The sequence below is a fragment of the Marmota flaviventris genome, chromosome 2, assembly GCF_047511675.1.
Source record: "Marmota flaviventris isolate mMarFla1 chromosome 2, mMarFla1.hap1, whole genome shotgun sequence".
NCBI classification, from domain to species: Eukaryota; Metazoa; Chordata; class Mammalia; order Rodentia; family Sciuridae; genus Marmota; species Marmota flaviventris.
In genome coordinates, this window is record NC_092499.1 from 155576062 (window position 1) to 155648001 (window position 71940).

General features: G+C 40.6%; 3 protein-coding genes and 1 long non-coding RNA gene across 5 annotated transcripts; all 4 read right to left on the minus strand.

The window, feature by feature from the left end:
- Nucleotides 1-5785: 5785 nt before the first annotated feature.
- LOC139704576 (uncharacterized) lies at nucleotides 5786-15622 on the minus strand. Of its 2 annotated transcripts, XR_011706451.1 has the most exons (4): nucleotides 15454-15622; nucleotides 13695-13891; nucleotides 6208-6260; nucleotides 5786-6017 (listed from the first exon to the last, which is right to left on the minus strand). It is a non-coding gene; the product is annotated as an uncharacterized lncRNA (long non-coding RNA). The 2 variants fall into 2 exon arrangements; XR_011706450.1 differs by lacking the exon at nucleotides 5786-6017 and having other exon boundaries at nucleotides 6107-6260.
- A 12471-nt stretch (nucleotides 15623-28093) lies between these two features.
- On the minus strand, nucleotides 28094-30775 carry LOC114107779 (cystatin-9-like). The gene is made up of 3 exons (XM_027955200.2): nucleotides 30587-30775; nucleotides 29058-29177; nucleotides 28094-28183 (listed from the first exon to the last, which is right to left on the minus strand). The coding sequence occupies exons 1-3, from the start codon at nucleotides 30773-30775 to the stop codon at nucleotides 28094-28096; spliced, it is 399 nt and encodes a 132-aa protein (XP_027811001.2).
- A 4147-nt stretch (nucleotides 30776-34922) lies between these two features.
- Nucleotides 34923-37665, minus strand: LOC139704634 (cystatin-9-like). Its single transcript, XM_071607424.1, has 3 exons — nucleotides 37576-37665; nucleotides 36046-36087; nucleotides 34923-35027 (listed from the first exon to the last, which is right to left on the minus strand). The coding sequence occupies exons 1-3, from the start codon at nucleotides 37663-37665 to the stop codon at nucleotides 34923-34925; spliced, it is 237 nt and encodes a 78-aa protein (XP_071463525.1).
- An 11007-nt stretch (nucleotides 37666-48672) lies between these two features.
- LOC139704635 (cystatin-9-like) lies at nucleotides 48673-55446 on the minus strand. The gene is made up of 3 exons (XM_071607425.1): nucleotides 55228-55446; nucleotides 53636-53749; nucleotides 48673-48720 (listed from the first exon to the last, which is right to left on the minus strand). The coding sequence occupies exons 1-3, from the start codon at nucleotides 55444-55446 to the stop codon at nucleotides 48673-48675; spliced, it is 381 nt and encodes a 126-aa protein (XP_071463526.1).
- Between the last annotated feature and the right edge of the window lie 16494 nt (nucleotides 55447-71940).

Here is a 71940-nt window from a genome sequence, read left to right on the forward strand (position 1 = left end):
GAAGTTAAGGGAATAATTCTCTAAAATGGGCTCACCATGCTGACTCCCACATGCTTTCTCTTTAAAAAAAAAAAAAAAAGCAATTCACCTGCCACTCTGCCTGGCTTAAATCCCAGGATAAGTTACATTTCTCCACCACTTGTTATCTGCAGGAGAAATGCAGGTCCCAAGATGCTGATAAGAAAGAACATGTGTTATCCCAAAGCAGGAAGGACTTTTGTGACCCTTATACAGACCAGATTCCAGAACTCAGAGAGAAAAGAATAATTCCCCCTAACCATGAAATCTCAGAAGAACAAATTCCAATTAGAACTGATCAGCACATGCCAAAGTGACCAAGAGCTGTCATGCACCATTAAGACTTGAAAGTCTGATGTCATCCTGCTGTCTGTCAAAAGTCAAGAGTCAGATCTGAATGGTATTCTCTGGAAACTTTCCCAGAACCCCCAATAAAACTGGAGAATAGGAGAGAAACTGAGAGTCCCTGGAGAAACTTCCATCCCTTCTAATAAATTCATGCTGTTATTCTAAGCAACATGTCTGAAATCTTTCTGATTTGATCCTAAGAATTGGGGTTTGAAGGGGGTCTTCACACTGCCTCAGTTCATTGGAAGCCCCAGCCCTGTGACAGAATCAACTCAGTCGGAAATCATTAATTAATTGGTTTTATAGGAAAACGTTCTAATTAATAGAGAAAAACAGTGATAATGAAGGAACTCTATCTACACAATGACTCTCACAATGATGGTTCGAGTAAATACATTAAGCTGTAAGAAATACAGTGTGATTATTATTTATATAAATTTTTAAAAACATAAAACTTAGTAATATACAGCTAGAAGATATCTGAAATGCTTAGGGCTTATTTTTTATTTTGAGATATGAGATATCTTGTATATAAGGCTCAAATCTAAATATGAAATTCACTTACATTTCATACACTCCTTGGGCACAGAGCCTGAAGGTCACTTTTTTATAATTAGTGCACCTGTGTTACCATGAGCTACCACATGGGGTCAGAGGTAGAATTTTCCACTTTGGGCATTGCATCAATAGGTTTCAGATTTTGCAACATTTTCAGATTTCGAATTTTCAGGTTAGGGGTCCTTCACCTATCATCATGGTTGATTATCTCCATGTTAAACTGCAATGGGTCAACACATGTGGAAAGCTTAGGAGAGTACATACCTGGCTAGAATGAACTTAGATATCAGTGTTCTGAGAGAGACAGGGGTTAAACCCCAGTTGTTTGGATATTCAATCATACTGCAATACTGCAAACTACATTTTACCTAGTAAAAGTGGCATAATAACATTTTTGTGCTTTTTATTTATCTAAAGTGTTTTAAAAGTCTTTAAATTTTTTAAAAATAACAATGATCAGGGTTAGGAAAAAAAGAACAATGGTTAGGAAAAAATTTATCCTAATGGGTGCTCAAAGTTTAGTAAGTCAGTGAATTAGATCCTGTGTTAGGCAAAGGCAAGGGGGCTTGAGGCTTTCAGAAGGGAGGAAAGGTATTTTAATAGTAAATAGCAGCAACAAAACACTTCTAACATGAATAAATTTAAATCAGAACCCAGTTTTTCTCTCCTATTTCCATCCTCAAATCCAGCTTGCCAACACACAAACCAATGAAAGCCTTGATTTTTGTGTAAATAAACATGGAAAGATGTGGAAAAGCCAGTTGTAGTCACATAGAAAGAATTTTCTCCCAAGCAAGAGCCTTCCAAGGCAGAGATGGGGGGCACCGAGTCCTGGCACCAGGCAGCCTCAGAACCCAGCCCTGAGGAAAAGGCAGGGACAGCAAGAAACAAGGGAAGGGCCACTGTGGCTCTGCACATGTAGCAAGACCTCCCCGATTAAGAGCTCATATGTGCCGCAGTCTGGCTGGGCACACACACAAAAATAACCGAGCTGCCACAAAGCCTTGTAGATTCAAACAGCAACTCTTTATTCCCCAACTCTCACCGGCACTCTATACACACCACACGGGAACACACTCCCTCCACCGGGCTCCAAAGTAGCGGACACCTGAGGCAGCAAGAGCCGCCCTATTGCCCGACAGTAAAGGTCAAATATACAATACAATCAATCCAGCATCACAGCAATTATATATAGCTTAACTCAAATCATCATCTCAATGGTTCGCTGGTGTCACCTTTCAACCATTCCCTCTGGCAAATGCCAGGCGTCATTCTGACTGGGCCATGGCTCTCAACACATATGTTTTATAAAAATGTTCTTATTTTGACTTTTCCTTTGCCGTTGTCAGATCCAATTGTTGCCTTTCTTTTTGTTGTTGTTGTTTTAAATTTGCTGCAAGTCTATGTGAGATCCATCTTTTAAATCATGGAAACTTAACTGAAAACAGCTCAGAACTGTGAGAGGGGCAAGGAGGATGCAGAGTGGCCCTGGCATCCTTGGAATCCCTCAGTAGCTTCTGTCTCTTATTTCTTTTTTTTTTTAATATATTGTGCTTACGTTTTTTTAAATACCTTTCCTTCCTTCCTTCTTTCTTTATTTCCTTCTTTCTTTCTTTCCTTCCTTCCTTCCTTCTTTCCTTCTTTCCTTCCTTCCTTCCTTTCTTTCGTGGTGCTGAGGATCGAACCCAGGGCCTTGCACGTGCTTGGCGGGCGCTCTACTGCTGAGCCACAGCCCAGCCCATCTGTCTCTTATTTCTTCAAACCTATCATAACAATGCCTCCTGTTCTTAATCCTGTCACTTTTTTCTTCTTTGATCACATGGCCTCTAAGCACCCTCTTGTGTTCCAGCCCTTGGAACACCTGGGGAATTTGAAAGGGGTGCTGGGCATGCTGCAAAGGAATGTCAAGCAATCAGTAAACAGAAGTGGCCTGGAAGTCAGTCAGATGATCTGGAAACGGGGCGGGGGGGGGGGGGGGGGGGGGGTTGTTTGGCGCATGGGGCAAGAGCTAGAGGAGGTGGCTAAGGAAAGTAGGCTGTGAGAACAGGGGCCAGAGCTCAGAGAAGACACTGAGCCTTGTGTAGGGGAGCCAGGGGAGCATCATGCACCCTGAACACAGGCAGCTGGCTTGGATGGCACCCCAATGCCTGCACCTCACTTTTATCCTGACACATAAGAGTTGGTGGTTTGGTCTTAGTCATTGCTGACCTTCTCTGATTGTTCTCAATTCTTCCAGAAATAGCAGAAGTTTGGTTCCAGGGAATCAGGCCCATTTCAGTGAGTAGTTACTGATGTTACAGGGTGAAGCCTTCTGAGAAACTACAGCAGTGTGAAGTTCCCCCTCCTTAAACCTCAATTCTCAGATCAAGTCAGAAAGATTTCAGACATGTCTCTAAGAGAAACAGGCATGAGTTAAGTAGAAAGGATGGGAAAGGGAAAAGGGGAATACTCTCAAGGGGAAGAGTGGGTCCTCTCAGAGAGATGGGGGCCTATGTGCCTCTCTTGCCCTCCAGTTTCATAGGGGGTGGGGGAGTTTCTAGAGAGTCCAGCTCAGGTCTACCTCATGACTTTTGACTGACAGCAGGATGACATTAGACTTTAATCCCCACTGCCATGACAACCATAGGTTGCTTTGGCCCATGCTGACCAGTTCTGCTTAGAACCTGTTCTTCACAAATTTTGTGGTTAGGGGGAATTATTCTTACACCCCTGAGTTCTGGGATCTGGTCTGTGCAGGAGTCACAAAGTTTCCCCCAGCTTCTGGGTAAATTGTGTTCTTCTTATCGGCATTTTGGAGCCTGCATTTCTCCTGCAGACAACAGGTGGTTTGCTGAGGGATGTAACACTTAAGCCAGGCAGGGTTGCAGGTAAAATACTTTTTAACAGTGAAAGTATGTGGGGGGTCAGCACAGTAGGCCTATTTTACAGAATCATTCCCTTAACCTTATGTTCCCACCACTCATGTCTGTCTGTCCTCTGTCACTCATATCTTCCCATGAGACCCATTTGTGGTGCTTAATACCAGCAACACAAAAATGAGCACCTCATGCTGCAGTCTGGCTGGGCACAAAATAACTGAGTCACCACAAAAGCCTTGTAGATTCAAACAGCAACTCTTTATTCTCGAACTCTCACTGGCACTCTACACGCACATTCTGGGAAAATTCCACCTCCACGGGGCTCTGCATCCCAAATACTCTCTGAATCCCGTGAGAACTCAATGGGAACTCAAGGAGCGGGCGCCTGAGGCAGCAGGATACGCCCTATTCCCAGCAGGATCCACCTTAAACCTGGAACTGCAGCAGGATCCACCCTAAACCCGGATCCACCCTAATCCCTGAGCAAGGTCACCTTTCAACCAAAACTCTCAAACATTCATGCAATGTCACTGCAAATGACCTGGGTCCAAGGCAAGCCCATTTCCACAGTGGAGAGTCCTCCCTCTAAGCAACATTGGGTAGGCTGACAAGGAAACTGCCATGCATCATTCCTACTTGGCTATGGCTCTCAGCAACCTCAGAAATCATACTTGCCCCAAAAGGATGATGGTTCAGTACCTGCCCAGTATTCATGACTTATGAGACAGAACTCCTCCAAACAAAGTCAAAGGAGCTTTGAAAACAAGAAACATTTGACATGGGTATTGAAGGATGAGTAGGAATCAATGACATCCCAGATTCCTGATGAAGGGACAGCCAGGTAGAGAACTGTGACAGCCTGCTGAGACCTCACGGGCAAGGCACCCCAGGCCTTCTGTAATGATTTTGTCCCTGTCCTCAAAGTTCTAAAAGTCTAGAGATCACAATGACTGTTCTTAACTTGGCTTATCTCTTGGGAAACTGATCTCTCTCACTTCTGAAGGGAGGCCTTCTCAGGCCACAAGGGATGCAACAAAAGTTTAGATATACTTGTAAGGGCTAGAAATGTGCACACACCCATCATTCCAGTTTGGGTAAGGTGGCCCACATCCCTTCCTTGGCTGTACAGTGAGGACAGATCTGGTGCACAGGGCCCTGAGCCGTCCCTGGTATGAGAGCACATATGGGAATACACTTGGGAAGCCTGTGCACCTGTGCTTAGAGTAGGGGCCCCACCAACAGTTTACAGAAGAGTCCTGTGCTTACCAGTCCCTGACTTGAGAACATGTGAGTTTCTTCCGTGAGCATTGCTAGCCTCTGTCAGGAAACTCACAACCTATCCAGGTGTGTGTCAGGATTCTAGTTCTCGTAGGACTCCACAGCCTGTTCCTCCAGAAAACACAATGACATTTCCACATTTACCCCTTCCCTACTGCTCAACTTACACCATCATTCTCCAGCAAGAAACCATAATATTTACAATTGAGCTACAGTTTTAGTGATCTTAAAGCCATCAAGGAAAAAAAAAAAGATGCAATCTCTTTGGGGGATGTTTTCATTCACATCTGGGTGCATTCCTCAAATGATAACACCAATTTCCAACCTGTCATTACCCTGCCTGGATGAAATTGACCCCTGGAAGATTGTGGAACAGTGGGTGTGGAAATGTTCTCTGAAAGGAACAATCAAAAGACATGTGGAATATGAGACAGAGGAAGCCAGCTCCCTAGAACAGGGGCCACTGTGTTTACTACACTAGGGTGCAGGAGATGAGAGCACATGGGTTGGGGACAGGGGTGGGGTAGCAAGGCTGGAAGTCCTCAAGGTTGGAAACCCCCGACGTGCAGTTGTAGTGAAACCATAATTTTGATGAAACTTGAATCTCTGCCGGGTTTCTGTTCTAGCGACTAAAAGGCTCAGGGGTCACTCTAGTTAAACTGGGCTAACTGGGCTGCACGAAATAACCACACAAGAGACACAAATACCTTTTTCTTTGGGGTAGCTGTGACGGCTCCTCTGACCTTAAGGGTCTGCAGAAAGAGAGAGAGCACGAGAGCACGCACTGACCCCTTTTATTGAGAAGCTATTCAAATGAGGCAAGGGGTCAGGTTTCAGGGAGCTGAGTCTATCTTCATGATGTCCACTGTCAGCAGGTTGACTGACACCTGGGTAGGCCACACCCAAGGGCACAGTAAGAGGGGACACACACAAGGCACTTCCATGGAAGATTCTATCCTAAACAGGGCAAGGGGTAAGATTACAAAGGAACAGGTGAGCATAGCTTCACCCATGGGGCTGTAGCAAGACACATCCATTTCTGTGACTGAGCGCCTCAGCACCCAGCTGGGGAGTGTAACTCAGTCACCCCTAAGGTTGGCCTCCGACATATTATTCCCCCTTTCTTAATATAAAAAAAGAATGTAACTGGGAAATTTTCTTTCATTCACTTGGCTCTTGGTCCAAGGTCATCACAATCTGCTGTTGAAACACAAAAAGAATTAGTAGAAAATATATTATCTTCATAACAGTCAACACAATAATCTGGATTATTATTACCTTGCCAAACACTCATCAGAAGATTTTTAATCTTTTCCCAATTTTATTGGGAGGCATTGCGTTTGGCCGTAGTAACAGACATTTTCATTGCCATGGCATTTAGGCCTCTCCATAAACCATAGAGCAAAGGGCTCACTCACATTATTCATTACATTGTCTTCTAGAACATCATTACTTAGTTCTCATCCTTCCATCAGCACTTATCTGACCATGAAGGAAGTTGGATTTAATTTAAGTCAAACATTAAGAAAATCCATACAATGTAAGTTTTAAGACATAGCCACAAAGGCCAAAATTGAACAAGCAAGGAATAATATTTAAAGTAGTCACTTTAGGGATTATGAGATCATCAGTTTGTCTAGGTCTGGTTAATAGACATACACCTGTTTCAAAGCCTGAATATTAACTTCAGCATATTATAGTTCTGAAATATTAGCTGGCAATAATTAATGAGGCAACTGATAGACCCAACCTGATCTTTTATTAAAATTGGGAGCCATCTTGCCACAAAGCCATGAAAAGATAATTTCGGCTTTACTATAAATTACTGAAAATTCTGAACCTGCTTGGAATGCCTGCCCATGCCTTGAACTCACCCATGCCTGGCTCTCTGACCAGACAGCAGCCCTCTCCGAAACTTTAGTGACACCTCATAAATATTGGCCCTCCCTGGCCAGACAACGACCCTCTCTGAGGCTCCAATGGTCCTCATAAATTCTGATGTTGGGACCAGCAAAAAAATAATAATAATAATGTAAACTACCATTAGTGTGATGCTTGTCAGAGTTCTGTTATCTGTAACCCCCCTTTTGTGTAACTTTCTGGGATATAAAGCTGGGCTATAGGAAAGGTGGGGTGGCTGTCTTGTTCCCGCCATTTTGGGAGGGAGAGGCAGCCCGGCCGGTCGAAATAATAAGCTTGCTTTAATTTGATTTTAATTGGAGCCAGTGGTCTTTTCTTGCGTCCTGGTCTAACATTTTGGAGGCCCCAGCGAGATGACTCTGCCCGACCCGATCACAAGACCAGACTGCTGGAAATTCTGAAGCCAGCCTTCGCTCCAGGTGTCCGGGCTGGAGAGCCACTCTAGGGGGTGCGCAACTTGAGACATTCCAAGGCCTCGGAGTGAGCCTTCGGTCCCGGGAGCACTGCAGTGAACTGCCACACTATTAGCAAGCACCTGGTGGAGGAGGCCTCCATAGGTAAGTGGCGCCTTTATAACATCTGATATCCGGTTAAGGGAGATCTCTTCTGATGACAGAGAGGTGGCCTGGCGAGGCTCACATATACTCCTGTTCAGACAGTAATGAGAAATCGTTCTGTCCTCTGTTCTGTTCTGTAGGGAATTCCTCTGGAAGGGTAGAGAGGTGCCGACGGGCACGCACGCGCTCCTACCCTGGAGCTTTAGCAAGACGGTGCATTGCTCCTCTGTTTTTCTCTTTTGGCGCCAGGTTTCTGTTTTCTTGTGTTTTGTTCTGTGTTCTATGTTTTTTGTTTGTTTGTTTTTGTGCGTTTTGTTGTGTGATTTCTGTGGTAAAAACTTAAGGATATTGGATGTGAAAATGGGTAATAAAGCAAGTAAGCATGACACCCCTTTGGACTGTGTTTTAAGGAACTGCGATGAACTTTACCCCCCTTTGTTAAGCAGGATGAGAGAAGCCCCTAGCTGGCTGCTGGAGCACACCCACTGCAGAGGGCAATGCCTGCTGGGGATCAAAGAACTGAGTATCTCCCAGGTTAACAAGTGAGACTCCCTTTAAAACCCTTTGTCCCTCCAGATCAAGAGAGTCACAACCTTTGGGCAGTCCCCTGTGTTTCTCCTTTGTTAGCAAAGCAATAAACCTCCCTTTTTCTTTTTCTCAAAACCCTGTCCTCATTATATTGGCATTAATTGGCTTCAAGGTCAGGAACCGAACTTTCAGTTACAAATTTTGATACCACCCCCATCCCCGGAACTTTTTGAGAACTGACTACTGAAATGCTTGGGGTGGAACCTAACCAGAGGAGCTAATCCTGTAAGTAAAAGGAGGGACTGAGGGACTCCCAGCAGCTGCTGAAGCCCTGTTCCTTCCTTCCCTGCACTGTAAGGATTATGCCACCTCTGTCTTCTTAAAAAAGAGAAAAAGAAAAAGGGGACACTAAATGCAGTAAAGTCACCATGGAGACCCTTGATTTTACATTTCAGGTTGCCTCTCTGTGAAAACATCTGGTCCCCTTGTGGGGACATCTATGGTGCCACTGGTGTAGGAGATTTTTCTCTTATCTGCTTTGTTTTAAAGGTTTCTGTCTGTCAGCCATAGTCTGGAGCTCCTTTCTGTCTGTCCTGTGTCTTTGTTTCTGGCCTTTTAAGACATGTGCAATAGTGTGTTGATATTATAAATTGTTTCTTGGGAATGATCTTGGCTGAATGTGTGTCTGAAAGATGATGTTTTATTGTAACAATCTGGTATCTGAATGGGTTTTTGAAGCATTGCACAATCTTGCAGTTAAAAGTTGGGTTTAGGTAATTGTTTAGTTTATGATTTCAGATAATTCATGCCAGAGAACTTAAATACTTAGGATGGAAAACTAAAGAACTCTACTTCCAAGTTGGCAAGTAACTTCCCAATCATTCAGTCTTTTTTTTCACCAATTTTGAATGGGGTAGCCTGGGAAAATGTCACTGTGTGTACCAGTGCATTAATTTGGACAAGGATAGTAAATCATATTATGGTATCTGTTGACAAAACAAGATGTAAAGATATAAAATTTTGTGAATTGTATCTTAAACTTGTATCATAATTTTCAACATCCGAACCTGAAAATTATGACTTATGGTTAAAATGCCTTAGGCCTTAGGTGTCTGCTCAGAATAACAGTTTTTCCCTGCTCCTTCAGACCTCAGCCAGGACTTATGTTGAAATGCAAATGAAAGAAGCCTGCAAGCTCAGTAGGAGACTGATCTGAGGCCTAAGGGGGAAAAAAAAAAAAAAAGTAAATTGTATGGTATTTACTAATTACTGGCCAGTCATTTTATTTTTTTCCTTAGATTCTGTATTTTTTTTTTTTTTTTTTTTTTTGAGCTCACGATTTTGATCCTACAGACCTAGGTTAATGTTTTTCTGATCAGTTCTATCTTTGACCAACTGTGGAGTTTTTGAAACATTGCAATGGAGATTTCACCTGGGAAAAGCTACAAGGCCTTTACTAACATAACGTGTGCACACTTTTGTTATGTGTTGTATGTCTATATATACATATATAAGGAGCGCTCATAAAAACAAATTTTAAAAAGTGGATCCAAAGATCTTTAATTCACGTGATTTAAATGGTTCAATTTAAATTGGATAAACAGATAAAAATAAATGTCTTTAAATTTAAGCTTACAAGTTTTTCTAGGTGTTCAAAAATCTAATAAAATATTAATGTCTATAAAATGTCTAATATGCCTTGGTTCTAGGACTTTTCCTTCAACAACAAAAAAAAATGGTTTACACTGTTCAATACATTTGTCTAATATTTTGATAAATAACTAAAGTAAATTGATATGGGATTACTAATTCATGAGTACTTTTGTTAGATATCTGATTGATTTACCAAGGTTTGTATAAGTTTGTACTAAAGTCTGTATAAGATTGTAAAAATCAGTCATGTGTTAAAGAGACAAAAATTTCTTAAAACATAAGTTTACCCATAACATTGTGTTTATTAAGTTTTATTTTTTTCTAGAGCAAGCTAGTTAAATAAGAACTGTTATTTTAGAGCATTATACTGTCATTTTTTAAAAGCTAAACTTGGTTAATATAAAAACATCAATGTAATTGTGATGCTATTAATGTGCTCATATCTTCCAGATATACAAGTCTGTAAGGTAGAAACTTTAAAAGAGCATTATATCAAGCTGGTGTTCTGAAGTTGTATGGTAAAAAATATATTGGGGATTTATTTACCTGTTATCAATGAGATATGTAAAGTTTTTGTTACTTTTTACATTGGGGAACAATTTAAATGTATTTTTAAGTTAATGAGAGCCTAATCTATGTAAAGGTTAAAAACTTTCAGCCTTTCTTTAATTCATGTTTTAAATGTGATATCATATGGTGTTAGCTAATGTTCATGTGACCTCAAACAATTTATGTAAACTTTGTAAAATGATATTTAAAAAACAAAGATCAGCTTTAGAACTAAAACACTTAAGATTTATAAAGAGCCCTGCCTTACCTGAGATAAGGCTCTGTGTCCCATCTTACTACATGTGAGAATGACTACGAAAGCAGTAGGCCAGATTTTAGTTCATTTAAAGTTATGTTCAAAAGTTTTGTTTTTGTTTTTTTTTTTCTGTCAAGATTACTAGGATCTCAAACAGGGGATATAATGTATAACTCAGCCAAAAATTCAGGGTAGCTATTACACAAACTAAGTGTTTTTACTCTTGTTAATTTTATTTTGTAATTTCCTTATAAGTGATCTAAAGATTCCCTGTTAGTGTGTTACAGAAGTGTTGCTTTAAGAACACAACATGGGTTAATTTAAGATAATAAACCATTACCTACAAGACAGATAGGATAATACAGATCCCAATTAATAAAAAGATAAATAATTGTAAAGTTATAGACATTAAAGCCCAGTACTCTTAATATAAGGCTGTTAAAATTTATTTGCTGGATGTTTAAGATTAAGTTTTAAAATTAAAGTTAAATTAAAAGGGCCAGAAAAAACAATATTTGGCTCTTGCCCTCTGAGTCAGTCTGAATCCAGGGAACAGGGGACTTCTCTAAAGAGCTTTGCAACTCTGGGCCACATAACTTCCCGATCAGGGAGATTAATGAGACCACTGGAGAACAGAAAGCCAATCAGTTCATTTGCTATGAAGAGGAGGGTCATCAGAGAAGGGAGACATCCCTGATGCTTCCAAGGGAAGCCACATGGTCAAGCAAGGCCTGGACCCATCCTAGCGCAAATGGCACTAGCAGAACTGAGAAGCTGCTCTCAAGTTTCCCCAGGAATGACTCCCATAAAAGCTCAGCTGACTGTTAACAATAGATAGAAACAAAAGTCAGTTTGACTGCTTCATCTTAAACACTTAGCAAAGACAGTTAAAACCAAAATACAGCCATTCCTGGGCATTTTAAATAATAATAATAATATTTTAAGGTATACACTTTATGTTAGCCTCCCAAAATAAGTAAGACTGGAGGCTACAAAGAAGGATTCTCAGAAATGCCTGATAACTATAGAAAGAGACTATCAAGAGGAGCTGCCAGAGGAAGAAGTTTTTAGTTTAAGGCCTACAGGTATTCCTAACCTACACAGGTAGGCTTGGTGTTTGCTAGTACGATTATCCAGCCCTGAGTAACAGAATTAAAGGTTTCTCTATTGGACACAGAGGTCATACTAGTAAAAGGATTTTGCAAGATCAGATGACATTAAATTATTAAACTGTATCTTATGGGGAGGGACAACTGTAACACTAAAAGTTAAATGTTAAGTTTACAGTCCTGATAACTGGGGATATTAAAGCCTGGTGAGGGAACTTCTATACAGTGACATGTTCCAGCTGCTGCAACATTTATTCAGTACTCATGGTTTTTGTTTCTCTCATAGAAGCACCCATCCCCAGATGACTTTACAACCTGTTCTTCCCCAACCAGACTTCAAACCGAACTGACTTCTAAAAGGCAACTCATGTCCCTCAACTGACTTCTAAAAGGCAACTCATGTCCCTCACGCCGTGCCCCCTCACATCACCCTCTCTCAGCTCAGAAGAAGCCAAAATGAGCGACGCCCCTCTTCTTACAACAATGGAGCCAAAAATAAATAGACTATCAATATAAGTAATTAATTAAGTCAGGTAAAATCAGGGAGACCGGTTTTGGGTGAGTTCTAAAAATTTGGAGACTCTTACCTGAGGGATTAAAATTCCCTCAGTGCTCTTCCCCTACCCTATCAAAGATTTGAAAGGGACACATAAGAAAAGGGGGGAATGATAGACCCAACCTGATCTTTTATTAAAATTGGGAGCCATCTTGCCACAAAGCCATGAAAAGATAATTTCAGCTTTACTATAAATTACTGAAAATTCTGAACCTGCTTGGAATGCCTGCCCGTGCCTTGAACTCACACTTGCCTGGCTCTCTGACCAGATAGCAGCCCTCTCTGAAACTTTAGTGACACCTCATAAATATTGGCCTTCCCTGGCCAGACAACGATCCTCTCTGAGGCTCTAATGGTCCTCATAAATTCTGATGTTGCGGCCAGCAAAAAAAAATGTAAACTACCATTAGTGTGATGCTTGTCAGAGTTCTGTTATCTGTAACCCCCCTTTTGTGAAACTTTCTGGGCTATAAAGCTGGGCTGTAGGAAAGGTGGGGTGGCTGTCTTGTTCCCGCCGTTTTGGGAGGGAGAGGCAGCCCGGCCGGTCGAAATAATAAGCTTGCTTTAATTTGATTTTAATTGGAGTCAGTGGTCTTTTCTTGCGTCCTGGTCTAACAGCAATAAGTTGTATTTTTATAGGCTACAGGATATTTATCATTTTTTCTCTTCACTCTCATATTTAAGGAGTTAATTAGGTCTGTCAGTAATACAAATACCCTTGGAAAAATCTATTTTAATAATCTTTCCAACAATTATCCATAAAGGTAAATGTAGTCTTAGTCACTAAAGTCCAGCATAATTGGCTGGCTTGGGTTTTTTATCTGCTGTCTAGCATAAGTTTCTGTGTGGTCAATTTGTTCCTTGGCTATTTGGCTACCTCAGTCACAGGAGCTGGTGATAACTGACTAGTGACAAACCTCAAGTCAATGTCCAGTAGCTCATTTCTTTTTGGAATGTACACAACTGTTACAGGGTTTGAGTGGGGTGTGCCTGTCAATATACATTAGCAAGATAATATCCATAAGCCAATCATCTTCTGCCTAATGTAACCATACTGTGAGGAAACTCTATATGCTCCTAGCTATTAGTTGCAACTGAAGGCTTTTCTAACATTTTTCTCCTCTTCTATTAAATTTATTGTCAAAGGAGAACCCTGATGAGAAAAGAAAGGAAAAGGAAAAGCATAGGGAAAAAAAATGAGATCCAAGAAAGAGAAAAGCATCCAGACATGGTCCATTCCTGTAGCTGCATTTGTCTCCTGCTGTGGTGAGCAGGCAGTCACTGTTGACTAGGTCTCTGTCACTAGGGTTCTGATCTGAGCTGGATGTGGGGAGCAGAGCAACCATGGGGCAGGAGACCTCTCTCAGAAGGGGAGAAGAATTAGGCCTTTGCACCAGTGGGGGGGTGAGGTTCTTTGCCTCACCTCTGTTGGCCCCCAAATTTTCTCCTGATGGCCCCTCTGTGACTGTGCCTGTCTTAGGTTGTCCCTCCCTTGAGGAATCTTACCCGTCATTGGCTAACCAGCCATTCTCCGGAGCCAAACAGGGTGATGTGGAGTGTGCATGGCATCGTCCCCAAGAGGGCTCTCTGTCTTCTTGATAGATAATGCCCCCGTGGCCTCCACGCCAGCATTTACCCTAGGATCAGCAAACTCAGGTTTCTTCTCCATGGAGGGCCCAGCTCACAGCACTGGGCTGGTGGGGCTGCGTTCAGGAAGGAAGGAGACAGGCCATAGACAAACAGTAATATAGTGACAAAGCTGAGAGAGACAAATGAAGAGGAGATCCCTCATACACAACTGGCCCTTAATTGGTGTTACTCACATCTGGTCCATAGCCGCCATCCATACAGAAGCGGAACAATAAGTTATTTCAACACTGTCTTTTTCTCAAAAGATACTTCCAGACAATCTGTTTACCATAGAATCAATATATAGGTATAACTGACCATTACAGTCAGGACAATTAATCTAGTTTCATGGGCGGACTTTCCAGTCCACACTGCAAGACACATTAAAGGTGGACCTGGGAAATGGGTCCATACAAGTCTTTTCATAATTTTTATTTACCTGACAAGCTCATGAAGCTGCATGGCTACAAACTCTGTAGCTGGAAATTTACCTTCCTGTACCTGGTTTCTCAGTCATTATAATGATGACTGGTTTAAACTCTCCTTTGATATCTGATTAAATTTACTGAATCATGTTCAGTTACACTAAGACTCTCAATATTACAATTTAAGAAAAAACTTTTAAAGTATTTTGTAAAATCTAGTGTCTCTCTGGGATCCTGTATTCCCCCTTTTCCTTATTTAATAAAATTGAGTAAAGGCTTGGCATAAGTCATAGTATTATTAGTTTAAGTTATAGATAATAGTACAAGTATTTAAATGACTAAGAATAGATTTACCTTTTATTGATTATTAAAAATTTCTAATATAGACTAGTCGATCCATCCTAACAATTTAGAAAGAATCCTCAATCTTTTTGAGAGATTATCCTTTAAATAGGTATCTCTTAATTGTCTTTAAAAAAATATGATTAAGGTTATTTTTTGTGTAGGGAGCAGTGTATAAATCTTACTATATTTTTTATGGACAATAGATCTAGTCAGAGAACTTATATAATATCAATGAATTTTTCTAAGTTTGTAACCTTTATTGTTTAAAATTAATATATAACTTTAATTTGGAGAATCTTAGTATTAATAAAATGGTTTTTTTAATTATTTTATATTATCTAACAAACAAAATATGTAAAAATTAGTATCTCAGTGTCTTAGAATCAGTCAATTTTAGTCTCTAAGGACAATTGTTAAAATCGGGATTTAAGTTAGTAGTTCAATATACTTAATGTTTAATCAACAATGTGAATTTATTTACCAAAATTAATCTTTGTCTTAAACAGTAAGAATTATTAGGCAATAAGAATCTTTCTTTAAAGAAATAAACTTACATTTTAATAGGTTGCTTATCATGTCAAAATATGGACAAAATCTTAGCTCACATTAGTATAGTTAAATTAGGAAAATAACCTGAAATACCCTTAAATTAATTATAGTCAGTTTAGTATATATAATATATATAATTAATTTAAGGGTATTTCAGGATATATATATATATATATATATATATATATATATATAAATCTCTTTTTTAATCGTTCTAACTTTTTACATCATCTGTTTAGATAACAATATAAAAAAATCTTTTTTACTTAGGAAAATACTTTTATCATTGAAATATGAATATAAAGAACTTGTTTTACCCAAAGATGATTTCTTTCTTCTTTTTAGGATCCATGTGTGCTTTTTCTTTGTTGAAGCATTTTTTTCTTTTAGAAAATTTTTTTGGTTATACTTTGGAACAATTTCTGAAAACCTTAGAATCTATAAACAAATTATTGTACTTTGATAAGAAATATCAATGAAAATATAGTTAAAATCCTTAGATATTTTGTAGACATAATTGTAATTATTTATCATCTTATGAGTTTGAACAGTAACTTTGAGAATTAGAAACTACTTGAAGATAGAATTTTCACTTAAAAGCAAATTTATAGTAAACACATTTATCTCAAATATCTGTAACTGAAAAGGCAGAGTATCTGATAAATGTAAATATAAAACAAATTATGGGTTTTCTGTTGAAGAAAAATAATTAGGCAAATATATATATTAACTAATCAATTAGGCATGTGCTAATTATTTTATAGATTAACAAATATAGTTGATCTAAATATCTAAAAAATATATATATTAAGAATAAGAACATAACTTATAATTGTATTAACTTTATGTAACCACGTGGTCTTAAAATATTTGGATCCATTTTAATTTATTTTTAACTAGGAGTACACTCTTCTATGTGACATCACTTGATGTAACTGAAATAAGATCTTTGAGTATACATATTTATTTTTTATAGTTAGGAATGAGAATAAGGATTTTTTGGTCATCACAGGAACATTGCCAGCTTTGTTCCTGTGGCGAGCAAATGCATCCTCATAACCTCCAAAATTAAAAGTAAAATATAAAGAAGCATGTTTGATATCTCTCATCAATAGAACATTATTTAGTAACTCAACTATAGAGAAAAGTCAGGTTATTTAACTCAGAACTAACTTAAATTTAGCGCTGCAACATAGAAACCTGTGGAATTAAATTTTGTCTGAAAAAGGTATCTTTCGTTAGCATTTACAGGTAGGCATTCTTAAAAATACAGGCTCTGAACAGCTCCGGTAGAAATCTGAAACACAGTAGTACAGATTAGTGGCTGGAAGGCGGGACTAGAAGTCCTGTCTGAGTGACTGTGGAAGAACCAATCGGAAGCCCGCAAAAGTGTGGGAGGTGGGACCAGGAAGCCCGCTCTTCCGGCCAGGCACTCCATGGTTACCATGGTGATGCAAACAACATGGAGTTCGCTGCCCATTGTCGGGGCAAAAGTTCCCAAAGTTTTCCTAGCAGATTGCATTTTGTTTGATTTTGTCTGGATTTTCCCCCGCCTGGCCAAGATCCTGCTGTGGTAGCAGCTTGTTCTGTCTCTGCAACCTGCGGTTGCAGCTCGTGTACATCCTGCACTTTTTTCTGTGGCACGTGGGTGCTCCAAAGGTATTTTTTAGCAGCAAATGCTAGCATTACCATCAGATCTTAAGTTAGTCTGTGTTTGGCATTTAGGTCAAGTAATTCAAGGGTTAAAAGCACTGCTGGCAGCAGGGGCTAGGACCCCTGAAGCAGCTAAAGTCTCTTGTCCCCAGTGGCTGAGTTACAGCCATTCTTATTCATAGGACAATCAAGTAGTAAAAAGGTCCATACATACTTTCTGAGTATTGACAAAAACAATAGAAAATTGAAACTTATTTCTCTCCAGGTAAACATCACATTTTCTCTCCTTTTTTCTCACTCTCCTAGCGCAAACTTCTAGAACATAAAGGCCAAAAAAATTTCTTTTTTTTTTAAGCTTTTTTTTTTTTTTTATGTGATGCTGAGGATCGAACTCAGGTTCTGCCCATGCTAGGCAAGCACTCTACCACTGAGCAACAATCCTAGCCCCCCCAAAATCTTTTATAAAGATTTATAAAAACAATTTTTAAAAATCCACAAAAGCGCGCTTTCCATGGAGAGGACTCAACTCAACAACATAGCCCATCAATCATCTTAATAACTATATTTATTTAGAGTCTCTACAATTATACCCCAATATTAAAAACCTTAACATCACAGATTTTCCTTTTGTCTAATTCACTTACTTTCTACAATTCTGCCCACAATACTCTGCAATCCTAAGCATGCTTAACTTCTGGAGAGAACTTTCAACTTCACTAACTTTCTTTAATATTTAAATTGGAGTCCCCTTAGGAGCCAGCATTTGTCGCTTTTGTCCCAGTGGCTTAAAGACGCAGACCTTTCAGCCCACGTAGGACGCCAATTGCCGGGTTTCTGTTCTAGCGACTAAAAGGCTCAGGAGTCACTCTAGTTAAACTGGGCTAACTGGGCTGCACAAAATAACCACACAAGAGACACAAATACCTTTTTCTTTGGGGTAGCTGTGGCGGCTCCTCTGACCTTAAGGGTACGCAGAAAGAGAGAGAGAGCACAGAGCACGCACTGACCCCTTTTATTGAGGAGAAGCTATTCAAATGAGGCAAGGGGTCAGGTTTCAGGGGGCTGAGTCTATCTTCATGATGTCCACTGTCAGCAGGTTGACTGACACCTGGGTAGGCCACACCCAAGGGCACAGTAAAAGGAGGGGACACACACAAGGCACTTCCATGGAAGATTCTATCCTAAACAGGGCAAGGGGTAAGATTACAAAGGAACAGGTGAGCATAGATTCACCCATGGGGCTGTAGCAAGACACATCCATTTCTGTGACTGAGTGCCTCAGCACCCAGCTGGGGAGTGTAACTCAGTCACCCATAAGGTTGGCCTCCCACAAATCTCTGCTTCTGTTGGTGGGTGGGGTCTGTGAAAACTGCAGGCCTCTTAGTGTTGAGGCTCTAAATAGTGGGCTGTGCCCTTCAGGGTTGCAATAGGCTTCAGCAACTCACTGCCAACTTCACTCTGGGTTCTTGTCTTACAAATCCAAAGAATGAAACTCACAGGACAATGAAATGCAAAGTGAAAGGAGTAAGATTTATTTAAGTGTGAAGAATAGGAACAAGGGACAGAGGGGACCCCAATAGGGGTTGCCTCCTGAGTGTACTAGTCTAGGGGTTTCTATAGCACTTGGGTCAATACTGTTGGGTCAAATTTATGCTAATTAGGGCTTGGAAAAGTACCAACACTATTGTGTATCCCTGAAATCCCATTCAGGTCTGCACCATTTTTGTTTTCCTGCTGGTTGAGTAGTGGGAGGTTAAGTCAGATTGTGGATGCTCAGGGGTGGGGGACGGGGGGTGGGGGTTTCAGGCTGCAGCACTGTATAGAGAGAGTGGCTGCACCAGACCCAGGCTGCCGCAGTACAATAAGTCAGGGTGCCCTGGCTCAGCTTGGCCCTGGCTTTCTGTGCCTCAGGCCTGTACTGACATGGCAGACTCCGTCCAGCCCAGTCTGTGCTGGCTACCTGTGCTCCAGCCCACTCAGGCTGCTGCTCTGCTGCTCCAGAACAAGGGCTTGGCTTCACCAGGAGATCTTGATTGCTGCAACTTCCAGACCTAATCCTGAGGGATCACCATGCAGAAGGCCAGCCACACCATCAGGTGCAAAGCAACCTCTCTTCTCCAGAGGCCCTGACCTGGTGACTAATGCCTTGAGTCTAGAAGCTCTCCTTCCCTCTATCACCAGGTGATGTGCTTTTTCCCTTTTCCTGATCCTGTGTGCTCCTTCCCCCTCTCCCGTTCCTCTCAAGTTGAGCTATTTCTGACTTGTGGCTTAGTTTATATCCATGCCCCCAGGGACATATTCTGAACCTGGACAACTCACAGTGTGGCCCCAAGGACCATTAACATTACCATACCCTAGAAGCAGTTGAGAAATGCAAATTCCTGGCCTTTACAGACCTCCTGGGTCAGAATACTAGAATCAAGAACCTGTATTTTAACAGCCTTCAGGTGGTCCCCTTGAAAATTTGCAAGTAGCTGAAGATAAATGTTGAAAGCATACTTCATGGGGACAAGGCTTAAGTCTTGCCTATAAAGAGTGTGTAATTCAGACTTGTCTTAATACCATTTGCTGCCAGAGTTGGAGGTTGCAAAGGTCTCTGGAAATGAGACCAGACTCCACACGTAAACTGTGCCCAAGGAGCTGTGATCAATCTGGCCACAAGAGGGCACCAACGACCACCTCTCAGCCATCCTTAGTCTGGATTGCCTTCTCTGTCTTCATCTCCCTCTTTCTCTACTCCCATTACTCTAATGAAAATGGCCACCCCTCCTCTGAATTCCTCTGGAGGATTGCATTCACTTAATCAGCTAGGATTCCAGGCACAGCAGTGGTGGTTTAATCCGGGCCTGAAAAACTGGAGTCAGGGAGAGGAGAAGCAGTTCAGGAGAGCGTCTGTCTGTATTCCTCAACTCTGTGCACCCCAAGGTTGACATGAGGGCCACTGACCTTGTCTATTCTAGAATATGGGAAGGGGGAAAGGTGGGACACAGTGGAGCTCAGACATTCTGGGGACATGTGAGGTGGCAAAATCCAGATCTCCTGTGGCTCTAGGATGAACCCACATTACTTCTGGGCAGTGGTACTTCTCTTTATCTACAATTTACTCATCACACACATCTCTTTTATCTGTCCCTTCTTGCCTCACTATCCCTGTCCACTAACACCTCTTGAGTTTGTGTCCTTGTTTTCAGCATCTGATTAAGGGACATCCTAAGAAGGCTTCACTGAGGCATCAGGGAGCAAGTGTGGCTGGGACTTAAGTCAGGGGATCCTCTGTCCTCTTGTTTGTCCTCCTCAATCCATTTGACTAGGTCCTGTCACTCCCTCTGGACAGGAGATAAGTTAGCTTTCACTGGAGGAAGTGAGACCACTTGTGGGAAGGTGTAATGGCAAAGAGGAGGCCCAGAGGGAGGGCCAAACAGATAAATTAAAGGGCTGAACCTGGAAGAGTAAGGACTGAGAAGGGCAAAGGCAGGGGCTGCCCAGTGCCTGCACCATGTTGTGTCCACCTGGGAGGAGGGTTCTTCCCTGGGCCATGCTGCTGCTGCTTCTCTTAGGCTTCCAACCCCTGGAAACTCAGGCCTGGTGTTCAGAAAAAGACATGTACACTCTCCAGCTGCAAACCGGGGATCCTAACTTCTCTCCTACGGTGGAGTTTGCCTTACAGAAATTCAACCAGCAGAATAAGGACCAGTATGCTTACAAGCTTGTACAGGTCCTGAGTTCTGAGACTAAGAAGGTGAGTGACCACCTCCTCTCCCATCTTGCCCTCTGTGCCTGCCACTTGGTGAGGGGTGAGGGGAGTATCATCGTCAGTGAGTCCTGGTTGAACATTTGTTGTCCTTGCTCCAATAAAGCAAAAGCTAACTCTGTTAGCATTTTGGTTCAGGACGAAGTTTAACTTAGAAATTTTGTTTTATATTAGGCCAACGCCACTCACACTCAAGATGGAGTTTTAAAATTTGCTTTTATGACATTAACTAAAGAATGACTCTGAAATAAAAACACTTAGGTGATGAAGCTACCAGTTAAAGAAGAGAAAATGACTGTGGAGATATATTGAAAAACAATATTTCAAGGATATAAAATAAAGCAATTATAAAACACAGAGAAAAACACATAGACAAACAGAGATCCATGATCAGAGGGAGGAACAGAGAAGAGAGCATGCCAGGGGGAAGGGGAGGCACTGATGATTCAAAGAGCCATCAGACCCGAGAACCATGATGGGCTTAGCTCCTCTGCCCTGGTTCCCCCTGCCCTGAGCTCCTTGGAGTGTCTCTGTATAACATATGATATAATCAAAGACTCTTCCTCTGTTCATTCTTACTAATCCAAAAATGTTCTCTTTTTGATGGAGTCACTAAAAATGTCATCAGGAATGTAATGTTCATCTCCTAATGGAACCCCTCAATTTCCGGGGGAGGGTGAGCATCACTCTTCCTCTTTTATAAGAGCTGAAGGCTCTGTGGCCACTGATGTGTAGTGTCCTGGCTGATCTGATATCCCCCAATCCCAGAATGGCATCTGACCTGTTGGTCTCTGGACTGGCAGTTGCAGGGTCAGTTGGGTGAGTTGGGAAGAATGGATGGATGGGGTGGGAGGACATGGAATGGAATGAGGTGAAATTGAGTGGGAAGAAGTGGAAGGAGAATTTCAGAGTGCGCTTTGTCATTGGAGTAAATATTGGCAGTGTACCACAAATGGGTTCTCACTCATGGTGGTACTGCTGACTGCCATTCTTCTTGCTCTAGCTCAGGGGAAAGCATTGATAACATGTCATATATTAGGCTCCTTCCCTTAGGGCCAAGATTACCTATAAAACCCTTGGGGAGCCACCACCTTGCCAAGTGCTAGGAACTTGACCTCTGTGAATGCAATCTTAAGTTCAGATGCCTGCTGAGAGTGAGACTGGGGTCTCACTGTGGTAGAAAGGGGACTCTGGGACTGGAGACAAGTGACCTATAATTGGCATGTGACCTAGCCTGGATTTTCCCCAGGCCTCTACCAGGTCCACTCGTTCTTTGCTTTTAATCCCCCCGACTATAGAGGATTCCCCTGGATTTCACCTCCAGTGAGCAGATGTCAAACCCACAAGGAAGCTCCTGAATGGAGTAGGGTTTGGGTCTTCCCTCCACTGAACACAACCATAACACAACGGTCAAGCTACTAAAGGGCAGCCAGAAGGGCTTCTTCACTTTAATCCTTCTGTGTCTGCAGATGAGCATCTCAACAATTTATTCCATGACGCTAGAGCTGGGAAGAACAGTATGTGGAAAATCTGAGGGAGATATTGATGACTGCCCACTTCAAGACAGCCCAGAGCAGAACCATGTAAGCAAGAGCACCAGCTTACCTCATTTCACAGATGTGGGTGCTTCTTGGGCATGGAGTGGGGTGTAGGAGCAGCTCATCAAGCCATTCTTAGGGACGTAGAGGAGTAAGCCAGCAGCAGGCTCAATCAGGCCACCCTGCCTGAGCCTCAGTGGAGAGCCCACCAGGCAAGCAGCACAGAGGGGAACCTGAAGAATCATGGCCAACCTCAGTTTCCAGGTGGGTCACTCATGCACTTATAGCTGCCTGCTGACTGCTTCCTGGGACACATGGCCTTCATATTGCTCATGTTTATCTTGGTCTTGGTGTCCTGGGCTGAGTAGAGGATGTCCCTTGCTTGGTCTTCATTTCCTCTACTCCCTGCCTTCATGAGAAGGAACCTGGTGGGCATCCAACATCACTTTTGCCTAAGTGTGCAGAGCTCAGGGTCTGCATATACTGACCCAGAGCCTGAGGAGTTGGTAGGTAAGAAAGAATCCCAGGCCCTGCCCTATACCCTGCTGAGCTGCAATACTTATTCTGAGGGACAAGAGCAAGGAGAAGCCCACCCCTGGTGACAACCCCTCCTAGGATTAATAGATCCCCATATTAGAGGATTAATTTATAACTTAACAGTGACTTAAATCTGGAAACAGCCAGCTTTCTCTGGGTCAGAGCATCCCCCTCCTGCTCTTAGGAGCTTAGATCACACAGAGAAAGACTGGAGGTTCACTGGAGGTCACAGATTGGAATAGCAGAACTGACACAGGTGCCTTTGGGTCAGCAGTGAGCTCCAGATCAGGATGCAGCTCAGGACTTACCCAGGGTTCAGGTTGGTTGGCCATGCCTGAGAGCCAAAGGCTCCTTGGTATACAACTACTGGCCCTAGGACAGGACAAGGTTAAAATGGATACTATGTTCAAAGCATGAGCCACAGCTTCCTGAGCCTCCGCCACCCACTGTCCCATCTTTGATTGTTCACTCAGACCTCCACCTGCCTCTTCATAATCAACACCCAGAACTTGGCAGTAAGTTTCAGCATGCTAAAGAAGAATTGCTCAGAGTGATTCGCCTGATTTGGATCCACCCACAGGATTGGTCATGGTCTGCTCCATCTTCTGTGGACACCAGCCATTCACAGAAGTTGGCATTTCAGTAGCTGAACAGTTCTATTAGACTTTAATCTCTTGTTTTGCAAGTGTCTGTGGTTTTATGTCCTAACATTTTAGAAAATCTTCTAAAATCTTTAAGAAAATCTCCTTCATCAGGTCCATCATGAAGAATAGATCATTATAGATGATAATAAATAAATCATAATAGATGCATTTCTATCAGATTTGTGAGTCATGATTATGAGGATCAAAAGAGTTATGCTCAAAAGGGTGGTCTGCTGTCTCTCTAGAAGTGTCCCTCCTCCTTCTAGACCTCCTGAATGCAGCCTCAAGTGGCACAACTAAGGTGCATCTGAGCTGCTGCCTTAGAGTTCATGGCAATGACCCACATGTCCAGAGGTAAAATGACTGTGACTTCTCAGGGCATCTGATGTGCACAGTGGAGGCAGACAAGCCCACAGCACCTGTGCCCTCTACTTTTAAAGGGCTGATTTTCATACCTTTCCTTATCCTTGGAGAGTAAAGATTCTAGCTTTACTCTCCAAGGATAGTCCCAGCATTGGGAGCAGCTACAGCATATCCTGGTAACCTCACAGAAATGGACAACTTCAGGGTCACCCCATCTTTGCAAAAGGAGCCTATGTTTCACAGATCCCCCAAGGGATGCAAGGAAAATTAATATTTGATATGTTCTGATGTGTCAGAGGCTACTAAGATCATGTCTATATCACTTGACTAGGGTTTGGTACACATTCTGTGGGGAAAAAAAATAGCAACTATTTTGGTGTTTATGGATCGTATGGTCTCTTTCTCAATGACCCAATATTACTTTTGTACGTTGAGAGAAGCCGTAAGCAATGTGTAAACAAATGAGAGTGACTGTGTTCCAATGAGACTATATTGACACAAGCAGCCAGTTGCTGGTTTGCCTCTTGAGCCATAGCTACCAATCTCCAAAAACCCCTCTATATGCCCTGTACTTGATGTCTCTAAGCACTATCATGCAGGCAGCTCCCATTTCAGCACCTTCACCTCCCCAGGCTGGGTTCAGGGACTGCTCAGTGCAAATAGAGTTCCATCAGCAGATTGTTTTCACTTTGCAGGTGTGGAGGTCTGAGAGTCAACCACCATTACTAGGAGACAGACAGATTTACATTCCAGTCTTGGCATCCCAACTCCAGGGGACCCAATTCAAAGAGGGATTTCCACATCAATTCTCAGAGCTTCCCTAAGCAGGATTAACCTTCATGGACCATAGTCTGAGCTTTAGAAAGTCATTTACCAAGTTTTCAAATAAGACTTGAGCTGTCTCCATGAATATATCTTCAGCTTTTCTCAGCTGCTACTTATAAACTTTCAGAAGAACAGGTTCTATCAAGTTCTATCCTCCCCACCTCCCAAGCTACTGACCCAGCAAGTACGGAAGGAACCAGGGAATTTTCATTTGTAACCAGCTCCCAAGGGATACAGGTATTTCTGGCCCTGTGGCACGCTTAGAGAAGCCCAGGTTTGAAAGACCTCCCTGGGACTGGATATGGACTAAACCACAAATAAGAAGTTAATTCAATATTATTCAGCCATAAAGAAGAATATAATTATGGCATTTGCCAGTAAATGGATGGAATTGGAGACTATCATGCTGAGTGAAATAAGCCAGTCCCAAAAAACCGAATATTTTCTCTGATCTGCAGATGCTAACACACAATAAGGGGAAGGGGAACAAAAGTACTTTGGATTAGACAAAGGGGAATGAAGGGGAGGGAGGGGATTGGGAATAGGAAAGATGGTAGAATGAATCGGACAGAACTTTCCTATGTGCATACAAAATACACAACCATTGTAACTCCACATCGTGTATAACCACAAGAATCAGAAGTTATACTCCATGTATGTATAATATGTCAAAATATATTCTACTGTCATACATAACTAAAAAGAACAAATAAAAATTTTTTAAAAGAAGTTAATTTAACTTGAAAGGAATCAGAATGAGGCTTGAGAGTGGTTTCTAGGGTGTGCATGGAATAGGAAGAAGGAAGAATAATTTGCTTGATGATAAAGAAAAAGAGGGGTCTTTCAGTTCCCCCAGCCATCAATTTCTAGGGTGGTGCCTCTAGAGAGGAGAGAAGCTGCTTTGAACCCCACCACCTGGCTTCCTTACACTGTGGTCCCTCAGAGCCGAGGGCTCCCTAAGAGCTATAGATCTTAAGACCCATTCTTATATATAGTCAACACCCTAAAATTGACTGTTTAAATTTTTTTGTGTTTTGCTATTATAAAGAGTGGTATAATGAATATTTCTTTTATATCTGCTTGTGCATATATTGGATTGTTTTTTTCCTTGTCAAGAAGCTCAACTTCTCTCAAGTTAAATTATTTTCAATATTTTTAACCTCTTAAAAATTTGTAGTAAAATGCTTTATTATTTAGTAAATTTCTTTGGTAAAATATTGTTAAAATGTCCTCTTTTTAAAGCAAACAAATTTAGCCTGATGTTGTCTCCTATACCCAGTACTCTTTCATAAATAAATTAAAGCTCAACTTGGAGGCATTTCTTATGGCTGACATAAAAAATTAAAATCTAGGGCTGGGGATGTGGCTCAAGCGGTAGCATGCTCACCTGGCACACATGCAGCACAGGGTTCGATCCTCAGCACCATATACAAATAAAGATGTTGTGGCAACCAAAAACTAAAAAATAATTATTAAAAAAATTCCCTCTCTTTAATAAAAAATAAATAAAATCTAGCCTTAATCACAGCTAGCCAGTCAATTGGTTTTATAACTGAAGACCTCCCACCACACCAGGCCCAAATAATACAAATGCCTAGGAGCTCTCCTCACACCATACCCAATAAGGCAAACACCTTGACCTTCCATCATGGCATGCTCAAATAAGAAAAATGGACTAGCTATAGTCAGTCAGGTAGCTTTTTTGTTTTCTAGTTCAGCTTGTAAAACCTTACTGCTCACATTGTAGGAGCAGAATTTCTCAAGGCTTGAGTGTTGCCTGATTCATAAATACTTTTTTGCTCAAATAAAACCTGTAATTTAATTTTGTCTAAAATTTTTCTTTTAACAGTTTGGTATTAGATGAGAGATTCAAAGGGCACCTCCAGTATCACCCCAGAGAATCTACTGACAAGTGAAGGTCCCAAATGGGTCTACTGTGCTTGCGGTTCTTTCACTGCAACTGGCACCCATGTGTGAGACACCTCTCTTGTATGAGCTCCCTCTCAGATTTTGAGCTCTCTGGAGCATTTTCTTAACTAGGCTATCTGTAATCAGATTGGATTCAATAAATAAATAGACTGGGCCCAATTACATGTAGATAACCAATTAATCTGATACAATTATTACACATTATATATACATGTACTGAAACATCACACTGTGTACCCTATAATATGTACAATTAGTATATGTCAATTAAAAATTGGAAAAAAAATAATTGCCTTGGTCAAAGGTATTAACATTGGGTATGATGACAATCAGGTCCACCTCCATTTGAAAACACTAATATTTTATGAAATAGTTATTGAAAGACTTATGCCCCTAATAATAGTATCACATATGTAGATATGAGACCCTAGTACAAGTTTTTTTTCATATTTTTATTGGTGCATTCTGATTACACATACTGGTGAGATTCATTTTTACATATTCATTCATGCCAGTAATACAAATTTTTGATGCATTATGCCAAAGTATGTTTTCAAAGTATATTTCAGGTAAAAAAGAAAAAAGCATTTTGTGACCCCCCCCACCCCCACTTAATGACAATCAGACCTGTCATGATTTAGAAGCTAGAGATGGGGTCTTTTAGAAAAAATATCCCCAAAAAACTGCCCTTAAATTCGATGGGAAAGTGCCATATCAAGTTCTTCTCACACCTCACTGCAGCAATGCTTCAGGGCCTCAAGCCCTGAGTCTTCATCTCCCAACTCAAGATGACCTTTCAGACCCTTGGGCTATGCATATTCATAGTCCAGGGCCTCTAGGTCATACTGAACCTGAGAGATTTCTTTTTTTTTCCTCCAGAAACATTCTTTACACACTGTAACAAATTTTACTGATGTTTTAAGTTAAAACTTCTTGTTGGATTTGTGCATCTGGCCTTGTTTATAGTTACACTTTTAAACTCACATATCGATACTTTTTGCTTAAATCTAACAATAGGCAAGACCTACATTGAGGCTGTTGTCATTAAATTTTTTCCAAAAACTGAGTAAGACCAAAGTATCATTTGATAGTACACAGAAGCATTCATAACCCAAATCTACACGCTGTAGTAGCCTTTAACCATGCAATGATTCAATCCTGGAATTTTGGATAAAACACATGAATCCTTTTCTGGCAACCCCAGACACAGAAGACATCTCACAGAGTACTGTCTATTGTGTTCTCCAGAATGTACCTGGGAAATAAGAAGTCAATATGCACACCCGATGCCCAGGGAGGTGACAGTTATTTTGCCTCTGACTCTTTGCTTCTTCATGCGTGAGCCCTGACATAGCAGCTTCTTTAGGTGCGCCTTAGTTGTATCATGTGGAACCAGTTTAGGGGCCCAAGGTGACAGGAGGTGCCTCCCCAGAGAGTTTGCAAAGCTGCCCCGATGAAGCCAATTCCACCAACATCCCTAATATCTCCACAGACAAGTATAGTCGGAGAGCTTCTAAAATACCAACTTTAATATTCTTTGTGATAAAAATGGACAATGAAGAACTTTTGAATGGCTAAATATAAACCCTCATAAGTTGGAAAATATGAAGAACACATGAGCATTGAGTTTCTCAGCACCTGAAGAGCCATGTGGAGGAAACACTGAGATCCTTGGAAGATGGAGCAGCCCCTGATCAAGCCTCTAGGTGGGTTTCAATTAGGGCAACTCTTCGGAGCAGGTCTTGTTCAGGAGGACAAACTCTGTTTTCCAAGGCTTGTTGCTGATGGTGAAGAAGCAGATAAAGGTCTGAGGAAACAATTAGAAAGGACAGTAAGTGAATAAAACTGAAAAATCTTGTGGCTCCTACCAGAACAGGGTCTACCTCAACCTTGCACATTCCCAGGGCCATCAACTGTGGGATCCTCAAATGTGATCCCATCAGCCTAAATCTTGGGCTGTTGCTTAACCATGAACTAATTAATCTAGGGCTGCTCCTGACCCAGGTGCACCTATGTCAGTTATCTCATTCCACTTAGTTAACTCCAGAGAAAACCCAGGCTGTCCTGTGTGATCCAAGGTCCTGAGAGAAGCTTTGTTCCATAGTGATCTGCTCTCAGATTTAGGTTATTAGTTAAAGTTTTAGTTAACTCCCTACTTATCTAATTATATTAGAAAATCTAATTATCTAATCCTGGGTGGAGTTGTTCCCTTGTACATCTCACCCAGAGCAGGTGCTACAGCTCAGCATGTAGGTCCCTCCTCAGTCTCTACTCTCAGGCTTTGAGGCAGTGTCTGTACATTTAAACAAAGCAGATGTTGGAGCCCCACCGGCTCCTTCTCTTGAAAGCAGAGGAGAGAAAGGCAAGGGACATCATCTACCCTCGCCAAGGACACTAGGGGGTGTGAGTAGACTGCCATGTGTCCCAGGCAGCAGGAAGCTATAATGGCATGAGTGGCAAGAGCTGTGAAGTCTGTTTGGCCAAGGTTCTCCATGTGGACCCCTGGGTTGCCTGCCTGGTGGGCTCCTCGCTAAGGCTCAGGCAGAGTGGCCTGATGGAGCCTGTTTTTAGCTCACTCTTGTGGGCCCAAGAATGGCTTCATGAGCTGTTCCTACACTCCACTCCATGCCCAAGTAGCACCTATATCTGTGAAAACAAAGGAGGCTTATGTCCTCTCTTACATTGTTCAGTTTCAAACTGTCTTGAAAGGGGCAGTTTTCAATGTCATCTTCTAATTTTCCACACTTCGTCCGGCGCAACTTCAGTTTCATGGAAAACGCCATCACAATCTTGTAGCTCGGCTTGGCCCTGATATCAGCTGGCTGGAAGTGAAAGCCAGTAAGATGATCTCTAGTTTGCATAATTGAGATCAAAAAGCAGGTGGACCTGGTGGAGGCCCCAGGAAGATGTAGGCTGAGTCATAATCATTAATACGTCACAAATCTCCAGCCCCCACATGCCCACTGTACCACAGTGAGACTTCAACTTCACTCTCAGGAGGAATTTGAACCTACAACTGCATGGACCAACTACACTGCAGAGTGATGTCTCTCAAAATGTGAAGAATAGTCTCTGACCCAAGAGAAGGAGACTTAACATATGAAATGTTATCAATGCTTTCATCTGAGCTACAGCAAGAAAAAAATGTTATACAGTGCTACCACTACATCTGAACACTCAAAATTGGAACACTGCCAACATCCATTCCTATTACAAAGTGCACTCTGAAATTTTACTTCCACTTCTGCCTACTCATTTCTACTTCATTTCGTTCCTCAGCATCCCACATCATCCATTTTCCCAAATCACCAAACTAAACCTGCTCTTGTCAAAACCAATGATCTCACATGTCAGGCTCCCACCTGGAACATCACTGGCCAGCAGACCAGCCAGGGTGTTACACACAAGCTGCCACAGGAGCTTCAGCTCTTTGTGGATTTGGGGTCCCATTGCTCTTATTTGGGGGCTCATGGTGCGAAAGGAGGAAAAGCAATGCCCATGCTCCCTCAAGACCAGAAGTGCTTCATTAGGAGATGAACAGTGCATTCCTGATGATGTTCCATAGCACTTATATTAAAAGTAGTACATTTCAGGAATAAGAAGAATGACCAGAAGAATTTTTCTGGAGACGTCAATGTGCTGTCAGATAGAGACACACTCAGGAGGCCGGTGCAGGTAGAAATCGGAGTAGAGAAGCTGAATTCACAGTAGTTCTTGAGCCTGACAGTGGATCAAATTGCTCCTTAAATCATCAGTTTCCTTTACCTTCCCTTTACTCACTCTCTGCCTCTTCTTTTCTAAGCATCCCCATTTGTCACATAAAATGACAAAATTTGAATTTTTTTTTTACTTTATCACAATGATGTATTCTTTATGGTTCTTTTGCTTATTCTCTGCTATATTTCCTAAGGTGTCCTCATTTGGAAATTGTTCATAAGTTAAATAATATCGTAAGGAAGAAGACTAAATAATATTTAAACTATTCAGTGGAAATAGACACTATTTTAAAATGTCAACTTAAATATTTCATAAAAATGGAAACTGACTTGTATTTTACCTGAATATGGACTAGTAGTATAGGTTACATTTTACCCAGGTATGGATTAGTATGGTGACCCAAGACCACCCACTGATAAGAACCCTCTCACCCCAGGTTCCTCACAGATAAGCAGGTGCAGGAGGGCAGAGCAATAGAGGATGTGTCACCAACCTTATTTATCCAGGATTTAAGTACACGCACCAGCCTATAGGCATACTCATCCTTGCTCTCCTGGTTGAATGAGTGCACAGCAAACTCCACGGTGGCAGGAAAGTTATTTTCTGTGTTCCTTGTGTATTCTATTATGGCCCTTGAGACAGGGGTCACCAGGAACAGCAATCCAAATAAAAATAGCTTCATGGTCCAGGGCAGAGACCTCCACCCAGATGAACATGGCATGGTGCAGGCGCTGGGCACCCCTGCCACAACCCTTCCCAATTCTTGCTCTAAGAAAATCTTACTGGACACAGGTATAGCCCTTATATTCATCTCCTGAGGCACAAACTCCTCCTTCTGGGGACTCCTCTCTGCCATTACAGTCTTACTGTTCCTTCCCACGTGTTGTCTACCCTCCTACAGCCAACATTGTTCAATTCACCTCCTGTCCATCCAGGAGGGAGAGAACCCTGGCAGGGTGGTTTAAGGAGGATGAACAAGGTGATGCAGAATTTCCTGAATCAAATCCCCGCCACACCTGCCACCTACTGCCTCAATGAAGTAGAGGGACTTTGATTGGAATGCCTCCAGAATTAGATGTTGAAATAGGGAGATAAGCTCAAATCATTAGCAGAAGACCAAAGAACAAAAAGAATGAGAAGGAGCACCAAGTGTGGTTGGGGAAGAGAAGTCACAGCAGCAAGGTCTCCTGGGACATGCTCCAAACCTGCCTGAGGATGCCCGGCCTGAGACCTGAAGGGTCAACTGAGAGTAACAAGATCTCTCTAGCATCACCTCCCTGTTGCGTTGGAGCTTTGGTTCTGCTCAGCTGGCAGAGCAGCTTCCTCATGCAGAGACAGAAAGATGAGCAGGAATTGGCACTGGATTCAACAAGCATATGTATGGGTTTTGGCAAGGCTAAGGGTGGTCCTAGTAACCCACACTGCTGGGAGAAAGAGATGGAACTAGAGACAGAGACAATGCCATGCATTTAGCACCAGGTCACTTTCTTCTGAGCACACCTGAACACAGGTATAGCCTTGTAGTGAGTTCTCATAATGTTATGTTGCTTCAGCATCTATTTGTAAATATGTTTAACTTTCTTAAATCAGATGGGAGCTCAGAAACTGTCACATAGTTCCTAGGACTCTATCTCATCAGAATGACTGTAGCCTGTGGCCAGAGACAGAACTTACAGGCTCTCTCTTTCCTAGCAAGCTGTCCTCTGCACATATTCACCATTTTCTTTAAAGGGACTGCTCAACATTTGCCCTGAACATAAACTTACCTCCTCTTAGTCACAGGTTAACTCTGAGAAAAAATGCATGTCTGTCTTAATCCCACCAATTAGAGCTCTGCCGAGGGCATAGAGCTCCCCTGAGGGAAAGGCCCAGGCAATTCTCTCTATCTTTCTCCATTTGTTCTCTGACCTCCATGTGTCCTTCAGGCATCCTGTCCACCCCCATTGTCTGTAAGTCCTAAGATCTCCTAAACTTTCACATTGTGGCTATATCATTGAGGCCAGACTCTGAGGGTGAGATCATTCCCCTAGGAAACCCATGTAGATGGAGCTCCTTATTGTGTTCTGTCTGGGCCATTCAAAACAATGGGCATCATAGACAGCATGACAGACCAGGCTTAGACATAGTCTCTGTGTCTTTCTGCTGCCAATGCTTTCTCACTTCCAAAAGCACAATGAATCTTGGTCTGGGTTGGCATTACTGCTTGCTGCTACAGGGTCATGCTGAGGGGTACTGCTGTTGTTGATGTTGCCTTGGAGAAGAAATTCTTAAAGGCTTTCTGAGTTGTGGGATCCCCTGCAGTCATAGGACATCAGATCTTAGAAGAAGAAGGAAGTTTCTCCATGCAGCCTTTACTGCCTTCCTGGTCTCTAAGCAACTGGCCACTATTCTTGGTCTTGTTGGTCTTTGAATCAGGTGTGGGGTTGTGGCAATCTGGGTTCTCAGATCAGTGGTCAGGACAATATAGGTTCTGAATGATGAAGTCCTGGTGATGAGGTCAAGATGGTGAAACTATTCTTCCTTCTTCTCACAGATGATAGAGACGCAAGAGTGTTAGTCAGCATTCCACCACTGTGACACATTACCTGACAAAATCAACTTAGATGAGGAAAGGTTTATTTTGATTCACAGCTTTGGAAGTTTCCATCCATGGCTGGTTGGACTATTGCATTGGACCTGTGCCAAGAAGCACATCATGGCAAGAAGCGTGTGGTGGAGCAAAGATGCTCACCTCATGATGGGTGAGAAGCAAAAGAGACAAAAGAGGCCTAGGGTCCCAATATCCCCTTCAAGGGCACATCCCAAATGACCTAACTTCTTTCCATGGGACCTACCTCTTACACATTCCACCACCTCCTAATAGAGGTACAGACTGGTGTCCAGGTCTTCAACAAATGGGCATTTAGGAAACACTTTAGATCTATACCAGAGCACACAGTCTACCTACCAAGCTCCAGGGAAGCAGTGATTCCAAGTTGGTAACAATCATGGATGACCAGGCTTGGACTTCACTGTGGGGGTGAAGTGGAGCTGGGTTGCAAGGCTCAAATTACCTAAACCTAACCCATTACTTGAGGAGGGTGGGTAACTCCATCTGAGTTCTAGGATGTCTCCAAAGAGTAGGTGCTGCTGGAGCAGGCAACTCTTCTGTTGCTGCATTTCTTTTTTTTTTTTAAATATTTATTTATTTAAGTTTTCGGCGGACACAACATCTTTGTATGTGGTGCTGAGGATCAAACCCGGGCCGCACGCATGCCAGGCGAGCTTGCTACCTTTATAGTGCTGTCCTTTCTCTCCCTTGACCCTGCAGAGGTCTACTAGGGTTCCCTGGGACAGGAGGTACCTGCCTCCTATTGTTTGCTAATAACAATTTGGAAGGTCAAAACAACAGGTGACTACTAGATACCACTCGTAGGTAAAGATCAAAAGACAGAAAGAAAATGGAAAAAATACCATCAATCTGGAATTAGAAGATGGTCTAAAATTTCCATTTGAAATGGAAAACAGGAAATATCATCTTGCATGGGGACCAACCCAGGCAGAGGCTACCACTCAGGGTGACTGTGTCCCTACTTCTCTTATTAACCAGAGACAGAAACTGAGAAACTCCTCAGCTACAGGTGATTAAGAGCCTAAAACAAAAGAAAATGGAAAAGAAAAAGGAAATGAAGAAAAAGAGACTGTCCTAAGGAATTATTTTAGAGAGAGAGTAGAAATTTATATCTTGAAGTACCAGAGAAGTGCCATGTCTAGCAAACTTAATGCTAGAACCACATTACTTATCACTCTATAAACAAACCCCAACATAAGAGGAAGATAAAGGCAATTGAACAAATATTATAAGTATTTTTAATATAACTGTGTTAACTAAACAAATTGTGTGTCTGCTATATTTTTCCATAATTAGATTCAAAGAGAAATGAAAAATTTATATCTAAAAAGCATACTAGTTAGCTTCTGTGTTTCTACAACACAATCTAATTAAACATTGATATTTGTAAAAGATACATTAATTGGCAAAAATTTATGGGCTTAGCTCTAATTATAATTATATCTGGGATACCACTACATTTAAACATCATTTTCCCTACAGTAATCTTGAGAAAATCAATAAACAGAAAACAGAAAAAATGAGTATGCCTCATCTGTAGCCTTTCCTATATGTTCCATAGTCTTATTCTCTTTGCTGTAAAATATTCTGTTATACATCATATGTGATGCCATGTTCCTGCTTTCTATCCCTCAGTCAGGCTGTCCCTAATAAAAATGGGGTCAAAGAAACAATACACATGACCAAATTTATTCCTTCACCTACCAAACCTGGGTAGGTATGTGAGCCATCTCTGAAGATTAGAGATCACATAAACCATGAGAGGACTGGTGGTTGTCTCTGGGTCTCATTGTGTATATCAGATGCCCTGGGATGTCACAGACATTGTGCTTTTGGTCTAATGGGTCCTTGGCCATGATCCCCCACTTAAGTTCAGATCCACCTTAGTTCTACCATCTGTGGCTTCTCAGGAGACCCAGAGTTGGAGAGGATTCCACCAAACCCAATTCTATTGCACTGCCTCCATCAACTTCCCCATGAATCACAGAACACAAAACTTCTAGAAATTCCAAAGTTTAATGAGCTATTCTATGTGATAAAACTGGAGCAGTGTGCATTTCCCTGGACAATATCCACATGCCCACTTGTGAAACTTCAAAAGAAGAACACTCAAGCATTCAGATGCTCAGCCACTGTAGAGTCATCTTGAGGAAGCACTGGTATCATTGAAAGGAAAGAAACATGTGGACAGGCCTGTGGCCGGTCCCAGTCAGAGGAGTCACTCTGAGCACAAATTTTTCAGGAGTCTGAAATCTGTAGTCCCAGGATGGGCACGGACAGTGAAGATGCAGATGAAAGTCGAGGGAACAAGAAGAGAAAGATTCTGGGAGTGGAGGAGCCTCAGAAAGTTTGTGGTGAATATTCTGAACACAAGATCCATCTCAATCTTACCCCTTCTGGATGACAGCAGATGGGTAAAGGGGACATTGACTCTGATATCTCACCACCCTTCCTGAGCCCTGGGAGGATCCTGACATATACCTTGATCTGAGACTTCATCCTAAGCCAAAGGAACTTGCATTAATTCCCCTCCCCAGAGACCTCCAGAGGAACTCTCAGGATTTTCCCATGTGCTTCAAGACCCTAAAAGTTCAGATAGGATGTTTCATCTTAGTGTGAGCAGTTCCCACATATATGCTATTAGATAATCTATCAATTAATCCTCTCATAAAGGTCTACTTACCTTAAGTGAGGTTGTCACCAGAGATGAACTTCATTTCATCCTGTGCCCCAGAGCAGGTGCTGCATGCAGCACAGCAGGGACCAGGGAATGATGGGGAGGGAGGGCACTGGGGTACCTTTTCACCCTCCAACTCCTCAGGCCCCATGGCGGTGCCAGGTGATGTGAAATCCACACATTCAAATCCACACACTCAGGCAAAGGTGAAGTTGGAGGTCTAACAACCTCTTCTTGAAGGCAGGGGAGTAGAGAGATGAAGACAGGCAAGAACACTATTCAGGCCCAGGAAACAATGACTTAGGGTGACATAAACAGTCTGAAGGCCATGTATTTCAGGCAACAGTCAGCTCTAATGATGTGAGTGGCCAGAATTGGGAACTCAGCTTGGCCAGAGCTCTGCAAATGGACCCCGGGCTCCCAACAGCCAAAATGGCTCTTGGTGGGCTCCCTGCTGAGGGTCAAGAAGGGTGGCTTGGTGGAATTTGTTGCTGGTTACTCCTCTATGTTCCAAAGAATGGTTCTGTCAGTGTCTCACACAGCCCCCAAATAGCACCCACATCTGTGAAAATGAGGGAGCCCCACATCCTATCTTCACAGTTCAGTTCTGGGATGTCTTGCAAAAGGCAATTGTCAATGTCTTCCTCAAATTTTACACACTTGCTTCTGTGCAGCTTCTCATGGAGAAAGCCATTGGAAAATCCACCTGCAGACACAAAGAGTTAACATAGTCTTCTGTCTGTCTTTCAGCAGCTTGACTGTGTGGTTGTGTTCAATGAGGGGAGAGACCTAGACTGTTTGCACCACTTGAGAATTCACCCACGTTTCTGGCATCAGCTCACTGGAGGTGAAAGCCACAGGGGTCTTTTCTAGATGAGCAAGTGGGTCTGTCATAGCCCTGGAGAAGACATAGGCTGAGTCACACATCATTAATGGGTCAAATATCACCATCCCCCACACCTATAGTCTACCAGCATTAGATACCAGCCTCACTCTTAGGAGGCATCTGAACCTGCTACTGCATTCCCAAATGACAGGTACCAAGCACTTGGCACAGGAATGGCTCTCCAAGTGCTTGGTGGAAAATTTCAGCATCTAGAAAAAATGTCTCATGACATATTGTCAGTGGTTTCCCCTGAGGTATAGCAAGAAAAATGCATCCAGTACTACTGCCATCCATGAGAACACATGATTGGAACAATAGTATATGGAAACATTTCTGCTCTTTTTTAAAGTGCTTCTCATATTTTCCTTCTTCTCATTCTATTCTCCTTTATATCATTCCATGTCTTCCCATCCCATCCATCCATGTTTTTTTCTCAGCTCACAAAACTGACATTGAAAAATGCCAGGAGCAGAGAGTCCATAGGTCAGGCTCCCGACTGAGATAGCACAAGATGATGGAACAAGCCAGGATGCTGCTGCCCACGAACTGCCACAGAGGCTTTGGGTCTCTGTAGGGTTGGGGTCTCTCTGCTCTATTTGTAGGCTGCCAGGACTGAGGGAGGAAGAGCAATATCCAACCCCCAAGACCAGAAGTGCTCCATAAGGAGATTAAAAATACATTCCTGATGGCATTCTGTAGAAATTTCATTGAAGGAAGAAGACTTTGGAGTGAATAAGAATGGCTAGAGGCAGTGTCTAATAGTGACAATGCTCTCTATGTGGAGACACACCCTTGTACCTAGAGGAAGCAGTAATCAGAGAAGCAGAGCTGGGCCCTCAATAGTTCTTGGATCTGATAGTGAGTCTGATTGATCCTTGAGTCCTCTGTGTCCTCTCTTTCCCTGTTTCTCTTTCTTTCATTCTTTTACTTTTTCGAATTACCTTTTTAAAAATATTACATCCTTGACATATTGTTTTTCAGTCTGTGTCTATGAACAGAACTCTTTTTTCACTCATTCCATCTCCTTAGGAAAACTTATGTCCAAGTCATTCTTCAGTTAAATCATGTTTCAATGTTGAAGACCATGTCTTGTATGTGATTAGATAGTTACCAAATATAAAAGAATGTCAAAGTAAAACACTTTTTAAACACTGAAACTAACTGAAATAAGATATCTTTGACGAAAGTATGGGTTACAAGTATCATAATGCAACTCATTGAAGATTCCCTCCCCACTCCACTGACACACTTTGTCTCTCACTGAGTGGCAGGTATAGAGGGCAGAGTAGGAAAGGATGTATCACTCACCTCTTCTCCTGAGGAACTCAGGATGTGCAAGAGCCTGTAGGCATACATGTCCTCGATCTGCTGGTTGAATGTGTACAAGGCAAATGTCATCCTGGGAGGAAAGTAAGAAATCCTGTCTGCTTAGTCTACTTTCTCCTTTTTCTCTTGATTGAGCCTGTGAGTCACCAGGAGCTAGAAACCTAAGAGAAACAGAGCCTAGCCTAGATCAGAGTCCTCCTTCCATGTGGAAATGACATGATACAGGCACTGGGTACCTCCTGCTTTTACACTCTCTAGCCCCAGTCCTACAGGAGCCTATTAGGTCTCACCCACAATCTCATCTGCTAGGCCACAAACCCCTCCCTCTGGTCCATCTCTCTGCCATCACACACTGTCCCTTCCCATATGGCCTTGCCTTCTCCAGCCAAAGCTTTTGAATGCATCCCCTGTACAGTAGGGAGGGAAAGGACCCAGGCAGTGTGGGTTGGGGAGGCAAGTGGAGGGAGGGTCCCTTGACCTAAGTACCAGCAACACCCGCTCCCTGGTGCCTCAGTGGGGTCAAGCACCCCTGATATTAATGCCCCATATTCAGAATCTGAAATGAAAACCCAAATTCAAAAGGTATTCATGAAAGACAGTCATGCAAGGAGGGAAAAAAGATATGAAGGAGGAGTGAGCATACTGGGTGAAGAGAAAGCATCGCTGCAAGGGATCATAGGACAAGCTCAGAGCTTCCTGAGGATCACTGGCCTGTGGCCTGATGGATCAGGGCTGAGGAGGGTGATGCAATCAGGCATCACATCGTGTTGCTTAGTAGCTCTTTTACTACTCAGAGTAATCCTGCCAGAGCAGCCTCCTCACACAGAGATAGAGAAAGACAATTTAGGAGCAGGAATCTGTTGTCAGCTAGAGCAGACACGGATTTTAATAAGAAGGATATGACTGTAGTACCCCAGGCTCATGGGGGAGTAAGGAAAAAATTCAAGGCTGGGGACATAAAAACAGCCATGAATTAAGTACAATGTCACTTCTTTTGAACCCAGTGGGACATACATGCAGTCTGGGTAAGAGGTCTGAATGGGTGTAGCCATGAAGGATGTTTCCTCCAGTGCCATGACAGTACCATGAAGTGCCATAAGCCTGTGCAAAACCTCTCTTCCCTGATGTACAGGACAGAGGGAGCATCCATGACAGGCTCTACACCTGTGGAAGGTGAGGATAGGAGTCAGGCTCCACACATGCTGGTCCAGCTCTGATGGCACCCCCAGTGGACCCTCTCAGCCCTGTGTCATAGGGAACAAAAGCCACAGAGATCCTTGGCACACTTCTTAGTGCTGCTAGAACCTGAGTTCTCCCCTGGGTTTTCCCAGGACCACAGGAGTTGGGGTGGAGTGGAGACCGAGTGTAAATCCATCCTGCACCTTCCCTCTGCTCCAGCACTCTGCCTCTGTTGTCCAGTCTATGAATGTAGATAACACCTTCCATAATCCATAAATGCTTTGTTGTCTGCTGGGGAAATTGTAGTTATGCAGATAAAATGGCAACTCCTTTCCTTATCTCTGCTGTGAGTACATTTGAAACTTGGACATTTCTCATTTCTGCCTGGGGAGGGGGAGTGAAGGCAAGTCTCAGAGCTGCCACTGAGACTGACAGTAAAGTGCAGAATTCGGAAGTTTTTCTCATCTCTGTGTTGAGCAAATGCACCTGGGTGTCTGCACTGGGAGGGACCACACATGGAGAGGGCAGGAGCATAAGGAATTCCTCCAGATATGGGATGGAGCCCTGGACACAGGCACAGCTCAGGACACTGTGGGAGAGGCTACTGCTCCCTATCTGCCTCTCCTCAAGCTGCCCACCTGGATTCCCCTGACACTTCTAACCCATCTGAAACACTCCTACCCACCTGCATCATGGACTGCGTGGTCTCCTGGATGCTCAGGCTCAGTTCATTTTTCTTTCTGAATTACAGAAGCATTGAGGTTTCAAGTCTGGTTCCTCTCATGTTAAGACAAATGTAGATAAAATCACTCCCCACTAATAAAATAATTATCCTGATATAGTAATCTGTAGCCCACATGAGAAATTGTTCATATTGACCAGTGCTCTTTGTTATATCAGTAGTCAAAGGGCAGTGAAGAGTGTTTTCATAGAAACAGTATATGGTAGATGATTGATTCTATTGAAGAAAGTATTCATAGCCAGAAAGTTGGAGATTGTAGGAAGGTAAAAGAAACAATCAACCAAGAAGGTATAATAGTCATTAACATGCATATGCTTACCACTATGTATTTGAAATATACAACAGAACTAGTAACAATGATAAGAGGATGCAGCAATTCCATAATCATGCTGGATGATGCTCATACCTCTCTAATATCCCAAAAGACCATAACAGGAAGGCTACATGTTATAAAAGACATGACTGAATTGACAGATAAAATGAACTAATGTACTTCAGTAGTTGTCTGTTGTTATGGTTTAGATATGAGGTATCCACCAAAAGCTCAATGCAAGAAAGTTTAGAGGTGAAATAATGAGTTATGAAAGCTTTAACATAATCAGCACATTAACCCAGTTGAGTGGATTAACTGGGTGGTGACTATAAGCATGTAGAATGTAGAATGTGGCTGAAGGAGGTAGTTCAGAGGGAGCATGACTTTGGGTATATGTTTTGTCCCTGGTGAGCAGTGTGCGCGTGCGCTCGCTCTCTCTTTCTCTCTCTCTCTCTCTCTCTCTCTCTCTCTCTCTCTCCTATTATGATGTCACAAGACACTTCCTTCTACCACACTCTTCCACCATGATGTTCTGCCTCACCTTGGGCCCAAAGCATGGAGTTGGCAGTCTATGGACTGAGACCTTGGAAACCAAGAACATCAGATAAACTTTTCTTCCTCTAAAATTGCTCTTGTTGGATCTTTTGGTCACAGCAGTGAAAAAGTTGACTAAAAGACCTATAATTTCTTCTACCCAATAAAAAAAATTAGTTACTTGTGGCAAAATAAACATAAAATTTATAGTTTCAAGCATAGTTCCGTTGCAGTTCACAGAATGTAAATTTTAAAAGAATAATCAGATAACCATGAAATTGAAGTATTTTTTTAATTACAAAGATATTGGCAACTGAACCACAAAGCCAGAGCTGATTAATTTGGGCTTAATTGCAGTTCCTAATGATAATATGAGCAAATTAGCAGTAAGAAAATGTACACTATAACTTTTTCACTAAATTGAACTTGTAAAACACATTTGACAGTGGAAGTCTTAAAGAAAGTAATAATTAGTTGTAAATTTTTTTGGTACTAAATGACCAAAAAAGTAGCAAAAACACATTGTTATGTGAGATAATACTTTCTTGTAAAATACCTCCTCACTTATTTATCTTTATACAGCTGGTACAATGCATTATAAAACTTGTTAATTGGACCTAATGTAGTGTTATGGGGAACTTCATGAACAAAAATACATTTATTAAAAAGCCAAAAATAACAGAGAATTGAGTATATCACATTAACATAAAAAAGCAATATGTGGTCTGGAGCTATAGCTCAGTGGTAGAGCGCCTGCCTCACACGTGTGAGACACTGGTTCGATCCTCAGCACCACATAAAAATAAATAAATAAATAAAGATATTGTGTCCATTAAAAAATATTTTTTAAAAAGCAAAATGAATGATAAAACAGTTAATGCTGTAAATAAGAAAGAATGGGTAATTAATTCAAATATTAAGCAAAAACGTTGTTAGAAACAGGCAAAGGAAACCAGAGAGAAAAAAATAAAATATTACTAATGAAAAAGGAAAGACACAGGACAAATGTTAATATGCATAAGAAAATAATATACATAGAAAAGTTTCACATTAAATCATTATAAAAATAAGAAAGAGTTGACAAATTATCCTTTTCAAAATGGAAAGCATCAGTTGGGGATGTGGTAGAGTGTCTGCCTATTATAAGCAATGATATGGATTCTATTCCCAGTACCAAATATTGCTACTACTACTAATAATAATAACAACCACAATAACAATGATAAAAGGAAAACTTTTGCTCAGAGAAAGTTGATGTGAAAAGACAAAAATCAACAGAATGTGAGCAAATATTTGCAAATTGCATATCCATGATATAAACTAGCACATAATGTATCTAAAGAGCTCTTCAAGCTCGACAGTAAAAAGAAATTATAAAATAGGGAAAAAGACATATCACCAAAAATTTACACAGTTGGAAAATAAGCATCTGGAGACATATTCAACATCATTAGCCACCAGGGAAACTCAATTTAAAATCACAATGGAACATCACCACTTGTTCAACAGAATGACTATAAACTATGGGCACCCCGAGTGATGGTGCGGATGATGAGAGTCTGGATCGCCCACCCATTACTAGTGGGAATTTAAGACTTTGAGGCCTCTCTGGAAAACAGTTTCACTGTTTCTTATAAAACTAAGCCTGGAATTATCTTCTTGATCTCATTTCACTCAGAAATGAAAATTCATTCTCACAGGAAAAACCTGTACAGGAATGTTCCTAGCAGCTTTATTTGTAATAGTCAAACACTGAAATCATCACAGACCTCCTTCAACAGGTGAACGTTTAAGCAAACTGTGGCACATACACAGCAGGAGGTTCCACTCATGGATTCAGGGGAACCAACTACTTATGCAAGCAACAACAGGAGGAAACATGGGAAATGAGCAGAGTGAAAAAGTGAGTCCCAGAGGCATGTACTTCATCATTCTGTTTATATCACACCAGGGAATAACAACGTTTAGAAACAAAGGACAGATTAGAGGTTCCTGGCACTAAGAAGTGGGTAGGAGGATGAGGAGAGAGGGTGGTGTGGGTTAAAAAGAGTAGCACCAGGGACCCTTGCCTGATTAGAACTGTTCAGGATCTTCACTGTAGTGGTGAATACACAAACTTACCTAGCTGATACACCAGCATAGAACCCATCACACACACACACACACACACACACACACACAGCACAGCACATGAAAAACTGGGAACATGTAAAGAATGTTGGAGGATTGAGTAAATGTCCATAACCTGACGTGTTATCAGCCTACAGTTTTACAAAATGGATCATTGTGGGAGAGTGAGTAAAGGCACACAGAGTCTCTCTGTATATGACATAAAATACCTGTACTTCTACAATGATCACAATGAAATGTCATTGAAAATACCAGATAAGGCTTAAACTGGTCCATTAAGGATCCTTGCAGAGATAGTCTCTTGAGTTCCCATCCTGGCTACTCAGCCCCTTTGGGTAGGAGCATTCAACTGGGTCCTGGCCCAGGATGACATGTGTGGACATGATGACAGCCAGATCCCCAGTAGTGAAAAGCAAGGCAAGTGCTCTAGTGCTCTGTGTTCTCTCTCTCTCTCTCTCTCTCTCTCTCTCTCTCTCTCTCTCTCTCTCTCTCTCTCTCCTGTCCAGATACCTGGACTGAAGGAATCTCAGGACAGAATTAGGAGAAGAAAGCATGTCAAGTGCACATGGAGAAGCACGGGAGAGAGCTCCCAGGAAAACTGAGCTGGGTTCTCCCAGAGCAAATCAAACCTCTCTTCACTCAGCAACTGAAATTTGAGTAAGGTTAATTTCCTACTGCTTAACCTCTATCCTACACTGACTAATGGAGATCTTACCTGGAAAAGGCAATTCTTTGGAAAAGCAGTAAGCTCTAATGCATACTCAAGAATTTGTACAGGTGTGTGTTTTCTAGTTCAGGATAAGGCACAAATTGAAAATGCTATTCCAGTTCAGGGAATGGAGGCACTTGCCTTCCTCCTGGAGTTACGGAAATATTTTCTTAAATCCAGGAGGAAGGCAGGAGCTGACAGAGGATACTATAAGGAAGAAGCTAAACTACCTCCCACCAAGCTCAACAGAATAAGGAGAGAGTAATGAAGGGGACCAGGACCAGGACAGAAGGATCTGAATGGACACCAGGAGATTGTGCTCTATCTCCAGGCTGCAGAAGGGCCAAGAGGCTGAGAGAACTGAGTGGAGACGATAAGGCGGGACTCCTCTAAGAGCAGCCTCCTTGCTCCCTCTCCAGGACACATCTGGAGAATCCTCAGGGGAACATGGCTCATCCAACTCTCAGGGTCCCCTCTCATCTACATGCATGATATTTATCAAGGTATCATCTGTGTTTCCCTGAATACACTCAGTGCAAAGGGAGAGTCACACCGACCATTCCCCAATATACTTTTCAGAACCTAAGACCTAATGCATGGTCCATGAGAAATTGCTTATGTAAATCCTGTCACAGAGTCAGGATGCCAATCACCTTTAATAATTTATTTCATACACAATATTTAATATTTTATTTCATGCACAGTAATAAATATCTACACCCACTAACCTTTAAGTTATCAGGTTGTATACACATAGCCCTTCCTCAATCCCTGGCACTCCATCTGGGATTCAGGCAGGAACAGGCTCCAGTCCAGGGCTCTGACTCCTGCTGGCTACCTATTGTGCCTCTCAGGACATACAGCATCCATAGGCCTGGGCTTTCTCTGCAGACAAAGTCTCAGCACTAGACCCACAACCCTGGGTTTTTCTTTTGTTTTCTTTCAATCCTTCTTAATAGTTTCCTTCCTGCATTTCTTTCTCAAGCACCAATTTTGCTTTCTGTCTCTTGAAGTTTTTGCTGCCCTCCATTTCTTCTCCATTTTCTTATCTTGATGACCTCTTCACTAGTAGACCTCCATCAGCTTTTAGAAAATACTGCTCAGTACGAATTTTATTTCTTCATATATATTTTTCTATATGTGTGCAGTGGTTTCCACATATCCACAAAGTCTTTGATTTTCTCCTGTCAAGGTGGAGCCATTTCCCTTGTCCCTTGTGTTGGTTTCACCAGGTACCTGCTTTCTAATAAATAGTGACCAGTGTACCCTTCCGAGACCAGCTCCTCGAAGGCTCTGCAGTTTCCATCTTCTCCCTGACTCTTGCTGTCTTGGATCCTTTGCTTTGGGTTTGGCAGCTGCTATGAGTCTCAGACCTTTAGAGGGACCCTTACATGTTTCTAAGATGAAGTGAGGAGTTGAGGCTTCCATCCAATAGTCTGTGAAGGAGTTGCCTGATAATGCTTCTATCAGCTTCAGTTAAGGCTTTAGATGACTTCAGTCCTAGCTGATACCTTGTTCCCAGTTTTAAGATACTCTAACCAAGAGCTTCATGGATAGTCTACCTAATTTTCTGATCCATAGAAAATGAAAAATAATTAATGTCTTTTAAGCCACTAATATAATTTTTAATATAATGTTTTACAATTAAATGTATAAAGTTGAATGGTTGGATGGGTAGTAGGATAGATAAAGACATAGGGATGTATAAAGTGTAGTTATTGATTTCTACATAAGACATTATTATCCTTTATCATAGTCAGAGTCACCAGCTGGAGGTGCACTCAGAGGAACCTTTAATGTCAAATATTTTCAGCGAGACCCAAAGAACCACTTCCAACCTTCCCTGATGTATAAATAAAATGCATTGGAACATAGCCACTCTCATTTGCATACCCATTGTCTATGGCTACTTCTGAGATGCAAAGAAAGCATTGGGAAATAGACCATGTGGCCCATAAACACCAAAATTGTTATAATCTATATTCTCCCCTCCAGAAATAGTTTGCCAAATCCTAGTTTAGTAGATTCAGTCAAGGTTTTGATAGCATAGGATATATCAGATTGTCTGAATATATCATGCCACATGCATCCACAGGATGAGTGGAAATGCAGGCTCCTTTTCTGTTCTTTACTGGCCTCAATATAATGAGATAAAACCTGAAGACATCTTGACTCATTCTCTCATCCTTCAATCAGCACAGAAATGGTATCTTTTGTTCAGAAAAAGAAGCAAATAATCAACTCCCCCCCACACACACACCATGGCAACAGTTACAATCTTTGTATAAGAGAACACAATGATCAAAACTCACAAGTGTTTCTAACCACTTGGTATTCTAATGGACAAAGAGTCCACTAGGGAAAGGGCAAGAAGGACAGAGAGTAAAGTCTTGAAGCCCCAGCCTGGTCACACTCAGGTCAGCCCTGGTGATTCCATCTGATTTGGACCCATGGCCCTACATTTGCAATCTCACAACGTATTCAAATTTTACCCAAGACTACAAAAAACAACCCAAACAGAATACTGCCCTAAGGAATATCTGTTTTTGTCTCATTGAGTTGGAGGGCAGAACCCATGTTATGGTTTGCACTGTCATGTGAGACAGTGCAAGGAATTTCAGAGATGAACTGTTGGGAGAGCCATAACCTAACCAGTGAATTAATCCACTGACAGGGATTAACTAGGTGGTAACCATAGGCAGGAAGAGTGTGGCTGGAGGAGGTCATTAGGGGTGTATCTTGAGGGTATATATTTTAGTCCATGTTGAGAGGATCTTTCTCTCTCTCTCTCTCTCTCTCTCTCTCTCTCTCTCTCTCTCTCTCTCTCTCTCTCTCTCCTTCCTGGTGGCCATGTTCTGAGCCACTTTCCACCACCACACTCTTTGGCCATGATGTTTTGCCTTACCCAAGGCCCCAAAGAAGGAGTTGGTGACCTCTGGACAGAGACCTCTAAAAGTATGAGTGCTAAAATACAATTTTCCTTCTCAAATATTGTTCTTGTCAGATCTTTTGATCACAGCAGTTGAAAAAGCTGACTAAAGCAACCTATTTCATGATCCTTGACCCTTTGGGTTATAACCCAGTCTATCCTGCAGAAGAGGTCTAGAATGAGACACTTTACCAGTACAAAAGTGATCTTAGTTGACTAATTTTAAATAAGTTCATGAAAGTAACTAATCTTAAAAAATAAATATTTTTTGTTGATATAAGAATGGGCAGTAAAAATTATGATCCAGGTGAAGTATGCAACAATGAAAGCATCAGCTTGGATGAAAAGATTACAGTGCAACACTTCAGAGAAATGACCTGAGATTTGGCAGAAACACTCAGGAAAGCTTAGAGCCAGAGAAAATGAAAGAATGAGACAGAAGGCAAACTGGGAGGACTGGACCCCATTTTCTGGGAGCTGATTCTCATGGTGGGAAGAAGGAACAACTGCCAGCAATAATAGGACTGAAATGTCGTTTAGGCCTATATGTTTCCCCTTTGTAAGATCCAAATCTTATTCCTCCACCAGAGTCATCTTGCATGGCCCCATGGACATCTTGGGGAGCAGTATTACAGTGTATGGCCCTATGCTCACAGGCCTATGTGGATGGACTTTTCTGCCTGAGTTTCCCCCAACATGGAATGTTAGACAATGCCACAGTGGCTCCTTCAAGGATCAAGGCCTGACTCTGCACAGGGACAACATTTACAACCCTCAACATGCTTTTATGGCCAGCCTAGTCAAGACATGAACTCCAGATTCCCTGAGATCCAGCAGTGACATCACCCCTCCTTTCTCTCAGACCAAGACTTTCTAGCACATGTTCCCAAATGAATTTCCAGGGCAGTGTGTACCATTATTCCCCCTACTATAATCTACTATGATATTCATGGGGCTGCTCACAGAGAGACAGAATTGAAAGCCAAGGAACAATAATGTGAAAGAGGTTAACTTGGGCAAGCTGAAGAAAATGGCTTAGAGAGTCCAGTCCTAGGCAGGAAGACTGATTCTACCAGAACTGCACCATCCATGACCCCCTCTTTGTCTCAGAGCATAGCTGAGACAGGGCCTGAGAAGGGTCCAGTACATCTAACCTTCCTGCACAGCCCACTGGCCAGGCAAAAGAAGGTGCAAATGAAGTGTGGTATGCTGCCTGACCTAAAGATAAGTGTTATGGTTTGGAACTGGACTCTCCTCCAAGAGTTTATGTCTTGAAGGCTCAATCCCCATACAGAACTGTCTTTGGGAAAATGATTGGATCATGAAGGCTTGATTTCAAAGTGGATAGTCAACTTATAACAGAATGGACTACCAAGAAGTGGTGGAAACTGTAGGTAGGAGAGGCATATTTGGAGGAAGTATGTCACTAAGGGCATGCCCTTGGGGGACCTTATCTTAATCCAATGAGATCCAGCTCTGACATCACCCCTCAATCTATCAATCTATTTATCCATCTATCTATCTAACTATTTTTCTGTCTCTCCCTCTTTTATGGTTGTTCTGAGAGAAGCATCTTTGCTCTGTCAAGGCCTTTTGCCATGATGTTCTGTCCCAACCCAGGCTCAGCCACACATCCACTGAAACTTCTGAAATCATGAGCCAAAAAGCCTTTCCTCTTTTAAATTTTTAATGTGAGATTATTTTTTTACAGCAATGAAAAACTGGTTAACATATAAAATGTGTACTAATTTTGTGTAGGGGTTGAGAGTATGCCTGACTGTAGTTCAGAACCCTTTGGAACAGGTTTTGGGGAGGAATTTAGAAACGTTTAGAAATGCAGGCTGGAGAATTGCAGAATGCTGTAAGCAGAATTTAATGGACAAATCTGGTGTGATTTCAGGTGACCAGAATCTCATTAGGAATTTGGACAGTAAATACTGTGCTCATGAGGTTTTAAATGAGGAGTCTATTAACTAGAGGCTGTTCATGTTACATTATGGCAAAGAACTTTTCTACATTTTCTGCCATGCTCTGAGATTTTTGCCTAAAGCTAAAATTAAAGACTACAAACTAATTAATCTGATAGATAAGATTTCAATGCAGTACAGTATTTAGGCAGGGAACAGACAGTACAGTCAGCTTGTAGTCAGGTTTACTGTGATAATCAAGAGAAGAAAAGTAAAACAAGTTTTATTTTTTATTTTTTTGTTTGTTTTTTTTTTTTAATTTTCAGTTTGACCAGAACAGTACATATAAAATTGGGTCGAAGAAAGGTGTCGTTGCTGAAGAAATTAGTTGCACTAAGGAGAAACCAAATATTTTGTGCCCAGATAATAAGAAAGATGCCTCAGGAGCTTTCAAGATTCAGCAATACTCAACCCATCCCAGACCCCAGGATGTAAAACAGAAAATGCATTTGAAACACTTTGTTTTGAAAGAGCGCATTCTTCTCTCACTTGGTGGTTTAGAAAATTGTTTCCCCAGGATTCATTTCACCATACTCAGTTGCCCAGGAATTCAGAGGTTGCTATAGTCATGCTCAGTTACTGCTCCTGCTGACAGTTGCCCATGAAATCATCCACTTTTTGCTGCTTTGGCAAGCAAGAAAAACGCAAGAGTTATGGGGTCAGAGAGGCTTCCAAGAGGATACCAAAGGAAAGCCTGAGAGACCAGGCAGGGTCCCACAATCAGACTGCCCACAGGCAGCCACTAAGAGGGTAATAAATTAAGCTGTTAGAATTAATTTGAAGCTGCAATAGATTCCTAAGAAATTAGATAGCAATAATGTAGAACATCTGCTAAGGTAAGCTACAGAAAGCAAGCAGTGCCAGCCAAAGAGAGAGGTCATGTGGCTTGCAAACTGCAAGGCCATAGGTTCAGGGTTTCCCCAATCCCATGGGTGCATATGGCTTCCACATGCTCTGGATGCCAGATGTGGAGCTACAGGACTTAAGGTTTGCCCTTCTGGGTTTCCATTATGTTGGGACCCATTCCTTCTTTTTTTTTAATTGGTTCTTTTTAGTTATACATGACAGTATAATTCATTTTGATATAATTATATAGCATGGAATATATCTTATTCTAGTGAGGACCATTTTTATGGATATACATGATGGTGGGATTCACTATGGCATATTCATATAAGTACATAGGAAAATTATTTCAGATTAATCCCACTCTCTCCTTTTCCTATCCCTTCTCTCTTCCTTTCATTCCCCTTTGTCTAACCTACTAAACATATAGTCTTCTTCTTCCTTCCCTTATTGTGGGTAGCTTCCACATATCACAGAAAACATTTGACCTTTGCTTTTGGTGGACTTGGAATGATAGTCTCCAGATCCATCCATTTACTGGCAAATGTCATAAAATCATTATTTTTCCTTTATGGCTGAGTGATACTCTATTGTGTATATATACCACAATTTCTTTATCCTTTCATCTATTGAAGGGTATCTAAGTTGGTTTCATAGATTAGCTCCTGTGAGTTGAACTGTGGCTGTTTCACTGTAATATACTGATTTTTACTCCTTTGGATATATACTGAGGAGTGAGATAACTGGGTCAAATGATGGTTCCATTCCTAATTTTTTGAGTAAACTCCATACTGCTTTCCAGAGTGGTTGTACCAATTTGCAGTCCCACTAGCAATGTATGAGTGTACCCTTCCCCATTAGCAATGTATGAGTGTACCCTTTTCCCCACATCCTCACCAACATTTATTATTACTTGTATTCTTAATAATTGCCATTCTGAGTCGAGTTAGATAAAATCTTGGTGTAGCATTAATGTTAATTTCTTTAATTGCTAGAGATGTTTTCTTATATTTGTTGACCATTCATATTTCTTCTTCTGAGAAGTACCTGTTATTTTGTTTTTCTTCTTATTATTGATAGAAGAATGTATTTTGACATAGTATAATTCAAGGAATATAATATCCCATTCTTGTGGTTGTACATGATATGGAGTTATTCTGGTCATGTATTTATATATGAACATATTGTTCTTCCTAATCCTGTCCTCCTCCCTTCCCTTCATTATACTTTGTATAATCCAATAAATTTCTATTCTTCCCTGCCCACCTTATTGTGTGCTAGCATCCACATATCAGAGAGAACATTCAGATTTTTGTTTTGGGGGGATTGGCTTATTTTACTTAGTATGATAGTCTCCAGTTTCATCCATTTGCTGGCAAATGCCATAATTTCATTCTTCTTTATGGCTAAGTAATATTCCACTGTGTGTGTGTATCACATTTTCTTTATCCTTTTATCTGTTGAAGGGCACCTAGGTTGGTTCTGTAGCTTAGCTGTTGTGTATTGAGCTGCTATAAACATTAATGTGGCTGAATCACTATAGTATGCTGATTTTAAGTCCTTTGGGTATATGACAGGAAATGGGATAAAATGGATCAAATGAAGGTTCCATTCCCAGTATTCTAAAGACTCTCCATACTGCTTTCCAGAGTGGTTGCACCAATTTGCACTCCCACAATGTATGAGTTGACCTTTTTCCCTACATTTACTGCTATTTATATTCTTGATAATCTCCATTCTGAAGGGACTAAGATGAACTCTTGGTGTAATTTTAATTTGAATTTCTCTAATTGCTAGAGATGTTGAACATTTTTTCATGTATGTGTTGATTGATTGTATTTCTTCTTTTGAGAAGTGCTTGTTCAGTTTCTTTGCCCATTTATTGGTCAGGCTATTTGTGTTTGCTCCCCTCCCCCTTTGGAGCTAGGTTTTTTGAGTTCTTTATACATCCTGGAAATTAACTCTTTATCTGAGGTGCAGGTGGAAAATATTTTCTCCCAGTCTGTAGGCTCTCTATTCACATTCTTGATTGTTTCCTTTGTTGTGAAGAAGCTTTTTAGATTGGTGCCATACCATTTATTAATTCTTGATTTTACTTCTTGTGCTTTAGGAGTCTTGTTAAGGAAGTCAGTTCTTGAACCAATATGCTGGAGTGTGGAGCCTACATTTTCTGCTAGTCGGGTTTCTGGTCTAATTTCTAGGTCTTTGATTCACTTTGAGTTTTGTGCAGGGTGAGAAATACCCCATCCTTTCTTTTTATTCCCCCATTCCTCCCTTTTGGAATGGAAATGTTTACTGGACCATTACATGTTATTTATGTGTAAATTGCTTTTGATTTTGTTTAGCTTACAGTTAAGAGTTTGTCTTGGATCTCAGAGGAGTCCATGGACTTGGACTATTGAGTAAGGCTAAAAGTTTTAAGATTATGGGAACTCCTCAAGATGAACTTATTTTTGCAGAGTGAGGACGTCATAAATTTGGGGAGGGTCAAGAACAGAACATTATCGTTTAGATCTGGATTGTCCCCAACAGCTGTTGTTTTAAAGATTTGATGCCCAATCTCCAACTACGTCCAGAGACAGGACCTTTGGAAAATGACTGGATCGTGATGGCTCTGACCTCAACAGTAGATTAATCCTTTGATAGCTGAATGGACTATTGGGAGATGGCATAAAAGGTGGGGCACAGTAGGATGAAGCAAAACACTGGGGGTGTAACCTTGGCAACTAGACACCCTTCCAGGCAGAGAGCAAGTAGCTTGATCAGTTTCTTTCTCAAACTGATCCTACACTTTTATGTATTATTTAGCCTCCATTCTAAATGAAATATACTATGCCAGGGATCTGTCAAAGACGTTTTTCCAAAGGACAGGTATCCCTGAAGTCCTATACTTCTGAGAGGCTTCCAGGATGTGTATCTTAAGAGGTTAGGGCTAGGACTACACTTTGAGGGTTAAGATGGAGGTTCTTCCTTCATATACCAAACCTGGCATGGGACCAAGGAAGGCATGTGACTCAGTCCCTGAAGATCAGAGGCCATATCTATTGTGAGGGCTCTGTAGTCCTCTCTGGAAACCTTCTGTATATCTTGTATCCTGGGAGGACATAGTTATTGTGCCTCTGACCTAATGGATCATGGTTCATGATCTCTGACACAGCAGCACAGATGCCACCAGTGGCAGACTCAGAAGGTCCAGGATGTGGAAGGGAGGATCCTAGCAACCCAGAGTTCACTGGGAAGTCTCCACCAACTTCCCAGGCCACTGTCTCCAGAACCACAGCATGCAAAGTTTTAGAAATGCCAATGTTTAATGAATTATTCTGTGTGATGAAACTGGATCAGTGTGTATTTTCTTAGATAATATCCACATACTTGGTCAAGAACAAGCAAGCATACACATGCTTAGCCATTAAAGTGCCACCTTGAGAGAAGTGCTGGTATTCATAGGAGGAGAGAAGCATGTGGATAGGCTTTTGTCTGTATCCCAGTCAAAGGGGTCAGTACATACACACATTTTTCAGGAGTTCGAAAGCTGTTCTCCAAGGATAGGTACTGACTACAAAGAAGCAGTTGAGGGTCTGAGGGAAAAAGAAAACAAAGGTGCGGTGAGTGGAGGAGGCTGAGAAGGTTTGTGGTGCATCTTAAGGTCAATCTCAGTCTTATCCCTTTGGTAGGTCAGCAGGTGAGGGAAATGACATGTGCCCTCAGATGAGAACACCAGTCTGAAAACTGGGAGAGTCCTGACCTGTGTCTGGTTCAGAAGAATTATCTTGACCCAAGCATACTTACATCAATTTCCCCAGTGATGTAAGTATGATGTCAGTGACCTACAGAAGAACTACCAAGATTTCTCTGTGTGATTTAAGACCCTAACAGCTTGGGCTGGGGATGTGGCTCAAGCGGTAGCGTGCTTGCCTGGCATGTGTGCAGACCAGGTTCGATCCTCAGCACCACATACAAACAAAGATGTTGTGTCCGCTGATAAATAAAAAATAAGTATTAAAAAAAAAGACCCTAACAGCTCAAGTGGGATGCTTCATCTCAGTGTAAGCAGCTTTCAAATATATTCAATTAGGTCATATGCTGGTTAAGCCTCTGATAAGAAGGTTTACTAATTATAGGAAGGGTTGTTCATAGAGATGGGTTTTACCTTATCCTTATACCCCAAACAGGTGCTACAGCTCATGAGAGCCCAAGACAGAGCCTGGGAAGGAGGGTAGTGGGGCACTTCTCACCTGCCAACCCCCAAGCTCAGGGGCAGTATAGTGGGCCCTTAAAAATGGCACATTCAGGCAAAAGCAATGTTGGAATACTATCAGCACACGTTTCCCAAAGGCAGGGGAGTGGAGAAGTGGAGACCAGGTAAGGGACATTGTCTACTCAGGCCCAAAAGACAAGGACCAAGGGGAACATGAGCAGTCTGAAGGCCATGTGTCCCAGGAAGCAGGCAGCTACAATGGCATGAGTGGCCAGAGTTGGGAACTCAGGTTGGACAGGGCGCTTCAACGGACCCACGAGAAGCCTGTGAGATGAGCTCCCCTTGAGGCTTACGCAGGGTGGCCTGATGGGGCCTGCTGCTGGCTCACTCCTCTAGGTCCCTAAAAGTGACATTGTGAGTTGCTCCTACACCCCACTTCATGCACAAACAGAGCCCACATCTGTGAACACATGGAAGGCTGGCATTCTATTTTACCCTTTTCCGCCCTGGGGTATCTTGAAAAGGGCAGTTGTCAATGTTGTCCTCAAATTTGTAACACTTGGTTCTGCCCAGCTTCACATTCATGGCGAAAACCAATGGAGAATCCACCTGCCAGCACAAAAAGACTAGAGTAAATGACCCTTCTTGTTGTCCTTGGCAACAATTTGATTGTGTGATTGGGTTCAATCTAGGGAGAGACTAGAATCCTCTATTTTTTAGCTCACCCATGTGCTCACTGAAAACCAGGGCATTTTCTCTAGATCAGAAATTAAGAGTAAGGAGCAAATGGGCCTGGTGGAGGCTTAGGGATGATATAGTCTGATTCACACACACTACTGTGTCACCCATTTCCACCTCTCTTGCCCCCACTCTACCATACTGAGATACCAGCCTCACTCTCAGGAAGCATCTGAACCTAAGACTGCATTCCCAGAAGACAGGTGCCGTGGTTGGCGTGGCAATGGCTCTCCAAGTCCTTGACGGATCATCTCAGTCCCAAAAGAAGGAGCCTCCTCTATAACTTGTTGTCTATGCTTTGCTCTGAGCTGCAGCAAGAAAATTGCTGCCAGTGGTCCTGCTACACGTGGGCAACACATGGCTGGAACAACAGCATCAGATGGAAAACAACTTCTGGTCCTCTTTAAAAGTGCATATTTTCAATTTGTTCTTTTCACTTAATCCCACTCCATTCTACTTCCTTACAGTCCATGTCATCCCACCCCATCCATCCATTCTTCCCAACCCACCAAAATGACCCTCCATCTGCCAGGGCCAGAGGTCAGGCTCCAGACTGAGAAGGCACAGGGCAGCACAACCAGCCAGGATGCTGCACACGAGCTGCCCCGGAGGCTTCAGCTCTCTGTGGGGTTGGAGTCCCTCTGCCCTTCTTACAGTCTGTCAGAGCGGAGGAAGAGTGATGCTCTCCCTCATGAAACTAGAAGTGCTCCATTAGGAGATAAAACGTACTCCAAGTGGTGCTCTATAGAGATTGCTTTCAAGGAAGAACATTTTACTAATAAGAATAAGAATGGCCAAAGGCAGTGTCTGATAATGTCAATTTACTATGTAGAGACACACTTAGGAGTCCAGAGCAGCGAGAAATCAGAAAAGGGAGCTGAGCCCACAGTGGCTCTTGAGTCTGATGGTGGATCCAATTTTTCCTTCAATTCATTCTCTCTCTCTTTCTCTCTCTCTCTCTCTCTCTCTCTCTCTCTCTCTCGTATTTTTTTAACTCTTTCACTTTTCCTAATTATCTTTTTTTTAAATATTATGTTTGACATATTTTATCAGTCTCTATCTATGGGCATTTTCTTTTGTTAGTCATTTAATCTTATTTCAAAATCATTCATTTAAATCATTTCACAAACACGAAAAAGTTGGTACATGAGTAAACATTTACCTAATTTAAAAGAATTTCTAAGTCAAATACATTCTAAATACTAAAACTAAATGAAGTAGGTTATATTTAACCAAAGTATGAACTACAAATGTTGAAAAAACATATTCATTAACGATACCCCCCCACCCCCATGGTCTCTCACTGAGTGGCAGGTGCAGAGGGCAAGAGAGGAGAGGATAACACTCACGTCCACTTTCTTGGCATTCAGGATTTTCAACAACTTGTAAGCAAACTGGTCTTCATTGAGACGGTTAAATTTGTACACGGCAAACTCCAATGTAGGAGGGAAGTACTGATCCTTGACAATTGGGTCTTCTGGCTTAGTTGTTTCTTCTCTATATAAGATAGGACTCGCCAGGAGCTGGCGACCTAAGAGAAGCAGCAGCGGGGCCCAGGGCAGAACCATTCTCCCAGCTGGAAATAGCTTGGTGCAGGCACACGCAACCCCTGCCTTTACACTTGCCAGTTCCAGTCCTACCGGAGCCTATAATCTTATCTGCTGGGCCACCAAACTCCTCCCTGTGAGCCTCCTCTCTGCCATCACACCCTGTCCCTTCCAACATGTGTCCTCGCCTCCTCCAGTCAAAACTCTTGCATGCGATTTTTACACAGTAGGGAGGGACAGGAACCAGGCAGGATGGGTTGGGCTGGACCAGCAATGAGAGGGAGTGTCTCCTGACCTGAGTTCCAGCCACACTTGCACCGAGTGCCTTCAGGAGATAGAGGTGCCTGGATGTAGATGCTCTGGAAGCAGATGCTGACATGAGGATCAAGCTCAAGAGGTATAGTGGAAGGCAACCAGGCAAGGAGGGCCAGAGACAAAAAGGATGAGAGAACGCGAAGCATGGTGCATAATGTAAAGGTACAGCTATGAGAGATCATGGGACAGGCTCAGAACCTGCTTGGGGATTCCTGGCCCAAGGCCTGAGGGAGAAGGCGTGACAAATGCTCTCAGTCTTTGCTTTCATACTGACTTGTAGCTCTGGGCCTGCTACACTGGCAGAACATCCTCCTCACAGGGAGAGAGAAAAACAAATAGGGGTTGACAGCTGCTGCTAGCCAGTATGGATATTGGCTTTTAGCAAGAGGAGGATAACACTGAACCCCACATTGAGGGCAGTCAGGGACAGAAATGGAGCTTGGGGATATAAAAATGTCGTACATTCAGTATCAGGTCACTTTCTCCTAAGCACTGGTGAACCCAGGTGGAACCTGGGTCAGAGGTAAGGCCACAGATTGAGGATTGTAATAAGGTAAAAGACACAATTAAGAAATTGTAATAGTTATTAACCTGAATGTACATATCACTGTGGATTTGGGGGTTTTAAATTCTCTGTTTGTTCTTTATAGTTACACATGACAGTAGAATGTACTTTGACTTATCACACATACATAAGAGTACAACTTCCCATTATTGTGGTTGTACATGATGTAGAGTTACACTGGTCATGAATTCATATGTGAACGTGTAATGTCTGATTTATTCTGCTCTCTTTCCTATTCCCATTCCCTCTCCCTTCCGTTCATTCCCTTTTGTCTGATCCAATGAACTTTAATTCTTCAATCCCCCCACATTTTATATTAGCATCCACATATCAGAGAAAACATTTGGCCTTTGGTTTGGCGGGGTGGTTGACTCATTTCACTGAGAACAATAGTCTCCATTTAGTTCTATCCATTTACCAGCAAATGTCATAATTTCATTCTCTTTTATGGCTCAGTAATATTCCAGTGTGTTTGTGTGTGTGTGTGTGTGTGTGTGTGTGTATCACATTTCTTTATTCATTCATCTGTTGAAGGGCACCTAAGTTGGTTCCATAACTTAGCTATTGTGAATTGATGTGGCCACGTCACTATAGTATGTTGATTTTAAGTCCTTTGGATACGTGCCAAGGAGTAGGATAACTGCGTCAAATGAAAGTTCCATTCCCAGTTTTCTGAAAAATCTCTATAATGCTTTCCAGACTGGTTGCACCAATTTGCAGTCCCACCAGCCATGTATGAGTGTACTTTCCCCCCTATTTTTGACTTTCTATCCTTTTTAAAAACTTATTTATTTATTCTAATTTGTTATACATGATAGCAGATGCATTTCAATTTATAGTACACATATAGAGCACAATTTTTTCACGTCTCTGGTTGTACACAAAATAGAATCACACCGTTTGTGTCTTCATACATGTACTTAGGATGATGGTGTCCATCTCATTCCACCATCTTTCCTACACCCATTGCCCCTCCCTGCCCCTCCCTCCCCTTTGCCCTATCTAAAGTTCATCCATTGGCTAACTTCACTCAGCATTATATTCTCCAACTCCATCCATTTACCTGCAAATGCCATGATTTTGTTCTCTTTTATTGCTGAGTAATATTCCATTGTGTATATATGTACCACAATTTCTTTAACCATTCATCTATTGAAGGGCATCTAGGTTGATTCCACATTTAGCTATTGTGAAATGTACTGCTATAAACATTGATGTGGCTGCATCAATGTAGTATTCTGTGTTTAAGTCCTTTGGGTATAAACTGAGAAGTGGGATAGCTGGATAAAATAGTGGTTCCATTCCAAGTTTTCCAAGGAATCTCCCTACTGCTTTCCAGATTGGTTGAACCAATTTGCAGTCCCACCAGCAGTATATGAGTGTGCCTTTTTCCCTGCATCCTCGCCAACACTTACTTTCTATCCTTTTAAAGCATGAGATGAATGCAGTGAACTTTCCTCTGAGAACTTCCTTCATAGTGTACTAGAGATTTTGATATATTCTATTGCTATTCTCATTTACTGCTAAGAATTTTTTAATTTTATCCCTGATTTCTTCTGTTATCCATCGGTCATTCAACAGTATATCATTTAGTCTCCAGGTTGATAGAGTAGCTTTTATTTTTATTTTATCATTGTTTTCAAATGTCATTTCATTATGATCTGATGGATTCCAAAGTATTATCTCTATTCTTTTATATTCTCTAAGAGTTGCTCGGTAGCCTAAGATATGGTCTACTTAGAGAAGGATCCATGTGCTGTAAGAAAAAAGTGTATTTAGTCCTTGATGGATGAAATAATCTATATTCTACATAAATCTATTAAGTCTAAATTATTGCTTGTATTTGTAGTTCTATATGTTCTTTATTTAGTTTTTGCTTGGAGTATCTATCCAGTGATGAGAGAGGCATGTTAAAGTCAACAAGTATTATAGTGCTGTTGTCTTTTGGATTCTTAAAATTGAGAAGGGTTTGTTTGATGTATGTAGATGTTTGGGGCATAAATATTTGTGATTGTTATGTCATCTTGATGTATAATTCCCTTAAGGAGTATGATATATCCTTCTTTGTCCCTTCTGATTAGCTTTGGCTTAAAGTGCACTTTATTTGATATGAAGATAAAACCCCTCGCTGCTTGTTTATGAGATCCATGTGAATAATATATATTTTTTTCCTCCTTTAACCTTTAGTCTGTGAATATCTTTGCCTATAAAGTGAGTCTTTCAGAGACATCATGTTGTTGTTGGGTCTTGTTTTTTAATCCAATATACCAGTCTATGTCTTTTTTAAAATATTTTTTAGCTGCAGATGGAACAATATCTTTATTTATTCATTTATTTTTTACATGGTGCCAAGGATCAAACCCAGTGCCTCACATGTGAGAGGCAATTGCTCTACCACTGGGCCACAGCCCCAGCCCCAGTCTATGTCTTTTGATTTAGGAATTTAGACCATTTACTTTCAATGTTATAATTGAGAAATGATTTTTCCCTGTTATTTTCATTTACTTTTGGTTTTTATTTGAATTGGTTTCTCCTTTGATTGACTATTCTTCTAGTGTAGTTTTCTCCCTTTGCTAGTTTTCAATTTTATTTTTCATTTCTTCTTCATGATATATTTTATTGATTATGTTTTATAGTATAGGTTTTCTAGTTGTGAATTCTTTTAATTTTTGTTTATCATGGAAAGTTTTTATTTTATTGTCAATTCTGAAGCTTTATTTTCCTGGGTATAGTATTCTTAGCTGACATCCATTTTCTCTCAGAGCTTGGCATATTTTATTCCAAGACCTCCTAGCTTTGAGGATCTGGGTTGAGAAATCAGCTGAGATCTGGATTTGTTTTCCTCTACACATAATCTGACTTTTTTTCTGGCAACCTTTAAAAGTCTATTCTTGTTCTTTATGTCAGGCATTTTCATAATAATGTGACTTGATGTGGGTGTGTTGTGATTTTATGTATTTGGGGTTCTGTAAGCCTTCTGTATTTTTTTTTTCTTTAAACATTACAAATTGGATATTTTGATTGCTTTTGTGACAGGAAGAAAAAAAATTTCTAAATCTGAAATAATATTTAAAATACATTCTTTTTTATTAGCTACACATGTCAGCACAATGATCTTGACAATTCATACATTTGAATCAAAAGGGGTATAATTTCTCATTTTTCTGATTGTACAGGTTGCAGAATCACATTGGTTACACAGTCACCTATATACATACAGCAATAATAATGTCTATTCTATTCCACTGCCCTTCCTATCCCCCTTCCCCTTCCTTCCCCTTCCATCATCACTTCTCTCTACCCAATCTAATGTGACACACTTTTTTTTTCCTCACAACATCATACATGTATTCTGTATAAGATGAGAGTCTCCTTCCATCTTCCCCTTCTCCCTCCTTTTTCCTCCCACCTCTCTTCCCTACTTAGTGCTAATCTTCTTCTCATGCTCTTCCTCCCTATCCCATTTTGAGTCACCCCTGTTATATCAGAGAAGACATTGGCATTGGTTTTTTAGGGATTGGCTAACTTCACTTAGCATAATCTGCTCTAATGCCATCCATTTCCTGCAAATGCCATGATCTTGTTATTTTTTAGTGCTGAGTAATATTCTATTGTGTATAAATGCCACATTTTTTATCCACTCATCTATTGAAGGGCATCTAGGTTGGTTCCACAGTCTAGCTATTGTGAATTGTGCTGCTATAAACACTGATGTGGCTGTGTCCCTGTAGTATGCTCTTTTTAGGTCTTTTGGGTATAGTCTGAGAAGGGGAATAGCTGGATCAATTGGTGGTTCCATTCCCAGCTTTCCAAGGAATCTCTATACTGCTTTCCAAATTGGCTGCACCAATTTGCAGTCCCACCTGCAATGTATGAGTGTACCTTTTTCCCTGCATCCTCACCAGCACTTGTTGTTGTTTGACTTCATAATGGCTGCCATTCTTACTGGAGTGAGATGGTATCTTAGAGTGGTTTTAATTTGCATTTCTCTGATTGCTAGAGATGGTGAGCATTTTTTCATGTATTTGTTGATTGATTGTGTATCCTCTTCTGAGAAGTGTCTGTTCAGGTCCTTGGCCCATTTGTTGATTGGGTTATTTGGTTTTTTTTTGTTGTTTAACTTTTTGAGTTCTTTGTATACTCTAGAGATTAGAGCTCTATCTGATGTTTGAGGGGTAAAAATTTGTTCCCAGGATGTAGGCTTCCTATTCATCTCACACATTATTTCTCTTCCTGAGAAAAAACTTTTTAGTTTGAATTCATCCCATTTGTTGATTATTGGTTTTAACTCTTGTGCTATAATGTCTTATTAAGGAATTTGGGGCCTGCCCCCACGTGATGGAGATTAGGGCCAACTTTATCTTCTATTAGACACAGAGTCTCTGGTTTGATTCCTAGCTCCTTGATCCATTTTGAGTTAACTTTTGTGCATGGTGAGAGAAAGGGATTCAATTTCATTTTGTTGCATATGGATTTCCAGTTCTCCCAGTACTATTTGTTGAAGATGCTATCCTTTCTCCATTGCATGCTTTTAGCACCTTTGTCTAATTTAAGGTAGTTGTAATTTTGTGGATTTGTCTCTGTGTCCTCTATTCTGTACCATTGGTCTACCAGCCTGTTTTGGTGCCAGTACCATGCTGTTTTTGTTACTGTTGCTCTGTAGTATAGTTTAAAATCTTGTATCACGTTACCACCAGTTTCACTCTTCCTGCTTAGAATTACTTTGGCTATTCTGGGTCTCTTATTTTTCCAGATGAATTTCATGATTGCTTTTCCTATTTCTGCAAGGAATGTCATTGGGATTTTGATGGGAATTGCATTGAATCTGTAAAGTGCTTTTGGTAATATGGCCATTTTAATAATATTAATTCTGCCTATCCATGAGCAAGGTATATCCTTCCATCTTCTAAGGTCTTCTTCTATTTCTTTCTTTATAGTTCTGTAGTTTTCATTATATAGATCTTTTCACCTCTTTTGTTAGGTTGATTCCCAGGTATTTTATTTTATTTTTTTGAAGATATTGTGAATGGGGTAGTTGTCCTCATTTCCATTTCATTGAATTTATCACGGATATATAGGAATGCCTTTAATTTATGGGTGTTTATTTTATATCCTGCCACTTTGATGAATTCATTGACTAGTTCTAGAAGTTTCTTGGGTGAGCTTTTTGGGTCTGCTAGGTATAGGATCATGTCATCGGCAAATAGTGATAATTTAAGTTCTTCTTTTCCTATCTTTATGCCTTTAATTTCTTTCATCTGTCTAATTGCTCTGGCTAGTGTTTCAAGAACTATGTTGAATAGAAGTGGTGAGAGAGGGCACCCCTGTCTTGTTCCAGATTTTAGAGGGAATGTCTTCAATTTTTCTCCATTTAGAATGATGCTGGTCTGAGGCTTAGCGTAGATAGCTTTTACAATGTTGAGGTAAGTTCCTATTATCCCTAGTTTTTCTAGTGTTTTTAACATAAAGGGATGCTGTATTTTTCTGCATCTATCTAGATGATCATATGGTTCTTTTCTTTAAGTCTATTGATGTGGTGAATAACATTTATTGATTTCCATATATTGAACCAGCCATGCATCCTGGGGATGAATCCCACTTGGTCATGGTGCACGATCTTTTTGATATGTTTTTGTATACGATTTGCCAGAATTTTATTGAGGATTTTTGCATCTATATTCATTAGGGATATTGGTCTGAAGTGTTCTTTCTTTGAAGTGTCTTTATCTGGTTTTGGAATCAGGGTGATGTTGGCCTCGTAGAATGAATTTGGAATTATTCCCTCTTTTTCTATTTCCTGAAATAGATTGAAGAATATTGGTATTAGTTCTTCTTTAAAGGTCTTGTAAAACTTTGCTGTACATCCATCCAGTCCTGGGCTTTTCTTGGTTGGTAATCTTTTGATGGCTTCTTCTATTTCCTCAATTGATATTGGTCTGTTTAAGTTGTGTATATCCTCCTGACTCAATCTGGGCAGATCATATGACTTAAGGAATTTATCGATGCCTTCACTATCCTCTATTTTGTTAGAGTATAAGGTTTCCAAATAATTTCTAATTATATTCTGTATTTCTGAAGTGTCTGTTGTGATGTTGCCTTTTTCATCCCATATGCTAGTAATTTGGGTTCTCTCTCTTCTTCTCTTCATTAGCATGGCTAATGGTCTATCAATCTTATTTATTTTTTCAAAGAACCAAATTTTAGTTTTGTCAATTTTTCAATGGTTTCTTTTGTTTCAATTTCATTGATTTCAGCTCAGATTTTAATTATTTCTTCACTTCTACTGCATTTGCTGCTGATTTGTTCTTCTTTTTCTAGGGCTTCGAGATGTAATGTGAGGTCATTTATTTGTTGGCTTTTTCTTCTTTTAAGGAATGATCTTCATAAAATAAATTTTTCTTTTAGTACTGCTTTCATAGTGTCCCAGAGATTTCAATATGTTGTGTCTGAGTTTTCATTTACCTCTAAGAATTTTTTATTTTCCTCTTTGATGTCTTCTGTAACCCTTTGTTCATTCAGTAGCATATTGTTTATTCTCCATGTGATGTAGGAATTTTTCTTCCTTATTTTATCATTGATTTCCAATTTCATTCCATTATGATCAGATAAAATGCATGGTAGTATCTCTACTCCTTTGTATTTGCTAAGATTTGCCCTATGACATAATATATGGTCTATTTTTGAGAAGGATCCATATGCTGATGAGAAAAAAATGCATCTGCTTGATGTTGGGTGGTATATTCTATATATGTCAATTAAATCTAAGTTATTAATTGTATTATTGAGTTCTATAGTTTCTTTATTCAACTTTTGTTTGGAAGATCTGTCCAGTGGTGAGAGAGGTGTGTTAAAATCTCCCATGATTATTGTGTTGTGGTCTATTTGACTCTTGAACTTGAAAAGAGTTTGTTTGATGAACATAGCTGCACCATTGTTTGGGGCATATATATTAATGATCGTTAAGTCTTGTTGGTGTAAGGTTCCCTTGAGCAGTATATAGTGTCCTTCATTATCCCTTTTGATTAACTTTGGCTTGAAGTCTATTTTATTTTATATGAGTATGGACACCCCTGCTTGCTTCCGAGGTCCATGTGATTGGTATGATTATTCCAAACCTTTCACCTTCAGTCTGTGTATGTCTTTTCCTATCAGATGAGTCTCCTGTAGGCAGCATATTGTTGGATTTTTTTTTAAATCCAGTCTACTAGCCTATGTCTTTTGATTGGTAAATTTAAGCCATTAACCTTTAGGGTTACTATTGAGACATGGTGTGTATTTCCAGCCATATTTGGTTATTTTTGCTACTTAACATGATTTGTTTTTCCTCTTTGATTAGCTTTTGCTTTACTGTACTACCTCCCACTGTTGGTTTTCATTGTTATTTTTCATTTCCTCTTCATGTAATGTTTTGCCAAGGATGTTTTGAAGTGCTGATTTTCTAGCTGCAAATTCTTTTAACTTTTGTTTATTGTGGAAGGTTTTTATTTCATCTTCAATCCTGAAGCTTAATTTCGCTGGATACACGATTCTTGATTGGAACCCATTTTCTTTCAGCATTTGAAATATGTTGTTCCAGGATCTTCTAGCTTTCAGAGTCTGTGTTGAAAGATCAGCCATTATCCTGAATGGTTTACCCCTAAATGTAATCTGCTTCCTTTCTCTTGTGGCTTTTAAAATTCTCTCCTTATTCTGTATATTGGGCATCTTCATTACAATGTGTCTTGGTGTGGATCTCTTGTGATTTTGCACATTTGCCGTCCTGTAGGCTTCTAGGATTTGGATTTCTGTTTCATTCTTCAAGTCTGGGAAGTTTTCTAGTATTATTTCATTGAACAGATTGCTCATTCCTTTGGTTTGGCCCTCTATACCTTCCTGTATCCCAATAACTCTTAAGTTTGGTCTCTTTGTTATCCCATATTTCTTGGATGTTCTGCTCATGGTTTCTTAACAGTCTCACTGAGCTGTCTATGTTCTTTTCAAGTTGAAATATTTTGTCTTCATTGTCTGATGTTCTATCTTCTAAGTGTTCTACTCTGCTGGTAATACTCTCATTTGAGTTTTTAATTTGGCTTATTATTTCCTTCATTTCCAGGATTTCTGGTTTTTTTTTAACCTCTATCTCCCTGTAGAGTTGATCTTTTGCTTCTTGGATTTGTTTATGTAATTCATTGTCAAAGTGATCTTTCATTGTCTGCATTTGCTGTTTAATGTCTTCCTTGAGACTCCAGATCATATGAAGCATGTATATCCTGAACTCTTTTTCTGACATTCCATCTGCTGCAGATATTACCTCTTCTAATGTTGAATTGACCTGCATTGTTTGTGGTCCTTTCTTTCCTTGTCTTTTCATACTGCTCACGTTTCTTTCCAGGTTTGTGAAACTGTTGTGTTAATGATTTTCCCCCTATATATTTATATTGCTCTTGTATGGTTCCAAAAATCTCTCTTTTGTAGAAAAAGACAATGTTAACAGTTCCCAATATCAATAGTACATCATCTAATTGCAAGTTTTCATTATTAATACATTTATAGCTAGACTCTAAGTCTATAGATGTTGGCATCAATTATTATTTTAAAATATAGTCATTAGTTTCATAAAAGGCATACCATTTCTGGTGGCATATAGAAAACTGAATTTCAGATGTAGGATGTTATGTTTAGGGAAAAAGGAGTGAGGGTATGGGGTTATTCTAACTTAGCAATTTTGAAGAACTCTAACCAATAGACAGATAATTTGCGGAAGAATGTATAGATTCAAACTCCTATCTGTATTTAGAAAGTTACCCTACATATAAATAGTAAAAGTTAAGGGGTTGAAAGTGGGATAGAGGGAGTAAGAAGGAAAAAAATAACAAGGAAAGAAAGAGAAAAAAAGAGAGAGGGAAAAAGAAAATAAGAAAAAAAAGGGGGGAGGTGAGGCATATGCAATTCCTCTATATTATATTATTCTGGTGATTCAGTTGTTAAAGTCCTACTTCATGCACAGTTCTTGGTTTCACATATGTTGAGGTTGTAAGGACAAAAGGGGGAAGGGTAGAGGAGACTGGATGAATGGATGAGAAGAGAAAGAGAGAATAAAAGAAAGAAAAAAAAAAGTCTCTCAGAACTCTGTTTCCTTTCTTCCAGTAGGCGGCGTTCTCTATTCCTAGCTTGAGCCTCTGCATTCAGGGTAATGGATGAAGCCAGTGTGAAAGGACTTGAGCTTCCACCTGTATCCTCCCTACTCTAGTCTCTGAGATGGAAACCAGGTGCCTGTAAGTTGTTGTTTTGTGTTGATAGCTACACCCCCCCCAAAAGCTTGTGGGGAAAATTTTGAGTAATCGCAACTAAGGGTTGGGGGAGTTGGAAACTGGGTACCTGGATCAGCCGCAGAACCTTGCTGGTAGCCACGCCCCCAGGGTTGATAGGTTTTAAGGGTTGATGGGATTTTCCAAGATAGGTTCCATATGTTTCTCTCGTAAGGTGTTTGGTGAGGTGGGGAGTGCTGGGGAAAGCCTTGTGTTTGTACCGAGCTCGATCTGGTGACCCGCAAGCAAAGCCTCTGTGTTCTGTGCCTCCTTTCGTCTACACCCCAGCAGCCCACACCACCTCCTCCTCCGGTCTGCCACGTGGCTGGCGCCGGCTGGGTTTCCTCCTCCAGTCTGGCCCCTTCTGTATTTTTTTAATTTTCCATTTCATTCTTTAGGTTTGGGAACTTTTCTGATATTATTTCATTTAAAAGATTGTGCATTCCTTTTGTTTATATCTCTGAGCCTTCATCTCTCCTGAAAAGTCTTAAATTTGATCTTTTCAAATTATCCCATACTTCTTGGAAGTTCTGGTCAGGGTCTCTTAACATCTTTTCTCCGTGGTCAATTTTATTTTCAAAATTATATATTTTGTCTTTATTGCCTGAAAGTCTGTCTTCCAAGTGGTCTGGTCTGTTGGTGATCCTTTCCATTGAATTTTTAATTTGGTTTATTTATTTGAATATTTCTGCTTGATTTTTTTTCAGAATCCCTCTTTATTGAAGTGATCTTTCACTTCCTGAATTTTCTCTCTGGTTTCCTTCCTTATTCTTTACCTTGTAGATCAGTTTAAGTATGTACATTCTAAACTCCTTCTCTTCCGAGTCCCCAATCTGATTTGAAGGTCCAGTGTTAAATTCCAATAAAGTCCCCCCACCTTTTTTGTTCATAGACCCACCTTACTGAGAAGCTGCCTTTCTGCTTTCTTGGTTTCATGCTATGGAGCTGCCAGGAATCAATCTCCTCTATTTCATTATTTTGAAAATCCTCTACCCTGGATTTGAATTATAGAGCAGATCAAGTGACAATATTAAAAAAAAATGACCATTCCAAGATCATGTTGGAAGATTCTAACACATCTCTCATCTCCCACATATGATAATAAGAAGGCTAAATACTGTAAAAGACACAGCTAACACTAGTTAATTAGTGAATTTCTGTAGTGGTTTAGTCAGCTTTTTTTTTAATCACTGTGACCCAAAGACCTGACAAAAACAATATAAAGGAGGAAAAGTTTATTTTGGCTCACAGTCTCAGAGGTTCAGTCCATGGTCAGCCAACTCCACTATTCTAGGTCCAAGTGAGGCAGCATATGGTGGAAGCGTGTGGGAAAGGAAAGCAGCTCAGGACATGGCAACCAAGAAGCAGAAAGAGACCTCCACTCACCATAGACAAAATAGAAACTGTAAAGGCATGACCCCAGTGACATAACTCCTCTACTTCCCACCCAACCTGCCTACAGTGAACACCCAGTTAATCCATATCAGTGGATTAATGTACTGATTAAGCTGTACTTCTCATAACCTAATTATTTCACCCTTAAAAATTCTTGCATTATCTCGCACATGAGCTTTTGGGGGACACTTTATATATAACAATAAGTAGCTACTGTAAACTGTTTTACTCAATAGAAAACAGAATTAATTTTAATTTGTGGTAAAATACACTTAATACAAAATCTACACTTTTCAACATTTTTTAAATTCTCATTTTAACTGGTGCATTTTAATATACAAATAGTAGAATTCATTGTTTTGTATTCATACATGCTAACATACTTTGATTATTTCATTGACTACTACCTCTCCTTTTTTCTCCCTACCACCTTCTAAAATCCACTAGTCTTTCTTCTATTTTCATGAAATATTTTCCCCCTTTTTTCTCTCTAGCTCTGACATATGAGAGAAAACATAGTACTGTTGATTCTTTGAGTCTGACTGATTTCACTCAACATGCTACTCTCCAATTCCATCCATTTTCTTACAAGATAGTGCACCATGACCAACTGAGAATCATCCCAGCGATACAAGGTTGGTTCAACATACAGAAATCAATAAATGTAATTCAACACATCAATAGACTTAAAGATAAGAACCATATGATCATCTCAATAGACACAGAAAAAGCATTCAACAAAATACAGCATCCCTTCATATTCAAAACACTAGAAAAACTAGGGATAACAGGAGCATCATAAAGGCTATCTATGCTAAACCCCATACCAACATCATTCTAAATGGAGAAATATTGAAGGCATTCCCTCTAAAACCTGGAAGAAGACAGAGATACTCTCTTTAACCACTTCTATTTAACATAGTTCTTGAAATACTGGCCAGAGCAATTAGACCAGATGAAAGAAATTAAAGGGATACAGATAGGAAAAGAAGAACTATTATCTCTATTTGCTGATGCTATGATTCTATATCTAGAAGACCCCCAAAAAATTCCACAAGGAAACTTCTAGAACTAGTAAATGAATTCAGAAAATATCAGGATATAAAATCAACACCCATAAATCAAGGGCATTTCTGTATATCAGTGACAAATCCTCAGCCTCAAAATAAAATAAAATAAAATACTTGAAATATCTGTACAATGAAAACTACAGAACCCTAAAGAAAGAAATCAAAGAAGACCTTAGAAGATGAAAATATCTACCTTTTACTCTTGAATAGGAAGAATTAATATTATCAAAATGACGATACTACCAAAAGCACTATACAGATTTAATGCAATTCCAATAAAAATCCCAATGGCATTCCTCATAAAAAAAACAAATAGCAGTCATGAAATTCATTTGGAAAAATAAGAGATTCAGAATAGCTAAAGCAATCCTTAGCAGGAAGAGGGAAGCAGGTGGCATCACTATACCAAAATTTAAACTATACTCCAGAGCAATAGTAACAAAAACAGCATGCTATTGGCATCAAAACAGATTGGTAGACCAATGGTACAGAATAGAGGACACAGAGACTAACCCACAAAATTACCATTATCTTATATTAGGCAAAGGCACCAAAAACTGTATTGGAGAAAAGATAGGTTCTACAACAAATGGTGCTGGGAAAACTGGAAACCCATATGCAACAAAATGAAATTAAACCCCTATCTCTCACTATGCACAAAACTCAACTCAAAATGGATCAAGGACCTAGGAATAAAACCAGAGACCCTGTATCTAACAGAAGAAAAAGTAGGCCCTAATCTTCATCATGTGGGATTAGGCCCCAGCTTCCTTAATAAGACTCCTATAGCGCAAAAATTAAAATCAAGAATCACTAAATGGGATGGATTCAAACTAAAAAGTTTCTTCTCAGCAAAAGAAACAATCTGTGAGATGAAAAGAGAGCTTACATCTTGGGAGCAAATTTTTACCCCTCACACATCAGATAAAGCACAAGTTTCTAGGATATATAAATAACTCATAGAGCTAAACAACAACAACAAAACAAACAAACAAATAACCCAATCAATAAATTGGCCAAGGACCTGAACAAACACTTCTCAGAAGATATACAATCAATCAACAAATATATTAAAAAATGTTCATCATCATTTGCAGTTAGAGAAATGCAAATCAAAACCACTCTAAGATTTCATCTCACTCCAGTCAGAATGGCAGCTATTATGAAGACAAACAACAATAAGATGTGGGGATAAGTGCATGGAGTACTGCTTACATAGCATACACTAAGGGCATCTGAGTGTCAGGCCACTCCACTAGTGCTAGGTGCGTGAGAGCGGCAGGCCGTTTACCCCGTAGGCACAGCCCTGGGCATGAGGCCATGTGTTGCCGTCCGTCTGCTTGCTCCACGGCCCACTCCTCGATTGGTAGCTGTAAGGACATTTAGCAGAAATTGCATTGGTGGCTGCCTATAATTTGCTTAGCACTGCCTGAGTATATATACATGGTAACTGCGCAATAAAATTAGACCTCATTCCTGCTTAGTCTCCGTGGTCTTTATTAATGACTCTGCAGCCACACTCTCCTCTACCCTGTTCCATGGACATCCTCACTGGACAAGAGAGCCCATGCAATAAGTGTTAGCAAGGATGTGGGGGAAAAGGTACACTCAAACACTGCTGGTGGGACTGCAAATTGGTGCAGCCAATATGGAAAACAATATGAGGATTTCTTGGAAAATTGGGAATGGAACCACCATTTGACCTAGCTATCCCTCTCCTTGTTCTATACCCAAAGGACTTAAAAACAGCATACTACAGGGACACAGCGACATCAATATTTCTAGCAGCACAATTCACAATAGCTAAATTGTGGAACCAACCTAGATGCCCTTCAGTAGATGAATGTATTTTAAAAATGTGGCATTTATACACAATGGAATATTACTCAGCAATAAAAGAGAATAAATTAATGGTATTTGCAGGTAAATGGATGGAGTTAGAGGAGATAATGCTAAGTGAAGTTAGCCAATCCCAAAAAAACAAATGCCAAATGTTTTCTCTGATATAAGGAGGCTGATTCATAGTGGGGTAGGAGGGGCAGCATGGGAGGAATAGATGAATTCTAGATAGGGCAGAGGGGTGGGAAGAGAAGGCAGGGGGCATGGGGTTAGAAATGATGGTGGAATATGATGCTCATTATTATCCAAAGTACATGTATGATGGCACAAATTGGTGTGTGAGTATACTTTGTATACAACCAGAGATGTGAAAAATTGAGATATATATATATATAAATGCATTCCATCGTCATATATAAATTTTTTTAAATTAATTTCAAAATGGTAAATTAAAAAAATTAAAACCAAAAGAAAAAAAACAATAAATGGACTAAGAAACTGAACAGACACTTCACAGAAGATATATGATGAATTGTCAAAAAATTTATGAAAAAATGTTTAACATCTCTAGCAATTAGAGAAATGCAAATTAAAACTACACTGAGTCCATCTCTCTCTGGTTAGAATGACAATTATTTAGAATACAAGTAACACTAAATGTTGATGAGGATATGGATAAAAAGATTCATTTGTACATTGCTGCAACCACTCTGAAAAGCAGTTTGAAGATTTCTCAGAACACTGGTAATAAGGAATTCATTTGACCCAGTTATCCCACTCCTTGGCATATACCCAAAGGACTTAAAATCAACACACTATAGTGATGTGGCCACATCAATGTTTATAGTAGCTGAATTCACAATATTCAAGCTAAGGAACCAACCCAAATGCCCTTCAACATATGAATGGATAAAGAAAATGTTGTGTATATACGCACAATGGAATATTAGTGAGCCATAAAGAAGAATGAAATTATGGCATTTCCTAGTAAATGGATGGAACTGGAGACTATCATGCTAAGTAAAATATGCCAATCCCCCAAAACCAAAATCCAAATACTCTTTCTGATATGCAAATGCTAGCACACAATGTGGGGGAGGAGAATAGAAGTTCATTGGATCAGACAAAGGGAAATGAAGGGAAGGTAGTGGGGATGGAAATAGGAAATACAGTAGAATGAGTCAGACATAACTTTCTTATGTTCATTATGAATACACAACCAGTGAAATTCCACATCATGTACAATCACAAGTTGTGGTATCCTAATTAGAATAAAGGGTACTCAACATATGTATAATATGTCAAAGTTAAACTCTATTGTCATGTATATCAAAAAATGACAAATTAAAAAGTGAAAACATTTTAAAGATTGTCTTTTTTCCAATATGTTTTTGATGCTTTTGTCAAAGGTTCAATGACTGCATCTGTGTAGATTTATCTCTATGTCTTCTACTCCATTGGTCTACATGTCTGTTTTCATGCCATGTTGTTTTTGTGACTATAGCTCTGTGATATAATTTGAATTTGGTTATTATGATGACTCCAGCATTACTTTTCCTAGTCAAGATTGCATTAGGTATTCTGGGTCTTCTATTCTTCCAAATGAATTTTAGAACTATTTCTCCAAGTTCTGTCATTGGTGTTTCGATTCAGGTTACATTGAATCTTTAGATTGCTTTCAGTATCATGGCCATTTTAACTCTATTAATTCTGCCTATCCAAGAACATCAGAGATCTTTTCAACTTCTAGTGACTTCTTCAATTCCTTTCTTCAGTGCTTTATAATTTTCATCATGGAGATTTCTTACCTCCTCATTTAGATTTATTCCTAGATATTTTAAAATATATTATAAGTAGAATTGATTAACCTGATTTTCTTTTCAAGGGGTTTATTATTAAAGTATTGAAAAGCTATTTTTTATGTTGATTGATAGAAGTTCAAGCTATTTTGTTGAATTTGTTTATCATTTTTATAAGTATTCTGGTGGGATTTTTGGATCTTTCAAATGTAAAATCATATCATCTGCAATGATAATTTTATTAT

Coding starts and splice junctions, on each gene's coding strand:
- LOC114107779 (XM_027955200.2), bottom strand. CDS start 30,775: ATGAAGCTATTTTTATTTGGATTGCTGTTCCTGGTGACCCCTGTCTCA. Junction 29,178..30,586: donor TTAAATCCTGGATAAATAAG/GTTGGTGACACA, acceptor ATCAGGGCCAAG/CCGAGCTACAAGATTGTGAT. Junction 28,184..29,057: donor ACAGTTTGAAACTGAACAAT/GTAAGAGAGGAC, acceptor TTGTTTCCTCAG/ACCTTTATCTGCTTCTTCAC.
- LOC139704634 (XM_071607424.1), bottom strand. CDS start 37,665: ATGACATTTGCCTTGTACACATTCAACCAGCAGATCGAGGACATGTAT. Junction 36,088..37,575: donor TGAGTTCCTCAGGAGAAGAG/GTGAGTGATACA, acceptor TTGTGTCTGCAG/GTGGATTTTCCAATGGCTTT. Junction 35,028..36,045: donor CCATGAGAAGCTGCACAGAA/GCAAGTGTGTAA, acceptor CTCCACTCCCAG/AATCTTTCTCTTCTTGTTCC.
- LOC139704635 (XM_071607425.1), bottom strand. CDS start 55,446: ATGGTTCTGCCCTGGGCCCCGCTGCTGCTTCTCTTAGGTCGCCAGCTC. Junction 53,750..55,227: donor TGAATGCCAAGAAAGTGGAC/GTGAGTGTTATC, acceptor TTGTGCTGGCAG/GTGGATTCTCCATTGGTTTT. Junction 48,721..53,635: donor ATACCCCAGGGCGGAAAAGG/GTAAAATAGAAT, acceptor TGCTTGCCAAAG/CAGCAAAAAGTGGATGATTT.